The sequence below is a fragment of the Pinus tabuliformis genome, chromosome 3_2 (assembly GCF_031772625.1).
Source record: "Pinus tabuliformis cultivar Carrire ecotype Pingquan chromosome 3_2, CPIR1, whole genome shotgun sequence".
In the NCBI taxonomy this organism is placed as follows: Eukaryota; Viridiplantae; Streptophyta; class Pinopsida; order Pinales; family Pinaceae; genus Pinus; species Pinus tabuliformis.
Genome location: NC_142302.1, coordinates 312,081,004 through 312,153,092, shown reverse-complemented (window position 1 = coordinate 312,153,092; position 72,089 = coordinate 312,081,004).

Sequence of the window (72,089 nt, the reverse complement as noted above, 5' to 3'; positions counted from 1 at the left end):
CCAGATCAGGTGGGGGTCTGAGATTTTGGGGAATAGCATTGTAGACATTGTTGAATCGAGCACAATAGTCCAAGACAGTTTCTTGGGGACCTCTTTTGATAGCATTGTATTCAGATAAAATATGGAGTGGATCCTTTTTCTTCTCCCATCTGTTGATAAAGGTTTGATACAGGGCTTCGGGGTCAGCTATGGAGTTTGCTGGGAGTGACCTAAACCATGATCTTACATCTCCTGTTAGGCTTTGCACAAAAATTTTCATTCTAACCCCATCATCATCTATCTCATAATTTTCAAAATAATCCTGCATTTTCTTAGTATGTTGAAGGGCTGAATGAGAGCCAGTACCATCAAAATATGATATTTTGGTTTGATAATCTTGGGGCATAGGCCCTGGATTGGCAGGTAACTGCAGTGGAGCATATCTATTAGCCATGTTTGGTGGGACAATAGGGATAACAGGAACGAATGGGATAAGTGGAGGAAAGGGGATGAGAAGGGTATGTGTAGTTGATGGAGGGGTTGAAATGACACCTTGTGAAGTGGATGAAGAACTAGGAGATTGTGGAACGGTGGTATGAGGATGTAGAGAAACCTTAGCAAGGGTTGGAATATTAGTTTGGAATCCTGCTTCAGAACTTGAATCTAATAAAGTCCCTTCCGATTTTTGTTTCTTAAGGATTCTTGAAATCAGGTTTGGATTTTGGAACTCAGGTGATGGATCTGGATCCGGGTTAGATCTTGTATAACGAGTTTTCTTCTTAGGAGCCAGCTTCTATGATTTTCTTTGGGAGAATTTCTAAGAGATAGTGATATTTGACAAGGACTGATCAAGTATAGCACAACTGTATGGAACTTAAGACTGAATAAAGATTGACTGAGGCAGCTTTTATATACTCCTGCAAATGCAAAGCAGAGGAAGTTTCTAAGGCTGTCTGGCTGTCACTCAGGCTTTATCTATAGTATTAAGAATCAGACAAGGGTTTATGAACTTCATTCAGGTCCCCAGTGGAGTCGCCATTTATGTTAACGCCCAGGTTGTTCCCTTTGACTCCTGAGGGAATACGGCCGGGGTAACCACTAACCAAGCTTTGGATTACAGGTTCTAGCCTACCTGTAATCAGAGAGGGCTCTCTCTTTTAGTTTTAACTTTGTTTTTTGAAGATTTTAGGCTAGTTATGAGATGGGAGCTTTGTTTGAATTTTGGTTGCAGGCTATTGTTTAAGGAAGGGCATGCAAATATCAAAGAGAGTTCAATCCATTGGGCATGTGGAGTCCAGAAATGAAAGTGTTTGCTATATGTGATAAAGAGAGGTTCACTGCAGGGCCAGATGGGTATTCATGATACAAACTTTGATTTTTAGACAATAAACAGTATAAATTACACCAGTAAAAGGCAGTTAAGAGTTCTTTCACAGTGTAACAGAGAATAACAGACAAATCATTATCAGCAGCAAGTAAGAATTACTGAATAAAGACTTATCATGTGATTAGAGCAAATAGGAGCATTTAAGAATTCCATAGTTGCAGCTAACCCTGGAGAAAACATATTTAGTAGTAAAGATTGAGTTTAGGGTGTTCTTAGTGGACAAATCCTGAACTATTCCTTTTCTTTTCTACCAAGACTAATTACCATACATCACAGACAGATTATGCAAGAAATGAAACACAAATACAGTTAGAGAACACTTATTGTATCATGCCATAACACGAGAATCCTGCAGCAGTCAATAATTTCATCACATCAGGTCCAAGGCAAACTCATTCCTTTGGAAACCAATAGCTCCTTTGTATTATATCTTTCAGAGGATATACAACCGAGTTCTCTTGAACAAATGAGTAACAACAACCCCCAATAAGCTATGCGGGGGTGCATATATACAAAAATATCACAAAAATATCTCAGCACTGAGTTATTGCACAATAACTGCTCTTACCAACTTTCTAAGATATTTTTTACAAAATTAAAAGCCACTTAAATACACATACAACAGCTGTTTGCTGTTTGTCAGAGATTCTTGACTTTTGGCTCTATGGGCCATCTGAGCTCCTCGCGGTGATTTCGATTGCTTTTGCCTTTATGCTGCCATTTTAGGGTAGTGCTGTATTCGGACAGGTCATCTGTGATGCTCTAGCTGTGCATGGTCAATGTCCACCTCATTCAATTGCTTTCCTGTTGTTGTGAAAACTTTTTAGAACAAAATTCAGACTTGATTTAAAGCAAAGTCTTTATCATATTCATCCACCATTCATCAGTGGGCATTTAATGTCTCTGCATCTTGATAAGGGTCTCGTCTGCCTCTGTATACTTATAATAGTTAGGGGGCACTTCAAAAATATGTTTAATTTCATGTTCAATGAAGAATAAATTCTCTAATTTATCATAAATCTCTTGCCCTGAAGGTGGGCCAGCTGCTTCTGGACTGCTTACTGTAGCCGTGAACTGATTAGCTGCATAATTGTTGACCCTTTTAGCATATTTTTCATGGGACAACAGTCTTCCTGCACTGGTCACTAGGCTGGGAAGCCCTCTGCCATGCAATGCTGTGATTTTGGTGGCAAAAGCATTGATTTCTGCTTGAATATCTTGGCACTTTCTTTCTAATGTTTGCACATAGCTTCTAAGGGTGTGCACCCTTTTGATTAACAAAATTGTATCAGTCCTATCCCTGATACCCATTGATGCCAATTGAAGGCCAGTTTTATTATTCAGGACATTGATCATCCTGGTAGCAATATCAGGCATACTTCCCAGAGAGGCTCTGGCCCTTTGGCTTTCAGCATGAGCCCTGTTCAGCAGATCCATTTGCTCATGAATTGTCTCTATGTATTGCCACTGATCTGTGATTGACTGGCCAATCTTAGCCCACAGGATCTTCTTGACCTCAGTTATGACCTTGCTCATGGTGAGCTCCTTTTCAAGCTCTTTTATCCTTCTTTCTAGTGTCCTAACTTCCCTGGTCTTTTCTGCCACTTGCTGCTTAGATTTATCATATTTCTCATCTAGCTGGGCCAGCTTTTCTTTGGCATCCTTCAGCTCATTCATTTGGGTTTCAAGAGCTTGCAGCTCCTTCATCATATCTCTCATACCGAGGCCTGGGGCTTGCTCTGCTGCTGCTTCTTTTTCTGTGGGTTGAGGCCCAGCAGTTGAGGTACTTGCTCCTGTTGTTTGTACCAGGGGAGGACTTATAATTTGAGGAGGCTCCTCAAGATTTATGACTGGCTGAGAGGGCTGAGGTATCTTCTCTCCTTGTTTCTGTTTCAGGGCTGCCTCTAATGCACCCTCTGTTGCCACCAATCATCCTTCTGTTTCTACTAATTGCTTGTGTAATGTCAGCAGCATGGCTGCTACATCTTGATCCTTTCTCTGCTGGGAAACATCTTCTGTTTGGGGATGAAGGGTTGCTGGAAGTTTGACCATCTTCCTCAAAGCTGATATATCTTCATCCTTTCTCTTCATTAGTGCCTGCACAGCTTTGGGATCACTTGGGTCATGCCCAAGCTCTATAATGATATATTCCAAAGACCTAATCCTGTTGTCTTTGGCTTGAGAAGAAGCTTTCTCCAATTCTAGTTGGGCAGTAGTATTATGGAGAGAATTTTGCAGTTTGTGTGCTAGAAGTGTTTTATCTGCAAGAGTAGAGTAGACCATCTCACCCGTTTGCTTATGTAGCTCTATTTGGTCCATTGGGTGGATGTCCTTTGCAAACACTTCTAGGTTGGTTCTGATGTAATCTACAGCTGACTATGGCTGTAGCAAGGCAGGCATGAAATGGCTCATAGTCATCTTCCCTTCTGCAATGTCATATGCTAACATGAGCCTCTGTTGGTTGGTGGGAGCCATCTTGAGCAAATGATTGTAAAGCTAGAGTCTGACTGGCTCATTCCTAGCTTTTATATCCATAAATTGTTTCTTGATTCCAGACTCTGCCCTTCTTTGCTGGCTTGAGGAGCTGACCTCTCCTCCAAGTGGTCTTTCTTGTTCCTGTTGGAAGGAACTGGCTGATGCTTCCATGCTAGGGGGGCCCATACCCATGGATGGTCCAATAGGCATCTCTTCTTCAGAAAAAGGGTTTAATATTTTCCTTTTCTCCCCTTGTTGACTTGCTGATGTAGTGAGGGGAGTTTCTTGTTGTCTGTCCCTCTTCCTAGTTCTCTCTTCATTTATTGGGGTTTGAAGTACCGAGGTATCCATTGCTGTTTCCTGCCTTGGAGGCACACTTTCTTGAGCCTGTTGCTCTGTGGATACAGGGGCCTCAGCCATTTCCTCTTGTTGTTCTATCTGTTCTTTCTGTTGTTCTGTTGTTGGGAGTGTCTGGTCCTGCTCCATTTCTTTCCCCTTATCTGTGCTAGCTGCTTGAGGAATAGTTTGAGCTGCTTGCTGGGGAGCTGTAGAAGATGAGGCAGCTGCTCCAAGTTGAGTATGATAAGAAGAAGAAACCTGTCCACAATATTCCAAGTCAGCTTCCTTCTCAAGTTTCTTTACTTCTTGTTGTGCTATTTCCTCTTTAGAACTTGCCTCTTCTAGGGTGCCCTCTTTCCATCTTAATAGATTTGCATATTTTTCAATATGAGGCAACCTGACATGATCATAGCTGGCTAACTTATATTTGACCCTTATAAGATTAATGAAATGATTGGGATCATAGGGTATCCAGAGGAAACTGGTTTGCAACCCGAGGCACTTTAGGATCTTATCTGCTTCTTGCCATGCCTCTTCTCTTTTATTATAAATAAATGGGCCTAGCTGGTTTTTGACTTTGAGTTGTGCCTTCTTATTTTTGCTATGGAAATGGATCATGTCTGCATTTCCAAATTGTCTGAAATATTCTAAAGCAAAAAGTCTCATAGGGACATATCTTGGTAGCCTATATGGGGCTAACTCACAACCATATATTCTGATCACTGTATGGTGTTGGTAAAAGTACCAATCCCAATGCTGTAGGCCTTTGAGAGCTGGAGGATTCTTTGCATCTCATCTGTCAATCTTGGAGGAGGGGAACTCAACAACAAGGACATGGCTAGATGGATAAAAAGGTCTATGAATTCACAGTAGCTATATGGTGAAAAAGATATGTGATGAAAGATTGAAGACCAAAATACCACAGACCTTTGGTTTCCCTGAGCATCAAACTTCTTGAGAGTAATAGGGAAGCTATCAGGCTGATAAAATAGGAACAAGTGATAGATGTAAGAAGTGTATCTAAATATCCTTTCCCTCTCTAAATTCATCAATTGCTCATGAATTTTATTGGCAATGTATGTAGCATAATCATAGTGAACAGAAGGAGGCTTTCCAGGGGAGAAGACAGACATCATGGCCAGAATGGTTTCATCAACATCCTCAGTTGATCTGTATCCCAGGACATAACTGATCATATCCACAAGAATTTTGCCCAACTCATTGAGATATACATTTCCAATAGGAGGTGTCCTCACAGTTTGAGAGCCTGATTGAATGAATAGTTGATTAATCTTTATGATTTGGGCACTGGATAGCTTGCCTCCTTGCTTTATGAAGTCCATCATAGATAGAGGAGTCAATGGCTTTGTAGTATGAAAGTGCAGCATTTGATTTATAGCCTCAGGGGTGACATGGAACAAAACTGAGCCTGAGGGACTGAGGACAGCTCTCTGACATGGGTCATAGTTGGCACTGCATCGATGGATTAAATCTAGTAGGATATTGACTTGAGGAAGATTGAAAATGGGCAAATTGGAGTCCCAAATCCCTAGAATATCATTTCCACTGAGATGTTTGGCTTTCAGCTCATTGAGTACATGAATATGGTATCTGCTGTACTCTGGGATTACTTCTGCCATCTGGTAGTCTCTGTCAGCCAGGGGCAGCCATTCTATCTCTGTTTGGGGGGCATTTAAAGGTGGAATGTTTAGAGCCACTGGTGTCTCCATGTGCTTGTTGCTCTTCAAGCAGATTTTTACTCGGGAATGTAGGCAAATGCAGCTTTGTGCGGTGAATTGAGGTAAAAAGGATTTTCACTGAAAACAGGGCAGTTCTGGTGTAAAAAGGGGCACAATTGGTCAGTCTTGGGAGGAATTGAATCACTAGCAGGACAAAAAAGCTTGAGTTTCAGGGGAAAATGGCAGTTCTGGGCGTTTTTAACAGCGAAGAACGAACTGAACCACGTGCAGGAAGAAACGGTAAATACCTGGTCACGACGCGATGGGTGGAGGCTTATCCAAGCTGAATTCTTGGCGGCCACGACTTTGAATCAATTTTTTGCAGGTTGGCGGCGAGAAGGACATAAAAATTCATGCAGGAGGCATAACAGTCTTTTTCAAAAAAACGCGAAAAAACGTGAATTTGGGCGAAAATATAGGAAATTTGGCCTTTGGCGCTCTTTTCTCGGATGACGTCAGCATGATGTCATAGGTGGGGTCATGGTACGGAATGATGACGTGGCGGTCTGTGAGTGGTCCACGTGGACGAGGGACGTGGCAGACAGCTCGGGGCGGTGGTGGGTCGGGTGCTGATGTGGTGCTGACTCGACCATGGCGTGGAGGTGACGTAGGGTCAACCTAGTGGGCGGTAAGCGGTAATATCGGACCGCTTAAGGTACGGGCGCGGTATTGGCAGGAGGCCCCCTGATACAATTGAATTGCGACGCGTGTCCAGTGCCCTACGTCATCATTCTGACATTTTCGGGCGCTAACGTACCGCCATCGGAGGCAGCCCGATATTGATGAGGACCGTCGGATGGGAGGGCCCAGATCCGACGGTTGACGGGGAGCGGAGGTGATCGGACCATACGGCGGGGAGCGGGTAATAAATAATTATTTTCTCTGGGGATGCGCGCCAGGGCGGGACTTTAGCCTTCGGCGGGTTTTTTGGGTTTTTTCAGTGTTTTGTGGACAAAATGAGTTTATTGCTGTTTATTCACAACAAGGGGTTAGGGCTGTTAAACCAAGCGGATCTTGGTTTAATCCCAAGACATCATGTTAGCGCTATTTTGCCTTTAGCGCTTTAATTTCTTTGCGCTCTAACCTTTGGAACTATAAGGCTATATTGCCTAGGGGAAGGGATATATACACTTTTTGGGGTTTTTTATGTACAATAGTGATATAATAATAGGGAAAAGGGGAACATAGGGAGTTAAGTAATAATGGAGTTAGTAGTTAGTATTAGATGGGAGATATGGAAGAGAGGAAGCAAACACTAAGCTTTTTAGGGAAGAAACTTAGTTATGAGAGTAGATCAAAATGAAAATATTTTTACACAGGAAATGTGGCTCTTTATGTAACAAGAATCAACAAAAGAGTTTGACTCCTCTTATGAACAAAGGTGACAGTGGGATGTTAGAAAGAAGTTTGACAGGGAATGATTGGGAAGTTAGACATGCTTCACTTTGTTGCTACAAAATTGCTGAATAGGAAGATCTGCACTTGCCACCATGTGTTTCCTTTGCTTAGGCCAGTGATATGAAAGAAATCATGCTTCTGCAACCTCATCTACCTACCCATTCTATAGCCTAGCATTTTTTTGTTACTTCAAGGAGGGTGCACTTAGACTGGCAAACCCTCAATTGCTCTTTTTCTTTTCTTTTTCCATTTTCTTTTGATTTTCTATCTAAGGCTAGCCTTATTACTTCCAAGGCCCTAGATTAAGCAGTTGGGAACCTTCATTCTCTACCTAACTACTGATCTTCCAAGATTGAACAGTTTGGACAGATTTCTTTCTCTAATCTACAACAAAAATTGAAATATGGCATGACCCAGTTTAGACTGTTGGATCACCCATTCAGAAGTAGGACAGCATCAAACAACTGTAGATATGTGTTTTCCACAAAATATGAGATCTTTGCATCACCAAAGTAGAGCATATTTGGCACTTCCCTTGCCAATCATGAAAAATGAAACCTATTGGTATAGGTAGCTAACAAATTCTACATTCTATTATTAGTATTCTTAATTTATTGATAGCTAAAAGAATGAATGAATATTGTATGTGTTTATTGGCTAAGTATTACAACTTATTATCAAGGATAGATCCACGAAAGAATTTTTCATGTTTTGACTTACCAGAGTATAATTTAAATAAATATTGATTAATTTTTATTTAAATTATATTATGGTGAGTTAAAATATAAAGAAAACTTGTTCGATTTTTTTTATAATGGATTGTGATATTTAGTTGAGCGTGGAAAAAAAAAATAAACGTCTGTAAGTTATTTTTTTTTCAAATATATATTTGTGAAAATAGAAATAAATAAATGTATATATGATACAAGTAAGAAAAAAAAATTATTTTTTCATTTAATTTTTTTTCATAAGAGACTTTTTATTTCTTAAAAAAACTTGTGAGCTTTATTTTTTTTTACCTATATTAAGTTTGGGATGCTTTTCTTATGATCTTTAAATTTCTTTACATTTTTTTTTCAATTTGTCCATTCCCCTTTTACATGATATATTAGATTCAAATGATATCATTTACATAATCAAATTTCCATTAACATAATATGCATATGCAATTACTTGAAAAAATTTCATATATTCAATGCATCATAGTAATTTCAAAAGCATAAAAATAAAATGAATTTGATAAAGGAATTTTGTAATATTATTTTGATGTAGAGTGTTCCAATTTTCAAATCAACTTTTTTATTAACTAGTGTTGATAATATTTTAGGAAGGTTCTTAGTTATTGCTTGGGCTATATTTTGAAATTGGATTGCATTTAAATTTAATTGAGGAAGAAAACCAAATAAACTTGTTTTGAAAATTGGTTCAAGTTTCAATTTTACATCTGAGAAATCATTACCTTGGGAAGGTATTCATCTATATCTGACAATATATTCATCTATTATTGAGCTTCATTTCAACATCGATCCATTTTTTAATTCACCATTCAAGTGTAAAAGATAAGGCAAGTCCTTTGTCTTTAGCTTAATCTAGAAATAGGATTTGAAATTTGAAAATAAAAAATCATGAAACAAAACTAGATAAAAACAAACTTAATTTTAGAAGCTTAAGTGATAACAGGGAGACATTAGTTTGAAATAAAGAATAAATAAGAATAAATAAATAAATGTTGATCTTGAGGTTAGCCTCAATTTAATGATTGGTTTTAAAATTCAAAAAGGTAAAAACTAGAAAGGAAAAAGGGAGCTTATTGAAAATCATGGCAATGAAAAGTATATTTTCCCAATGGAAACTTGAAACACAGTAGACAATTGAAGATTACATTGCCACCAAAGAAGTCCAAAATAACCCAAAATCTAACGTGGATTTGAGGGGGACCAAGCCATGATTCTTTATTAATTATTGCTTGATCATGAGCATGAAATGCAACCATTATTATGGTTTTATTTCTAAAAAGCATCATATAATCAATCGGTAGCTAGTCCTAGTAAATCTGACCTTGCGAGAGCTTCAATAATTGTACTTGAATACCAACCAATGAGGATTATCTATTGTTAAAAAAGGATGAATGATGAGGTTTGTTTTTTCAATTCTTACATCAATGATCTAAGATTTAGTTTTCATGACATTGCTTGATACAATTGGAATATAAATATTTTCAATTGGTGTAGATATATTTCCTTTAGGTTTCGCTCTACTACTAGTGAACACCCATAGGTTTTGTGGAGTGAGCATGGCATCGTAGATATTGATCCACTAACATTGATTGTTAAGAGCTTCAATAAAGATATCCACATGCTTTATTTATTAAATCAACATCCTTTCCTAGTCCTTACCTTTATTTTCATAAATGATTTAGTAATCAATGGATGTGGAAAACTAATATATTTTGCAATCTTGATAGCATATGAATGCCACCTATTGGGATTTATTTGATGTTTAATTCCATATGGATGTTAAATTAATATCATTTTTTTTTAATTTCATACCTATAGATTTTAGCTCTGTATATTTTAGGCCTCCACCGTTCATGTGATCATATGTTGAAATGTGTAGAGGGATTTATTGGCACGTCATACTCGCTAAATAGAATTTAAGCACAAATGTTTTTTTGTCACTTGGGAGTATTATGGTCCAACCACTTACACATTACTTCAACACATTCTAGATCTATATTGAAGATGGTTTTTTGTTATCGCTCATAACCTGGCATAGGCATGTAGGATTCTCCATGCCCGCCCCATGTGCAATGATACCACTATGAGATGAAGGATTGAAAGTTATATAGGATATCAAAATTCATAATAAGTTTCTTCATATGACAGTTCACATTTGCGCTTATGTGAACAATTTTCGAGGACACCTACCATAACAATGTGAATTCTCATATTTAGATGGTTGGACTAATTTTCAACCAATGCTTTGAAAGTGATAAAAATATTGAAAATTTCACTTTTTAGGCTAATAAAATAAGTCCATGTGTTCTTAATGTAACCATTGATGAATGTGACAATGCCTCATGCATTTGAACAATATGGAATGTGAAATGATACACTTATGTCACTATAAACCAATTCTAATGTGTTTGTGCTTACTATGATTAGTTGAATGGAAATGGATGTCCATGATGTTTACTAAGCACACAACCATGGCATAGACCTTTATTACAAGAGATAACAAGTAGGCCACACACAGTTTGGTTCTTTGAGAGCCATTGTAAATAATACTAAATCAAATGATCAAATGATTCATGCCGAATTTTTGTTAATTCATCAGTGTGAGAAATAAACATGGTTTAAGCTTACCAGTGTTCAAAGTTAGTAAGATTTTACAACCTTGAAAATCATTGATTGTGCCATTTAGAAGAAATTATAAGAGTTGTATTGTTGGGATCTAATTACAACATCATGTGGAAAAAATTATAGCCATGACATGAATTAAATATTTGGCTTCTTGAAATCAATTTTATAGAGAAGGAGAATAAAAGACATTATTGATTTGGCCATTATCTAGATATATAGTTCCTACTCCTAGAACATATAAGGGGGAATTAAAACTTATAAAAAATGATTGGATTTTAAAATCATTAATAGTAGAAAAGAAACTTATATTTTTTCCATATGATGAGACGACTCGCTATCTAAAATCCACTTGTTATTTAGAATAATATGCCATAGAAAAAGAATGACGATTTGAAGGAGAACAACAACAAAAGAGTCTAAATCAATGTTGAATTTCTTTATGGAAATTTCTAACTCTTAAATTTTCTTCCAATTATGTACATAAATAGACTCATCATTGATGCCAAATGAATATTTCCTAGGTTTCCTCTCTTTAGATTTGACTACCTTGTTAGAATATCAAGGAGGATTCAATGAAGGAAGATTGGTAGACTTCCATTACTTAGATCTTTGGATTGCTTCTTGAAGGGCTTACTACCATTTTTTTTGTAAACAAATAAAGCTTTACATTTAGAACAAGTATAAAATGCACCCATGTGAAAAATATTTTCTTTCTCTTTTATTAATTACTAACAAAAATTTTCAAAAGAAGGTGTTGTATAATTAGCACCTAATGTGTCTCTACTATAACAAAACATGCAAACAAAAAATATCATGAGCTTGTAAATCATAATGTATACTGAGGATCACTTGCTCATTTTGGATTTTTTATTCAGAAGCACTAAATGGAAGTGTCGATAGTTTGAATTTGTAAATGAAATCTTTAGTTTTTAAGAAATTTACAAATCCAAGTGAAATGAGCTATATTTTCAATTGATGATTACAAATTAAATTGGGTTTTCCAAATAGAAACTCAAAGTTTAAGCATACTTCTTATGTTGTTTCAAATATTTGCATATGAAATTTCAAGCCCTTAGATATAAACTTGCTACTAAGGCCTCTTACTTTGTCATTTTGATTTAACCATTTCCCAAACCTCTTATTATGTAATGATATGAGGTTTGGCCTAGCTTTTATTTGATAAATACCTTCAGTTTTGAGTAAGGAAACCTTCATATAGTTCTTCTAGGAATAACACTTGGTGTTGTCAAATGAATCTCACAAAATTTAGCAGCCATTTTTTCAAATCATGAAGAAGAATGAGCTAATATAAAGTATGACACAATGTAGAGCTAAAAAAATATTCCACTTGAGAAAAAGTAGTTAAAAATAAGTTTTTATAGGGAAGTTAAGTTTGTATGGGGAAGTTTCACTCTCAAGATGTACAAACGATAGGGACCGTCCTTCCTATTATATATATATATATATATATATATATATATCAAAAAATAAAACTTATTGAAACAACTATCATCCCTATGAATATCATTTGAAGATGCATGACCTACAAAAAAAACTACTCTAAAAAACAAGGTCATGTGATAAAGTTAGAGAAGTTTAGAAAACACATTCAAAATTTAGATGCCTAACCTTGTATGCTTCCTTGAGGTGTCACATAACATTCCTTTATTAGTTTATGCGGCATTGGGTTTGCAAGTTGTTTGTGTAACGGCGAAAAATTGGAATATTCTTGATTGGGAAAAAGTATGACATGCTACTTTGCTATATTGTGAAGATTGGGAAAGAAGTGTATGAATTGATGGCATGGCACCTTATGGTGTGGCCATGGTACATTCTAAATGAGGTGGAAGCTAATGTGGTAGTGAATACCATGTTTCAAGGAGGAATGCTAGTAATCGTTAGGTGTCATGTGTCAATAGCATGTGACATGATCTTTTTGGAAGCACATGTGGAATGCTACAAGGACCATATTATTTGTAGGGTGCACTAGTAGGAAGTTATGACAATATTAATGTGACTTAGTTTGCTAGCAAAATGAGGTAAAGAATGTGGTCAATGGGATGGGGTGGAGTACCAAATGGAAGTGATTCCAAAGAAGAGGGGTTAATAAAGTAAGTGGTACTTGTGTCCATAGATGGATTAGAGAGGTGGAGAGGCTATTGGAAAATGCTAGTGGGATCCTTATAGAGTACAACTTGCTAGCAGGTAGGACTTGTTAGAAAAGTGTCAACATGAGGATACATATTAAATAAAAAAATCCTATGATAAACAATAATGTTTCAAGTATAAATAAAAAAATAAAAATATGAAAAAAAAATACAAAGGCAAACTTACAAGTGCTAATTTGGGGGTAACCAGAGTATATCAATTTTCAGCATTTGGAAGTTGATTTTGATAAAGTGAGAAGCATCCATAATTAATTTGATTCCTTTGACACAACCTTGTAGTTAGATTAACTCTAAAAGTATTTGGCATGTGTATCTAAATAGTACCCATGTAAACTAGTTTATGAGTACTCTAGCATGTTTAATAATTGGAATTTACTCTCCAAATACTTTAATACCATGTTAGAATTTTTTATGATCACGAAATCTTAACAAAACATTATACTCGTGAAAGACATGATATCTTATGTGGTAAACTCTCAAGAGTGACATGCCAACAAAATAAAAAAAATGCTCTACTATTTCTCAACTTAATCAACTATGTACAATAAAAGCCCCTACCATTTTTATAAAAAGCTACTTAAATACTAATCACTCACTTATTTGCAATTCAGTAAAACAAAACCAAATTACCTATACCTAAATGTTTTATATTAAATTTACTTCAAGTTGAAATTCATTAATTTATTATAAAATTAAAATAAATATAATTTATCGTAAAAATTAAAATAATAAATACCAAATTAAATATTTTATATCTTTACTATATATAAATATCTAAATTATGTACAAATACTTATTCACCAATAAAAGTAAATAAAACAGCCCAAGACAAGGACAAATACATGAAAATGAAATCATATTCAACTAATACCTTTCATCATAATAACTCGTTGTTTTAACATCTTAAAAAAGAATCACAACACATATAAAATTGTATCGCTCCCTTTCATATATTTTTAAGAAACATACTATCTATATCTACTTTGACTTATATTATTTGGGAAATATACTATCTATAACCATATCTATTTTGATAGACATTGTATTTATACTCATATGTAAGAAAATGAATACTCCCTCTTAACTATTATTGTTGTGAAACACATACTCCGAACTTCGAACTAAAAAACTTCAATAAAAGTAATGTAATATGTCATATAAAGCGCACGTAAAGAACGTACGCCATAAAAGTGGAAAACAGCGATGCTATTATTTACCGGACAATGTTAACGCATCACATACCTCGCTTTTTATTTATCCAAATCTTATTTACTTATTCTTCACACCGATCGAAATGTGGAAAATCAGATGGCGAAAAAATATATATATGTTATTATTGTTATTATTTACACATTCTTCATATCATGCTTATTAACGTTGTTTTCAGTTATAATTTCCTTTTTATGTTTTATTCCACAAACTTGTGATGGGAGGTTTTTATCTTCATTTGTAAATACCTTTTTAATTTTTTATTGTACTTTTATAATTTCTTATATAAAGTATTTTTAAGTAACTTTATTGGATTGTATTTTCTTATTTCTGAATTTTCCAAAAGTTCACAATTTTGTCAAATATGTTTTTGTAAAATTTCAACATGTCATTGTAAGAAATTAAATCCGGTAATATTACTTTTCCTAATTGCTTTTATTAAAATTTAATTTACAAAAGATTTTATAACATGATTTTCAGACTAGTTGTACTTACATTATCATTATAGTTATTTATATAAAAGTTAAAAAATAACTAATACAACTATATAAATTAAATGATTGGTAAATGTAAATAAAAATCAATATATAATAAGTATTAAACACTTAACTCATTATATATATCATATTATTAAAATAAAAAATATATATATCATAAAAATTAACTAAATTATAACTTTATTTTAAATTATTATTAGTATTATTAATTATAAAAAATTTGATATATGAGTTAAGTATATATATGTTAAAAAAAATATGTAACAAGAAAAAGATAGTGAAGCAACAATAAGCCATAAGAATTATATATATATATATATATATATATATATATATATATATATATATATATATATATATAATATATATATATATATATGCGCACTTGGTTAATATTAAAATTTAGCTAAATTATAATTTTATTTTAAATTAGTATTATCATTAACTATAAAAAGAAATAATATTTCTTAATCTGGGTGTTGGAAACAATGTGGACAGTGGGGATGCTTACCACACCGTCACTTCCCATTGCATTTAAGATGGGGGAATGGCATGGTTGTCCCACCCCATGCAATGACGCATGAAAATTGTCTTCACATCCCCTTCACATTAATATGGTAGCTCTCATTCTCACAATGAACTCTTGAACCTTCTATCGCAGCTCTGTGTTTCTTCATGGGTTTAGTGGTGTTTCTTAGCCATAGGTGGGATATTTCCACCATGACACTGGCTTTGTGGACACTCTGGTGCATGGAGGTCCTGGTCCCCCCCAGGGTTGGCCTTCATTATACAAGCCCTATGATAGCAATTCAAACTTAGAGCTAGGAAGCAATTATAGTTGTGGTGAGCCTTGGGATTTTGGAAGCAGTTATGGAGGGGGCTAGCTCTAGAATGGGAAGTGTTTGGAGAACAAGTGCATATTGGCTATAGAACCTGAGCACCTAGTGGGTCAACATTCATGGGGTATATCCTTCTATGTCCAATATTTGAAGAATTTTCATCATGTTTGTATTTGCATGGTAGGACTTGGTTTTTGGTCAGCATGGCATCTTAGTGGTGTGGAAAATAATTGGATTCCCTGAGTTTTATGGTTGATTGACTCTTCTCAGACCTACCCTGTATATGCCCCTCATTTACCATTATTAGCTAATCCCATCACTTGACCAACCTAGAAATAAAGTGGGGAAACTCTTATGATTCTATCCTACTTCCTTTTTATTTTCCTAATTCGTTTTCCCCTCTACTGGGGGGTTTCTCCAATGGGCCCTATATTTATTTTAAGCACTATTCCCCGTTAGTGTGTGTGCTCTCACCAAGGGTCTGGAGGTTGAGGCCCATAGGGCAGGCCTCAGGGTTAGACATAAGCTCAAATAATTGTGGCTATTTTCCATTCCTTCACTCCACCATAAATCCAAGAGGAAATATGCTAGTTACAATCCTTAACCACTAATAATCAGTAAGGCTAACTTGACTCTAAAATCCAAATAAAAGTAGTTATTTGGATTCCAAACCCTTATCATACTATAAGAAGATAGACCTAATAGTTGAATTCAGTCACCCTCCATTGGCATATAAAGATGCTCCTGGGCAAGGTACTCAAACAAAATAATGAGGACCATAATGAAATTATTGCATGCCTTAATGAAATCGAACATGTCCAACACTACCAATGCTCTTTCTTAAACAACCTTGATGATTTCTTGGAACATATAGAAGGTAACCTACAATGCAACTTCAAGCCTCCAACTCCAACAAACACAACTGCCCAAGATCTAGCCTAGTAACATCCTCTGGTAATTGATGTTAGCCCAACAATTTTTCTTATGCTTTTACTTTTAATAAATTAGCTTCTTTTAGAGGTTGTATAGCTAGATATAACCAACAGTCAATACATTGTATTTCTATCCTAGTGTATGTTAAGAACCTAGATGCATGCTAGTAATATTTTAGATGTTTTTGGATGACAAGATATAGATCTCACTATCAACAGTCTAATTTCTGGTGTGGTAGACCATGATGGTGTTCAGGTCTAATAGTGAGATTTGATTTTATATTAAAGTTATTTTGAGGCAATACAAACCTCGACCAACAAAAAAAAACTTATGAAAAGAATCAATATATAATTTAAACATATATACATTTAAAAAAAATGTAATAAGATTATTAACAATGGAGATACACCTCCACTTGACCATAGAGATTCTTAAATTGTGAATAGAATATGTTACAATACCATGTATCAATATCATGGGTCAATGCCATAGCCTATCAATACAACATGTCTAAGAAAAACATAATTCATGACACTTGTTCATGAGATATTTTTTTTAATTAATCTATTTGGTTAAAATGGTAAAAAGGGCATATCTACTTTTGAGATAAATATCAACCTTTGATTTATGTCTACTACTAAGAATATTCTAGAATATTTCATGAAAGTTAAATCCATACCATTCACTTAACAATGATTATGCCTTTAGGCATGTCTATTTTCAGCTAGAATTAGGAGATACAATTTGGAGAAACATTAGATTGCTTGTTGTTTAAAATGAACTTTTGAATGCATAAATGGATTCAACACCCTCAAAAACCCAGAGACATTAGAAATATTAAACAACTTAAAATTATAATTCTTAAAAATCTTTTTAAGCAAAAAATGTACCCTGAAAAAAGGCAATTTCTTTTATTTTCAACAAAATTTTAGTAGGGAACTAGCAACCTCCCCAGATATATGCAACAACCAGCAATCCACATATATCGGAAACGATATATGCAACAAGCAGCAATCCACATATATCGGAAACTCATAGATCAGCCTAGGACCAAGACATCCTAGTTATTAGTTATACTATGCAATTTTGGAACTCGGCTTCCATAGTTTTAATTTAATTACGAATAATTATTAGATAGAGGGTAGGAATTTAAGCTCCAAAGAATATTTTAGAATATTATTAATAGTATACACAAATCAAAGATTAATATTTATTTCCAGTCTAGTTATGTATCTTCTCCCATTCTACTTAAATTCATTAATTAGAAAAAAAAACATATGAAATGAGTTATATTTTTTTGGTCATGTGGTATTGATAAGCCATGGTATTGTAAGAAAACCTATTTATAGATTAAGACTCTTCATATTAAAGTGGAGTGAAGCTATTTTTTTAAATGTATATATTTTTAACTTATATAATAATTATTTTCATCAGTAATAATAATAATGATTTTAAATAATGTTGTAATTTAGTTAAAATTTATGACTTTTGTTTAATGATTTTAAATAATGTTGTAATTTAGTTAAAATTTATGACTTTTGTTTAATTTTAGCAACTAGATGCATGATGAAGCAAATTGTTTGATGCTTATTATCGATTGATTCCTATCATCATTTACTATTTAGTTTATATGGCTAGGCTAGTTGATAATTAAATTTAAATTCTAGATTTTTTATATGGAAACAAAATTTGACACTTGTGGACATATATTTTTTTAATTAAATTGAAAAGAAAGAAAGACATAACTACCTTTGACATAAATTTCAACTCCCTATCAGTAACTACTACTACAAATTTGTTATAAAAATTAAATCTCTACCATCCACTTAATAATTATTCATAAGTAAATTAAAACTATAAAAAACAGATTTTTAAATAAACACATCTATTAACATAACTAACCAAATATTATTATTTTTTTAACCATTAAATATATTTTAAATAATATATTATTATATTAAATAATTTTAAAATGCAGATGTTGAAAATATTTTATTTTTTTAACTCATTTGCATCCAAAATTGAATTTTATATATATATATATATATATATATATATAGATATATATATATATATATAATTTTAAATTCTCTCAAATAAATTTATCTCTATATTATCAAATTAGAAGTAGAACCAAAAAGTTAAAATATTTTTTATTTTGCCATTTGTCACTGATTTATTTTAACAAATATTAAAAAATAAAAATTTAGATTTAGATTTTTAAATGGTATTTAACTATAAAAATATTTTTTTTTGACCCTATATCAATAACAAAAATAATAATCACCATTTACATTTGATTTTAAGTTGGTTGTGAAAAAACGATCTATTTAATGAAAAATAAATAAATTAATATATATTTATTTATGTTCGTGAGATTTTTTTGGCTGAAAAATATATATATATATATATTCAAAATTCTAAGAAAAAAACATATTTTGCATATACACCTGAAGTGCATTCTCTAGGATCTATTCAGATCTTACATGTGGCGAAAAAATGGAACACAATCTCAACAATAAAAAAGCTCCAATGAAGCCACAAACAGCTCATAAACAAACATCAAACCATCATGAACAAGAAAAAAAACCTGGGCATATGCGGCCGAGTAAGCCCCCCCAAAAAATAGGGCTATATGCAGTCCACTAGCAAGACCAAAAGTCATTCGACACCCAACAAAGAAACGCATTGCAGAATACCCTGGCAGGACACAACACTAGAGAAGATGACATCAAAACATGCACAACACCAAACCACATGTGTGAGGCACAAATAGACCATGAGGATCCCACTCCCTTAACTCCACATGCAATCGAGCATAAACAAGCCACGAAACCCCCAAGTCTTAAGCACATCTGAAAGAAGAAATAGGTTAATAGAAGGGCATTGACACACTGATGACATCAACAAGAAACAACAACCCCCAAGGAGTGCCATCGATATAGAGAACTGAGTGAAGAGAGGAAGAGGGGGATACAACCGTAACCATTAGAGAAATTTTGAGGTCTAAAATGGGCCTCCTAAGGAATATTGTAACATAATAGTGGAAATAATAAAATAAGGTTGGATTACATCATCAAATTTTAGAGGGAAAAAAGAAAAAACTAATTTTTCAACTCATATTTTAAACTTATCTCCCTACAATTTTACTCAAATTTCTAGTGGGAGCACTCGTTGGATGCCAAATTTAATTCTTCATGCAATGAGTATCCATGTTGGATACTTGTGATGGACTCCTCTACATGAAAAATGTGATTGCAATCACATTTTTATTTTTTATGTAGTATGGACCATTGAAAGTATGTAATGTGGGTACTCTTTGGATAAGGAATTAAATTCTGCATCCAATGACTGCTAAAAAATATGAGCTGAAATAGTAATTTTTTTATTTTTTTATTTTTTTAATCTTTTTACCTTTTTACTCCAAAAATGATGAATCATCCCCTCCGGTTGACATCATCATCTTGAATCCTATTCGGGCGCCCATGCAAAATCGTTCGGGCGGGTCGTTTGAGGGCGTCCATGTGAACTCGTTCGGGCGAGGGCATGCCCGGGCGAACGAGCCCGTATCAAAAATGCTAAGTTGTGACCCGAGGTTGGCTTTGTGCACGTTCGTGCAGCTCGTTTGCCCGGCTCTCCCTTGTCGCTTCGTTTCGGTCGTTCGGGCGGGTCGTTTGAGGGCGCCCGTGTGAACTCGTTCGGGCGGGTCGTTTGAGGGCGCCCATGTGAACTCGTTCGGGTGAGGGCGCGCCCGGGTGAACTCGTTCGGGCGGGTCGTTCGGGCGAGGGCGCGCCCGGGCGAACGAGCCCATATCAAAAATGCTAAGTTGTGACCCGAGGTTGGATTTGTGCACGTTCATGTAGCTCGTTTGCCCGACTCTCCCTTGTCGGTTCGTTTCGGTCGTTCGGGCGCCCATGCAAAATCGTTCTTGAATCCTATTGCTGCTTATATAATGTTGATTTTTGTTGTACACTTTTATTTTGAGGTTCATTTTAGACCTCAAAATTTCTCTAATGTTGGTTGCCAGACCTCCTCATACATGAAACCCTAAAAAAAACAAATGTCGAAAGAAGAAAATAGTTAGATCCCTTCAAATCATCCCTTGGGCCTTTGCTTGTGAGTCAGGTATTACTCTTAGTTTTTTTTCATTTATTTCCGTGAGTTATTAAAGAAATTAGAAAAATGATTATTTTTAATTAGTTGAAAATGAACCATATACTTTATTCATAATTGATTGTAATATGAGGTGCTTTATAATCAAATATGGAGGAGATATTATCACCTAACATTACATGATAATGAGAAAACAAATAAGTATACATGCCATAGCTACATCAAAAAAATATAATAGTTAAACAAAAAATCAATAATATACTATATGACAACCAAAAAATAAATAAGTACATATATACATATCTACATGACCAAAAAAATTAATAAATAAAACTATTATTAATAATTAATTATTATTATATATTTCTAGTGCATTTTTACGTTTAGGATTTTAGTCGGTTTTTTTTTTTTAATTTGTCCATTTAGTATTTATTGAGATTCCTTTCTAAACAATTGAATATTCTTTCACTCATTCCTTTAATGTCCTGACGATGGATCCTCGTCGGGATTTGAAACATCGACAAAGTTCAAACTATACTGTGGAAAATCTGAATCATCCTTCCCTAAACAAAAAAATAAATAATTACATATGTACATGACAACATCTAAAAAGAAACATCATAGATTTATCTAAAAATCATGTGTATCAATCCTCGATGACGCTGAGATCCTAGGACCACGTGGCTCCTCCTGGCCCATGTCAGTAGTCATGCGGCAAGTGGAAGGGGGACTGACCCTTCAATCCCCTCACTTCATTAAGTGATGAGAGGTGAGTAATGTCAAGCATGTGAAACAACCCAGCGCCTCGTCAAGTGTGGGAGGAGATGTTCTAAGGTGACATATGGGTAATTTGAACGACATTCGTGTTGAGATGGTGGTTCAACTTCATGCGTCTGAATGGTTTAATGCATAACAGTGAAGGTAGAGGAGTCTGGGATTTTGTTTTTGGAGGCATTAGAAGTGTTTTCTCTCTAGGTTCGAGTGAGCCTGTTTGGTCCTACACCTATCCCTGGAAGAGTTCTAGGGTTTTTTTGGTCTAGTGCAGCACAGATTGAGGTAACAATAACCACCCATATTTTTTGGTTCAATTTGAATTTGGATGGTGTGGGATTCTAGTTCTCCGGTGGGTGCGCGAGTGAAGACTTTAGTGGGCTAAGTGGAGCCACAATGTGTGGTTCTTGTGACTTTCGGTACATACCAAGGGTAGGAGATCTACTCTCTTGAAATTCAATGGGTTTGAGTGTTGAAGCATTCAGCAAGAAGGGTGTTGGTGTGCTTTGGTTGAAGTGGGGTTCATGTGGACCACTCTAGGGTTGGAATTCGACCACCTTGGTGCTTTTTCGAGCCAGTTTTGCGGTGGAGTGGATCGGTGGCATAACAAAGGGTGGTGGGAAGTAAGGTGCTACTTCGAGAGAGGTATTAGTGGTTCAAATTGTTGCTTGGGTGACAGGAGGGTTTGTATTTCAGAGAGGAGACAGTGGTGGTTCGGAGCTAAGTTCACCTGGTTAGTGGGTAGTTGCCCTGACTTTCTTGTTTGTAGTGACTTTTGTGGTATTGCAGGCCCCTTCAGGATAAGTCCATCCCCGTGGCATGGTCAGTCTTCTCTCCCTATGAAGCATAGTCCGATGGGATGTGAATACCTGAAATTGGTCATCCCACCAATGAATTCAGGGCAGAAGGGTGTTGGGTCGAGTCGAGGAGGCAGGGTTGTGGGACATGCTAGGCAGTTGGTTGTTGGTGGTGAGGGGGATGTGGAGGTGGAGGGTAGGTGACGAGGAAAGGTGGGTGACCTCCACAGGCTTAGAGGCGATGAGGAATGAAGAGTGGTGGGAAGAGGAGATGTGGGTCTGGTAGCTGCTTGGAAACCTACCCGCAGGAAATTCAGCATTGTTTCCTAGAGAATTGCCAAGAATTAATCCAACCTTTACTAGATCCGACAGAAACAAATGAGAGAATCATAAGTGAGGAACATGCAGAGTTGGTAGCCACCTTGGACAAAATGCACTAATTCTAGTGCCAGGTTCATGAGCGAGTCATGGTGGTTTGGCTTGGCCAGAACCTACTCTTCGAAAAGGTGGAAAAGCTGGAGTCATCGATGGCTCACTTTGAAGGCCATGTCCAATACAACTTTTTCCCACCACCTCCTCTAGGAACAACCTCGAATAACCTAGCTTCCATCAATTCTGATAAATATCATGATCGCAAGTGCCCTCTTGGTATTACTTTTTTTTGGAGTCACTGTCCCTCTCGGGCTGGGACTATGTTTCTAGCATCCTTTCTGTATTTTTGTCACCTCTTGCATACTGTGGTCAACAAACCTGGTCTGGGTGAGACCACCTATTTTTTGAAGCATTGGATGTATATATTTTATGCCAGTTGAATAGAGTATTGATTTACAAAAAAAAAAAATTATGTCTATCAAGCAAAAAGAGATATCAAATTGATTAAAATTCCATTTTTAATCATTTAATATGAAAGAATAAATAAATCACATAAAATTAAATGATATCAATAGTTACACTTTATGAAATTTGATTCATTTAAATTTGATTTTAATATAATTTAAATATATAAATAAAAAAGATTAACTCATAAAATGTCCTTTTATTTTTAATTACATTCAATATGTCGTAGTTTAATGAGGCCACAATTTTGCCCAAAAAGCAATGGAAATTTCTAGTAGGATTTTCAAAAAATCCGTCAATTGTTTTTGGAAATGTTGGTTACAACTATCAATATTCATGATTTTGGGTGCCTCAGGGGTTCTTAATGGTGCTAAATCAATTTCCACCTCAAGAAAATAATTCAAACATTCCCATAATTCCTGGGTGAAATTGTGGCCTTGGTAGACAACGCCTATTCATATATATTAGTCATTTAATTTATAGATAACAAGTCTAGATTGCAAATGTGTACTTACAAAATAAATTATAAAATAAACTATATTTAAGTTGTACTATTAACACTTGTGTAAATAAGGGGATTAAGTGGTTGATTCAACATATAAAATTAATAATAACACCATTTAGCAATCTCAAGAGAGAAGAAATGTCATTCTAATTTACAACAATCAAAGCCAACAATATACCCAACCAGAAATTCATTGCAAATGTGCATCAAATAATGGGATAAATCCAAATTGTAATGCTTGTACTCTGATATGCTACCACATATTTAGATATTGTTGAAAAAATTGTCATTGATGGAAAAGGGTGTTGAAGGACCTAAGCTAGAGTTGATGCATGCACTCCACAATTAATGGTATGTTTTTTATTGATGTTAAAGTTACAACTAAGTTTGTACTATTTTCAATACTCCTATGTATGTATTTCTAATCATGTAAAGTTGTCAGTAAATCTGATGTTTGACGATGTTGATGTATTGATGCTAGTATGTCTTGAGAGATGTTTGTCAAATGTATGCATGCCTCAAGTGCAGATATTGTGATGTTGTGATGTGAATGTGTTGCACATGTTGTGACCATAATGTGCTATTGGAGTATGTGGTCACATCCTACATGAAAATGTTGTGACGCAAGTGCATAAAGATATTGTGATGTAAATGATTAGCATTGTTAAAGTGGTTGATATGAATCTCTTAATATTAGTTGAGGATCATTATGTTTTTTTCATATTCAAAAAATGAAAGAATTTCGAAATGGATAGTAGACCGCAAAGAGACTTCCTTGTTATACCAAGAGAAAACATTTTATTTTAGATTCCTTTCATGGAATACTAATAATTTGTAAGTTGTATACATAAAAATATATGCATTTCAATGATAGAATATATGTCTTTTTGTTAGAGTGTGAGTTGAAGGGTTGTTATGAGACCTAGTTCATGAGTTACCTAGCACAAAAAGGAAGAGGGAGAAGATAATATTTGAAGTTGATTTAAGGAAGACAAAGTAGAGAAAAAGAGATGAAGGTATGCACAATTATAGATTAGGCAAATCATCACATTGAATCTTCTATGTATCATGGGATTGTAGTATCCTTTTAGGTGGTAGCCTAAAAGGAAATATGTTGGAGCCTGTTGAATAGGAAGTAGGAGCTTCCTAGCAAGTAGTAGCTTGTAGAAGTAAATCAATGTAGGAGACTCCTGTAGGTAGAATCCTGTAAAACTTTATTGTAAAAGAGGGAGCAAGAGCTTCCCAAAAAGTTGTAGCTTGTAAAATAGTAGAGAGGTTGGAGCCTATAAAAGTTGATGTAATTGAGGAAGTAGGAACTTTCCTTTGCATCACAACAACAACAGATTCATGGTTTTTCCCTTTATGGGTTTCCACTTATATCTAGTGCCCTTATATATGTGATTTGTTTGATGGAATTTCCAATTAGGTATAACATAAGGTTTATCTCACCCTTTTTAGGGACATTAGACCTCTCCCACTTAATAACATTTTCTTAGCTTAAATAAGTTCCTAGGAATGTTAAAGATGTGTATCATACTTTGTGTGCCTAATGTGTTTATGATTCCATTCAAAGAAATTTATGGAACCTATCCCCTACTATAACATGATCAAACTTTGCTGGCTTAAAGCACTAATTACTTGTCCCTATAGTTGTGAGGTCACTCCAAGAGCATGATCCTATTTTTTAGGGCTTTCAAAGGGAAAGAAGTTGTATGCATTTACAGAGTGAGTTCCTCAGATATAACACCAAAGGACACCGCTCACAAATAGATCACAGATCAATACAACAATATTCTTGACGTGGTTAAAACCCTTAAAGAGGGAAATAGTTCACGATCTGAGCTAATGTGGCCACTTCAGGAAATTTATTAATAAAAGAAAGAAAATTTACATAAAATTCTCTCACGAATGGTCACCTTACAAATGACCCTCCATGCCCTTTAAATGGAGATCATGGACCAATCGGGTGTGAAGCCACGGATCAAGTGTTGGTAATACTGACGAGAGAATGAACCGTTGGGTCACTTTATTTATAGAACATATCGTGACCGTCGGATTTGTAAGTTACAAAAGTACATAGTAAATAAACACATTGTACCTAACTCTACACTAGACCAAGTTATACTTAACTATTTCCTATGTGTCGGAATATCCAAACAGCCCCCCTTAAGAACAACTTGGGATAGGATTGAAGGATGTACAAGTATAACACAATATGAGAAGGAAGGAGGCATTAGAGCCTATCCCCCCTTAGTGACAACTTCTTGAACTCCAAACATAAATCAAAGTTTAGTAAACTTCGTCTCTATGAGAGACTTTGTAAAGATGTTTGCAACTTGATCATCGGTTGAACAATATTGCACTTCAGGAACATCGTCATGAATGAGCTTTCTAATGAAGTGCATGTTTATTAGTTCAATGTGTTTGCTGCACTGATGTTGGACTGGATCTTTGCATAGTTGAATGGCACTTTTATTATCACACCAAAGTGTAGTTGGATGCTGCTACTGAAAGCCAAACTCTGACAAGATCTAACGAAGCCACATGGATTCCTTTCTAGCTTCTACAACACCACCATACTATGATTCTACTGAAGAAAGAGAAATGGCACTTTGTTTCTTGCAAGCCCATGTAATAGGTCCAGAACCAAGAGTGAACACATAACCTGCAGTAGAATTCTGATCATCAGGGTCACCATCCCAATCGAAATTAGTGAAACGAGGAAATAGAGGAGATGCTTATGCTCTGTAATGAAACCACAACTGAATTGTACCTCGAACATAATGAAGTATTATTTTATCTGCTTTCTAATGAATTTCATTAGGGTTTTGCATAAACTAAGAAATAAGTCCAATGAAAAAGGAAATGTCAGGATGGGTATGGGCCAGATACAAAAGTTTTCCTACAAGCTGACAGTATAAGGTAGCATCAATTTTAGGGGAAGTACAAGTGACTGAAATTTTGGCTCCAGCCTGAAAGGGATAAGGGGTTGGATTACATTTTTCCATGTGAAAGTGGCATAGAAGATCATAGGCATACTTGGACTGGGAAACCAAAATAGCTTCCTTGGATTACAAGACTTGAAGACTAAGAAAATAATGCAAGTGTCCTAAGTTTGTCATTTCAAGCTGCCTTTTAAGGCTGGACTTCACATGCTTTATAAGGTTGGGATCACGACCAGTAAGGATAAGATCATCAACATAAAGAACAAGAATGATAAGAGACTTACCCTTTACCGTGTCTTGATAAGAGACTTACCCTTTATCGTGTTGCCCTTTTCACACTTGATTTTCCGAAGCTTGTCTTTTAGCACTAGCTTCCTTTGATCACTGCTATTCTAATATAGATATTTCAATGTTTTCCACATTGAAAATGATGTCTCATTCCCATGGAGACTCGAGACTATGTGGTCTCGAACTCCCTCCAGAAGGATTCTCCTTGCTCTAGCAACACATTTCTTCCATTCCGCCAATTCTGTATCATTAGCTATTGCCGGCTTGGGGACTTCTTGATCAATGAAGTCCTTTAGACCATTTTCCTCTAATACTACTTCCATGTGATCCTTCCAGGCTATATAATTTGAGCTGCCATCAAGGGCATACTCGAGTCTTAAACCATTGAATGCCATTGGGGAAATTCGAGATGTGCTAAGAATTCGAATTCTATAATCATGAACTTGAAACTTCGAGCTTCTCCCTTCTTTGTGTATTGTTATTTGCTTTGATCACCTTTGCTTTGAGACCATGTAGAATTTCCCACTGTAGATCAACAGATTATGTAATATACTAAAGCAAAATACAAGATCTACTTCTACAACAAACTTTGCGGAAGCTTAATCGAATATGAGAAAGATCAAATAGAACACATATAATTGAGAATGAGAAAGTAATCACACATGAACACAAAATAATACTCTGGGGAAAGCCTCAGCCAAAAACCCCGATCTTTGTAATATCATACAAGTGGAAAATAGTCCGGATTACACAAAGCATTAGCTCACAAGCTATCCTGCTCTCAGTAAAATCCCTCTGCTGCTCATAGACAGTCAAAGGCCTCTCTCAAACCTTCTCCTTTTCCCTTGAAGCCTCCTATTTATTTGAGCAATTTTCCTTGGGGTCCAGTGCAGCCACTTGTGTGAATTGGCCTCTTCACACACTCACTAACCTCTGATCTAACTGCGCAATCCTGAAGGAGATGAATCCTTTTGCATGGATGAGTTTCTTGTATAGGAAAAATTCATCCATTGATAGTACATTGTCCCTCCTCTGATCTCAACTAGGTCTCTGACAGAACTGACATGCATGAGTTATTTATGAGAGAATATTTAGTTATCTGAAGTGCAACAGTTACAAGCATGCATGCATTAACTAACTGAACTCACAATTAATCCAACAAACTTTTTGAATTAATCTAACTGGACTTGACTCAGTTAATTGAGCCAAATAATTACAACTCATAATTACAACTTACTCTCATCTCTTTAACTTATGGATAAATCCCTTAATCAAAGGAATAACTATTGCATGTCCTCACATAGACTTCATGTTTATTTTCCTTAACTAAATAACTCAAGATGAATTAATTAGTTAATTTACAAATAGTTGCTAAATTCGAATTTGAATTTTACTTCGCTATTTTAGTTCAGAGACTAACTAAAATAGGAATCTATCCAAAACTGCTATTTTTAGCAATGCTATTTATAGCACTTCCATTTTTCATTCCTTGCTGCTATGTCCAACACTGACACCCAAACTGCTATTTATAACAATGCTATTTTTAGCACTTCTATTTTTAGCATTTCTTGTTGCTATTTTCAATACTCCCTCTCAACAAGAAATGCATTCAACTCAAACCTGATCCTGAACCTTTGGAATGTTCTGCATGCAACACTTCTCCCATGTGTTATTGCTCCAGCAACTCTAGAAACAAAAAATCTCCCAACTGACCTCTCTGTTGGGCTAGAAACAAACTTTGATGATGAAGCTCCCTCTGTTGCTGACAAGTGCTCCCTCTATGACCTCTGAGCTATTGCAATACTCCATGCATCTCGCGTCATTGCACACCTCTCTGTGCCATCCTTCACTGGTGCAACACTCCTGTGCCTCTCGCATTTTTGCAGCCTGCTAGATTTGCACTATCTTGGGATTCCTGCACTGTAGCTCTCTCTGCTACTCCATCCGCATTTGCCTCTACCCACTCAGCTAGCCCTGTAGCTCGTCATCAGGGCTCTCGTAGCAAGGTCCAATCAAAGAGGTTGGGTGCCTCAATGATCCTGCCCCTATTCTAGCCTTCTTGGGGCTGTCACTCCACATCGCCCCACCTCTAACCTGGAGGTATGGATGCATGTGATCCCTCCACCCACTTGGCTCGAAATTTTCCCCTAGAGGAGGTCTCTGCATGAGTAGATGTCTCTACTCGATCTCCTCTCGGCTTCTCTAGTTGTGGCTGCTCCACAACCTCCTGAAGCTGCTTCACCAATTGTGGCTCCTCCACAATTATTTGAGACTTCTTCTAGTGCTGCACGTTGAGAGGTAATGTACTCTCCCTCTCAACCACCAAGTCTCCATCAGTTTCCTTGCTCCTCAAGGCTTTGCATGCATCTTGAACCTCAAGAGCATACAGGTTCTTGACTCGTGAACCGATCTGATTCACCTATCTTGTGGTGATGTGTCGAAGGAAAACCTTTCCCTTACTAAAGACTACATCATAGCCTTTGTCTTCCAGCATGGCATTCGACACCAAATTTTTCTTTAGTCCTGGTACATACTCGACATCGGTCAAGGTAATGCTAGCTCCATGCTCCCTCTTAAAAAAAACGTGCCTACACTTGAGACACTATACTTTTAATCATTACCCATCACTATGAGTGTCTGGAGATCTTTCTCCTCCAAGGTACTGAACAAATGCTTGTCGCCAGTCATGTGGAAAGAAGCTCCACTATCAAGAAACCAACCACATCCCACCATGGATGAAACCATCCATGCGAAGAGGATGAAATCCAACTCGAACTGTGAGGCCAATGCCTCACCTTCAGATCCTTCCTTGGATCCCATCTTGGATTTCTTCAATGGACAATTTGTTGCAAAATGGCCCACCTCATGACAATGAAAGCATCGCACTTCGATTTGTCAAACTTCTTCCCACCATGGCAAGAACTCAATTTGGGATGAGAATCCTTCTCCTTCCCTTTCTTTGCCTTACTCGCTAAGGTGCAATTTTCTTCATCCTCCTTGGATGAAGAGCCATCTCTGGTGCTTCTCCTTACCTCCTCCTGCATCAGATTCGACCAAAGTCGTTCCCAATCTGGTAGTTTCTCTCTTCCATTTACCGAGTCTTGGTAGCTATGCCAGCTCTTAGGAAGACCGAGGAGAGAAAGACTCACCATGTCATCATCGGCTATCGTGATCCCTACCCTTCCAAGCTCATCCTCGCAGGTGGTGAGCTTGTTCAGATATGTAGAGATCGTGTCGCCCTTTTTACACTTGATTTTCCGAAGCTTGTCTTTCAGCGCCAACTTCCTCTTATCGTTTGTATTCTAATATAGATCTTTCAATGTTTTCCACATTGAAAATGGTGTCTCCTTCCCATGGATACTCGAGACTATGTGGTTTCGAACTCCCTCCAGAAGGATTCTCCTCGGTCCATCCACACATTTCTTCCATTCCGCCAATTTTGTAGCATTAGCTGCTGTCGGCTTGGGGACTTCTTGATCAATGAAGTCCTTTAGACTGTTGTCCTCTAATATTGCTTCCATGTGATCCTTCCAAGCTATATAATTCCAGCTACCATCAAGGGCATACTTGAGTCTTAAACCGTTGAACGCCATTGGGGAAATTTGAGATGTGATAAGAATTCGAATTCTATAATCCTGAACATGAAACTTCGAACTTTTCCCTTCTTTGTATATTGTTCTTCACTTTGATCACCTTTGCTCTGATACCATGTAGAATTTCCCACTGTAGATCAACAGATTATGCAATATACTAAAGCAAAATACAAGATCTACTTCTACAACAAACATTGCAGAAGCTTAATCGAATATGAGCAAGATAAAAAAAAACACATATAACTGAGAATGAGAAAGCAATCACACATGAACATAGAAGAATACTCTGGGGAAAGCCTCAGCCTAAAACCCCGATCTCTATAATATCACACAAGTGGAAAATAGTCCAGATTACACAAATCATTAGCTCACAAGCTATCCTACTCTCAGTACAATCCCTCTGCTGCTCATAGATAGTCAAAGGCCTCTCTCAAACTTTCTCCTCTACCCTCTAAGCCTCCTATTTCTTTGCGCAATTTTCCTTGGGGTCTAGTGCAGCCACTTGTGTGAATTGGCCTCTTCACACACTCACTAACCTCTGATCTAACTACGCAATCCTGAAGGAGATGAATCCTTCTGCATGGATGAGTTTCCTTTATCGGAAAAATTCATCCAACTGATAGTACATTGTCCCTCCTCTGATCTCAACTGGGTCTCTGACGAAACTGACATGCATGAGTTATTTATGAGAGAATCTCAGTTATCTGAAGTGCAGCAGTTACATGCATGCATGCATTAACTAACTAAACTCACAATTAATTCAACAAACTGTTTGAATTAATCTAACTAGACTTGACTCTGTTAACTGAGCCAACTAATTACAACTCATAATTACAACTTACTCTTATCTCTTTAACTAATGGATAAATCCCTTAATCAAAGGAATAACTGTTGCATGTCCTCACATAGACTTCATGTTTATTTTTCCTTAACTAATTAACTCAAGATGAATGAATTAATTAATTTACAAACAACTGCTAACATCAAATTTGAATTTTACTTCACTACTTTAGTTCAGGGACTAATTAAAATAGGAATCTATCCCGAACTGCTATTTTTAGAAATGCTATTTATAGCACTTCCATTTTTCATTCCTTGTTGCTATGTCCAACACTGGTACCCGAACTGCTATTTATAGCAGTGCTATTTTTAGCACTTCTATTTTTAGCATTTCTTGTTTCTATTTTCAACAGATAGTATTGTCAGAATGACACCTACAAAAGCTAGTATCTAAAAGAAATCTATCCATTTTGGCATAGCAAGGCCGAGGGGCTTGCTTGAGACCATAAAGGGGTTTCTTAAGCTGACATACAAGGCTGGTGTCTATTTGTATAAAGCCAGGAAGTTGTTCCATATAGATTTATTCATGCAAGTCCCCATGCAAGAAGGCAGATTTAACATCCATCTAATGGACTTCCCATTTGAAAGAGGCAACAAGGTGGATAGAGTTCATTTCAGCAATAGGGGAGATGGTTTCAGTATAGTCAATGCCTTCAACTTATGAAAATCTGTTAATAACAAGACGAGCTTTATGTTTATTATCTTTTCCATGTGGTCCAAACTTGATTCTGTAAACCCATTTACATCTAACAAGTTTTCTTCCCTTTGGAAGAGGAACAAGATCCCATGTATCATTTGCCAATAATGAACGATATTGTTCATTCATAGCTACGGCCAAATCTGGATGGCCTAAAGCTTCTGCAAAGGTGTCAGGATCATAATTCACTAAATCTTGAGCTAGTAAAGAAGAGGCTCTATCGAATTGAGAATGTGTACATTGCTGACCTGTAGGATCACCTTGAAAGAACTTGCTGCATCCTGAGTAGCATGGACCCATTTTGGAAGTTGAGGAGCTGAAGGAGGATCTTGAGAAGGTGGGGGAGGATTGTCATCCTCGTTGTAATCATCTGAAGAAGAGATATTTTTAGAAGTAGAAGGGATAGAGAGAGGTGGCACATCTACCGAACTAGGCTCGTAGGCTGATATATTTTCAGCAAACTTTACATCTCCTCTAATGACAACATTTTTGGATTTATGTGAAAGAAGTCTATATCCTTTGACATCTTTAGAATATCCAAAAAAAAAATACATTTTTCACTCTTAGGTTCTAAGGCTTTATGTTTCTCATTGAGAATATGGGCCCATGCTTCACTTCCAAAAAGACAAAAGTGACTTACATATGGTTAAATTGAGCTCCATGCTTCTTCTGGAGTGATATTCGTTAAAACCTTAGTAGGAGTGCGATTTACTATGTAATTTTCACAGTTAATTACTTCTGCCCAAAAATTAAGACTAAGTCCTTTAGATTAAAGCATACAATTAGCCATTTCCTTTAAGGTGTGATTCTTCTTTTCAACTACACCATTTTGTTGTGGAGTTTATGGAACAGTATGTTACATTTGAATTCCATGCTCAGTGTAAAAGTTGATGAATTTGTTGTTAACATATTCTCTGCCATTATCAGATCTTAGCTTAAGAATTTGATGTCAAAATTGATTCTCAACAAAGGCCTTAAAGGTCAAGAACATGTTAAATAATTCACTTTTGAGTTTTAATAAGTATACCCAAGTGTGTCTGGAGAAATCATCAACGAGAGTTAAGAAATACTTGTAGCCAGAGAATGGAAAAACTGGAAGTGGACCACGTCTACGCCCCGTGCACCCCCGAAAGGCTACGACTATTAAAGAAGAAGTTGAAAAGCTTCTTAAGGTTGGTTTTATTTACCCCATCCCACTCACAGATTGGGTCTCCAATATCATCCCTGTGACTAAAAAGCAGGGCACTATTCGAGTCTGTGTTGATTACCGTGATATTAACCGGGATTGTCCCAAAGATAACTTCCCCACACCCTTCATTGACTAGCTCATTGATGAGTATACTGGGAGTAAAATGTATTAATTCATGGATGGTTTTTTCTGGTTATAACCAAATCTATATTGTGCCCGCAGCTTAGCACAAGACTGCCTTTATCTATCCGTGGGGCATTTTCGCCTACAAAAAGCTCCCTTTCGGTTTGAAAAATGCCGATGCTACCTTCCAACGCGCAATGTCTTATGCATTCCATGATATTCGACACATTATGCAACTGTACCTGGATGATCTACCAGCTCATTCAGCTAAATGTCAGGACCACCCTGCTCACCTTCGCGAAATCTTTCTCCGCTGTTGACACTACCGCATCAGGCTTAATCCTCATAAGTGTGTCTTCTGCGTTGAGTCAGGTAGACTTCTTAGGTTCATCGTCTCCCGATAGGGCATCCATTTGGATCCCCTTAAAGCCGAGGCTATCCTGAATCTTCCTCCCCTTGCTTCTTTGCAACAATTTCAAGGTTTGTAGGGCCAAGCGAATTTTTTACGACGATTCATTTTGAACTATGCTGAAGTGGCAAAAGGTTTTACGCTATTATTGAAGCGGGATACCCCTTTTCTTTGGGATGCCACTGCTCAAGAGTCCTTCGAGCATCTCAAGGTTCTCCTTGTCTCTGCTCCATTGTTGTGTCCTTCGAATTATCACCGAGACTACACTCTTTATTTGGCTGCTGTCGATACCACTATTGGCATGGTTCTCGTTCAAGATGATGATGATGACACTGAGCATGTCATTTATTATCTCAGCCGCAATCTATTAGATACAGAAACTCGATATGCTTATGTCGAGAAGTTGGCATTGGCCACCGTCTGTGCCATCCAACGTTTCTGCCATTATATCTTATTGCATACTACGACAATGGTTTCTGATTGCAAAGCGATGACGTACATCCTATCACGTCAGTTGCTGGGGGGCAAGTACTCGAAGTGGATTGTTATCCTCCAAGAGTTTGACTTGGAATTCACCACCGCCAAGTCTAAGGAATCCCTCGTCTTTGTTGAATTGCTTTGCTCTCTGCCATCTCGTACCACGCCCTCTCGATTAGAGGACCATATTCTAGACGAAACTCTATTTTTAATCAGCACCCTCGATCCCTAGTACAGGGATATCATTGTCTATCTGTAGACGTCCTCTTTTTGTCCTGATGTGTCTAAGGATGCTCGGCGATGGATTCATCATCAGTCCCAGCCTTATCATATTATTGGAGACACCCCGTACCGTCTCGGCGCCGTCTCTGTTCTACGCCGATGCTTAACATTCGAGGAAGCTGAGTGAGTTTTGAATGACTGCCATTCTGGCGCCTGTGGTGGTCACATGTCTGGATATGCTACTACTCAAAAGATCCTCCACGCCAGTAACTTTTGGCCCTCCATCTTTAAGGATTGCATTCTTGCCATCTGCTCTTGTCATGAGTGCCAAATCTAACAGCGGAAGATGCGTGCACCTCCCACTCCATTGCACCCTATTGTTACTATCGGTCCTTTTGCAAAATGGGGCATTGATTATATGACCTGTAACCCTCACTTGGCTGGTGGGCATGGGTATATCATCGTTGCCATTGATTACTTCAAAAAATGGGCCGAGGCGATGCCCACACTATCTAAAGATGGTCACACAGTGACGCAATTTTTGTTTAATCATGTTATCTCACGGTTCGGAATCCCTCAGGCTATCGTCACTGATCATGGTAAGCATTTTCGTAATCACATGATGACTGAGCTAACAGCCCAACTAGGCTTGCGGCATGATAGCTCGACTCCATGCTATCCTCAGGCCAATGGCCAAGTAGAAGCCGTCAACAATGTTCTAGTTACGATGCTTCAACGTACCATTGGCATGCACAAGTCTAATTGGCACTTGATATTGTTCTCTGCCTTATGGGCCTACCGAACTTCTATGAAGGATGCCACCGGTTTCACTCCATTGCAATTAGTTTATGGACTGGAGGCTACCCTTCCCATCGAGTGCAAGATCCCTTCTTTGAAATTAGCCGTCGAATTACTCCCTAACACTACTCCGATAGAAGAATGCATTCTCTACCTAGAGCGGTTGGACAAGACTCGTTGACTAGCCTCTCTAGCTATTGAAGCATAGAAGAAGAGAGTGAAAACTCACTTCGATCATACTATCCATTCTCATTCTTTTGTTGAAGGAGATTTAGTCCTGCTCTACGATCAAGCGAATGATAAGCTGGGGGCAGGAAAATTCGAGCCCATGTGGCACGAGCCTTATATTGTAAAGTGAGTTTTGCAAAAAGGGGCCTACGAGTTGATTGATTATGAAGGGAATCCTTTGGATAAGCCTCGAAATGGGCTTTACTTGAAAAAGTATTATGCGTGAATTTCATGCACTTTGGTTTGTACATATGTGTGTTTTTAGCAGGTGTGTTGTGTGCGTTTTCATGTTTTGGCTTGGTGTGTAGCCATGATTGCTACTTATTGTGTCTTTTGCTTCTTGTGCAGATGTCTGGTGCACCTTATGTTGGTTTCGCTGATGGTGCCTGCCGCAGTACCCACAACTTGTCTTCTACGGCATGGGTGATCTATGATCCTCATGGTGAGTTGATAGACCTTCAAGGTGTTTGTCTAGGTTGTACCATGAACAATGTTGCTGAATATAGTGTTGTTATTGAGTTACTGGCTGAGGCGATCAATCTCAGTATTTGTACATTGGTTGTGAACCTGGACTCTCAGCTTGTCATACACCAGCTCAAAGGGCGATATTCCTTCAGAGACCATAAGATTTTAAGGTTGTATTTACGTGTTAAATTGTTAGAAAGGAATTTTGATTCCATCACATATCATCATATTCCATGAAGATTAAACATGTTAATTGATGCATTGTCTAATCATGTATTAGACAGACATTTGCGTAACATGTAATAAAAATAGTATACAAGAATCATGTAAAACACAATAATAAACCATAGGAATATGTATATATATATATATATATATATATATATATATATATATATATATATATATATATATATATATATATATATATATATATATATATATATATATATATATATATATATATATATATATATATAGTGTGTGGCACATCGACGCGCTTAAAAAATAAGTGTACATGTCCAAATAGAGTCTATGTTCTCCATACATCTGAGACACATGTCTCTCAAAAAATCACCAGCAGGAAATAAAACCTAGGTGTCTACACCGGTGGGTTATGCTCTCTATAGCATACCAGCACCCGTGCCACCCACCTCAACAGGGAGTGCACCCTAGGTTCCACTCCGACTGTGTGGATCTGGAACGCTATGGGGACCTCCTCGATCCCCATGTAATCTGGAATCCCTGCTGTTAGGCCCTCAAGGTTCCGAGCCACTGTCTCCACCGTATCATCAGCTGGGGGAGCCAAGGCTAGTGCAGAAATACCTTGTGCATCCCTCCACGCCTCTGGAGCCAGCCCAACGAGTCTCACTGGTCCTACATCTGCATACCATAACGTTCGTCATAAGGACATATACATGAAAAAATAAAAAAACATCATACAAAATGCAAAAAATGTGATCAAGTGTCTTACCACCATCATCCCACTACTCTCTAGTGGGCAACTGCATGTCAGGATCTCCGTGGAAGTCCATGCCGGCATATGGCCAATCCTCCATGAAGATCGTCTGGCACTCTAGCTGTTATAGACATTTGTGTGCCTTACAGCTCTAAGCATGAAATGTCCATAATCCAAGGGATCCTAAGTCCCTAAAAGTGTTGTTCCTGCCCCTAAAGGAACAAGGTCAACCAATTACAGCTTCTCCCAGAAGTTCTCCACCAGAAACTGCTCAGAATCAGTCAAATCAGGATCATTTCAGCTGCTCCACTAGCTACCTATGTTGCATAGCACCCCAGTACACTAGCTAGGTGCATTGCAACGCACCTAAATGCACTACCAGGGTGCGCTGAGCGGGAAATGACAAATGGCAGTGTCATTCCGTGAGGTGGACAGACAATGGAAGCTTCCAGAATCTTCCCCAATGACACTTGCCTCACTGAGTTCGACCAAGGATGAGTAAGAGGCTCTCAGTCTCCAAGTGGAAGCAAGAACTGACAGAGAGAAGCCACAAGTCAAACCATAAGCTGACTCATCCTCTTTGCATACATCTATATATGGATCCCTCATCCCAGAGATCCAGAGGCTAGAATTTTGTACATTGTAGAGAATTGCTGTTGGTTTTGAGATTGAGATCAGTGCATTGGGTGATTTATGCTTTGTTGGAGGTGAAGAAGGGATTCCTTTGCTGGGAGGTTGATGCTGGATCGGGACTCACTTGGTTGTATCTCCTCCTGGACTTTCTTGTTATATCAACAAAACTATTTGAGTTTCTCCTACATGCTTGTGTATCAATGGTGTTTTGTTATATTTGCATGTTTAGCTTAAATCTGATCCTAAGCTATTTATGAATGTAAATCTATGTCTTTGTGTAGTTTTCCTCTTCTGTGATCTTGCAGGAAGTTGGTGAAGCTGGGCAAGTAAGGGAACAGGTAGCTGGAAGCTGTCAAAGAGGAGAGCGATTGGATCAACGGACTAGCTCAAGATACAGGTTAGTTCATCCTATTCCTCTTCGTTTACATTTCATAAAGAAGAATACGAAAGTCGTTTTCCTTGTTTGTTGCTAAGGCACTGTCACACCTTAGTGGGATAGGGGCGTTCTGATTAGATACTTTTCCCAACAACAAAATGGCGACTCCACTGGGGAGCGTGTCTAGTTAGTTTGTTTGTGTTTCTCTTGTTGTTTGTTTCATAAACACAGAAGTAGCAATCGAACTGCATTTGCCATTATCAAATGCAAAGTAGCTACTACTTCAATCCACTCACTGGATTTGTTTATGATTTGAACAGCTGATCCACAAATGCTCTAATTGCCCTTTGTGATAGCTCCTAGTCCTCATTTAAATCATCCTCTGATTGTACCTTACTGATTGCTTTTACTCGGCCAAAAACCATAGATTAAACTGCAAACCGTGACCCAGAACCCGGATAGAAGTCTCGTTTCTGCCCTAGCGCAGGCTCTGTGAAGAGGTTCTGCATTTCAACGCAGGTCTCGAGAGGGCTACCTGCGCTGCAATTCAGTTTCTCTGTGCAACAGGTGCGCTGATTAGCCTTTGCCCTGTGCAGCTGAGGTTCTTTGCTTCATTTTGTCCAGTTTTATCTCTGATTTTTGCAGCCTGTTATCAGTGTGTGTACCTGTCTCAAAACTCCTTTTCTTTGCCTTAATTCCACCTCCTTTGTACAAAAAGGCTGTAGATGTTCTTTGAGTGTTTGTTACATCATTTACAGTTTTCCATTGAAAAAGTAGAATAGTCATACTGTCGTCCTTAGATTTAGATCTGTCGTAAGTGTCGATTTTGATCTTAGGAGAAAGTTTGTTTGCTGTTGACAGTTGATTATACTTTTTACTTTTGCCTGTGGTTTGGATTTGTCTCTTTCTAGTGTCGAAACGAGTGTTTATGTCAAAATCATAAAGTGTCGTAATCTTCTCTACCTTTTGATTTCGAAAAGAAGCTTGTTTGTGTTTTTCACTTGAAAGTAAATTCAGATTTGTACATCAACTTTCTTTTTAGGCATCAATATTAAGAAAGTGAAAACAAATACATGCATATGTGCATTTGCATATTGATAGTCTGTTTGGCTTGATTTAGGAAAAGTGCATCTACAGTGTGCTCTTTGCTCTTTGAGAAAAGATTGTGTCTTTCTTTTCCCCTTGTAGCTAGGATTTTCATTGCTGAAAAGAGATAAAAGCTTGCTTATCATCTTTAGATTGCATTTAGGAATTACATCTACATCTCATGGTGATCCCAAAAAGGCAAACTTCTAAGAAAGATCAACTTAAAATAAATTGAATGAATCTAACAACGCTTTGGAACTTAACGCACAACATAGAGGTCTAGGCTAGAGACGTGTTCCGGCGTCGTAAAACCTGGTAACTGTTGTCCTCACTGATGGTTGGGTGATTCCTCCACGGTGAGACGATAAGTGCCAGTACGGACTTGTGCTCCCACGTACCGTCAAGTATATATTGGGAGACCCCTATAGGCTTAAAACCTTTTATCCATAGGAAGCCGTGTCGGCCGCCCTACTGATCGCAATGCACCGAACACAACATTCAGGAAGATTGATTGTCGTACCGTAAAACGTATTTTGCAGTTTTGTGATTGGTTTGGCACTCCCTCTACCTAGATCTCCAGAGTAGTCCCTTTCGTTCCTTTTCAGACTCCTTAACGGAAAAGGTCCATCTGAGCACTTGTCACTTCAGGCTCATTAAAAATCGAAGGAGACTAGAGTCATCTTTTGTTTTTTCTCGACTCTTAAAAACTGAAAAAACAAGTTGTGTCTAAAGCATCTAAAATTCATTTAATTCGGAAACATACTTCCCCTTTTGTATTTTAGTTGATCGAGTAATCCGCAATTGTGGAAGAAAGTCAATTGAAACCCCATCATTCATGGAGGCTTACGAGTCAACCGTCTTTGTCTCCGGAATCGAAACCAGTACTGACAAAGCGAACTCGTTTAACCGGTTCGAAATCTCCTATTAAAGTTAGAACAAGTGTTCCAACAACATCCGAGATTCCAGTTACTCCAAACATTTCTGGAAACCCTGCCTCTACAGAAGAAGTTCAACAGCCACAGAGGGACAGTGATACTGATCCTAGTCTGAGAGTAAACACTTGTGTTACTGAACCAGTTCCATCTACAACCGGTTCAGAGAGTCTTGCTCTTCAAACATCTGTCGCTGTCGATTCCACCCTTTCTTCGGCACCAGAAATATTTTACGGACCTGACGGTCTTCCCCTTCCACCTAGTTTGATTGCGATTGAAGAAATTGTAGAAGATCCTCAAACAAGTACTCCAACGCACTTTGGAGTTGGGGTCACTCTATATCCTTCTTCGTTAGAAGTTGGTCTACCACCAGTGGAAGTTCCTATAGAATCGCTAGGTAATCTTTTGGATAGACTCCAAATGTCTGAACAACCGTCAACATCTAGGACTGTATCGTCTGACACAGCGACAGCAGAACTCCCTGCCGTCACTCCGACAATGTTCTCCGGCATACCATCTGTCCCAACTAGCTCTCAGCCGCTAGAAGGAGCCCACTCAGAGGCTATTACGACTGTATGGTCAGTTCCTGTTTGTTCCTCCGGAATAATATCCGGTAACTCTTATGTTGAGTCTCAACAAATTGATCCATTTGGAGGTCAATTTGGGCAATCCAGTCCCCAAGGGTAGACAATCCCCTTGAGTTCCGGATTACCACCGTATGGGGGGCAGTATGCCCTTTCATTACCCCCTCCGGGAGGATATCCATACGGGAGTTCACAACAATATTCAGGTTACACTAGAATCACCTCAAGTGGTTGGGTACCTATGCTACCTCAACAACCAAGAGTTGTGTATTCAATGCAACAATGTGTACCTATGTCGAACATCCCGACTACACTAGCTATTGTGACGGTGTCAAAAGTTCAAACGCTACCTGTTGTATGCCAACCTCAGATTTCTCAGGTTGTAATGCAACATCCCCTTGACCCTATGACTCAACCACAATCGCCAACTAGTGGTGCGACACAGGTCCAGACAGGTACAATTACCCCACACCTTGGTCCAACGGTTAGTATAGCACAACAGCACATGGCTTCACAACCGTGGCTGGTGCAATACCAACAACCACAATTCCAACAAGTATACCAAGGTTCTGAGCAGTAGATCTTTGCGAACAGTGGACAGCCGTACATTCAAAACGGTCAAAATCAACCATTTTACAATGGTCATGTCCACCAACCTTATCAGTCATACCAGCATCAACTGCATTATGCTGGTATGCAAAGGCCAACTGCTCAGGCGATTCCATCGTATCCTGGGTATGCTTCACCTAACCTGAATCAACAGTTACCATTCGTGGCAACTTTAGAGTTACCTGATTTACACCGGTTAACAAATGATCCAATTGCTTACGCCCCTTGATTCCATCGTATCCTAGGTATGCTTCACCTAACCTGAATCAACAGTTACCATCCATGGCAACTTTAGAGTTACCTGATTTACACCGGTTAACAAACGATCCAATTGCTTACGCCCCTTGGTGGCCAGCGATTCCGCACAAACTTCCATAAGATATTCCTAAATTTAATGGAAATCTGGGTGAAGATCCATCGAATCACGCGATGACATTTCATCTATGGTGTTCATCAAACACCCTGAATGATGATTCGATAAGGCTTCGCCTCTTTCAGAGGACATTAACGGGTCCAGCGGCAAAATGGTATATCGAATTGCCTAGAGCCTCGTTCGACAACTTCATTACCTTAGCCACAACCTTTTTAACCCATTTTCAATTACCGATAAGGTATGAAATGGGAACAGAACTCCTTACCAACTTCAAACAGACAACGGCCACTCACATATCTGATCATATACATGAGTGGCGACGTCGTCGTAGGATGGTAAAAACGTACGTTCCCGATCAGCTATTAGCTGAATGGTTTATCAAGTCATTACTACCTTCCATTACAGAAGATGTGGCAAAGGGGGGAGTCGTAACGAAAGAGCAAGTTATAGCTCGTGCACAATATCTGGACTTGATCTATACTCAGTCCAGCACGCTCTACGACAAAATACCTGACGCCCCTAGGCTGGAATTCTCAATTCCTCCTCCTCCTAAATCGAACAATGACTCTCACGCCGGCGATGGCGTGATTGGCACAACAAACACGAAATCGACAAAGGCTACATCTAAGAAGGCCCGTAAGATTTCAGATCAAAATGCAAAAGACAAACTTCTTGCTTCGGAAGTAAATGCCGTGTCGACAGATAAGGGCAAAGAAACCAAACAACCAGGAAGCAAGAAGAAAGGCAAAGGGAAGAAGAAGAAACAGGATGAATCATCACCTGAAAAATCTTCTTCAAACCCTCCTGGGAATAGGAAACCTTCTACAGGGTGTCACATATGTGATGAGGATCATTGGATGAGAGATTTTCCATACAAAGCTGAGCTTAAGAAATTCTTTAAAAGTTCGAAAACCTCAGCTGTGTTAACTGATCCGTTCCCAAATCCAGGAACAAATCTGGTTGAAAGTGGAAATGCTTCCCCGTCTCAAGTGCTAATGTTGTCGGTTTCAAAACAGCAAAATGATGCTTTGATTTCGACAAGGAACAAAGATTACGGGAATCCACAGCTGTCGAATGACAAGGATAAAGATCAACCAAGTAGTTTGACAACAACTTCGAAAGAAGTTGTACCACCCATCATTCCTGAATTAACAATAAAACCGCCGAAGGGAGTAGTACACAAGTCGACATTTAATCCCCGCGCTAGAGCGACGCAGCATTATAACATAGTGGAAGATTTGGCCCAATCGCCATCCGCTATGTCGACTCTTGAAGTACTACAAAATTGCCCATCCCAAAGGCAGGCTTTGTTATCAGCCATTGGTGGGATCGATCCTAAGGATTCCAATCTTGTATCCTTCGACCACAAAGGATATGATCCTCAGTTACCGGCTCAACTAGCTTTCCTTGTTCAAGTAAAAGCCCTCAACAAAACTGTTCATCGAACAATTATTGATGAGGGGGCATCTACATGTATTATGTCGATGAGTTGCTGGAAAACTTTAGGATCTCCAACCTTGTCGCGGTCCTCGACAACATTAAAAGCATTCGACGGAAGGACATATACCCCATATGGTATCCTAAATAACTTGAAAGTTGAACTAGGGGGAAAACAGTAGAAATAGATGTTGAAGTCATCGATGGGAATCTTGATTACAACATCCTACTAGGAAGACCATGGATATATGCCATGGCAGCTGTTGTGTCGACCTATTTTAGAAAGATTGCTTTTCCCTTTCAAGGAGGGATTACAATCGTCGATCAACAAAACTTCCTCCCCAATGGTTCTCAAGTTACAGGAAGCATTCCCATGATCCATGGAAGCCCCCATTCACTTTAGAATATCAGAGTAGGCCTACTAAAAGATCCTATACTAATGGGAACTTTCGCTCTTCCACCTCCAATCAATCTGGTGGAAGTAGCGTCGATAGGAACCTGCAATATGATATCTTCCACAAAGATCTCAGAAAACGATATCAACATGGATCATGCAATGATTTTGCCCCCAAGCCCAATAGAAATATTATAGAAATCAATGTTTCTAGCATGGGAGGCAAACCCGAATCAACGCTCATCAAGCGTTTGGGTAGATAGGTCTAGAGAATATGGTACCCCTTCAGATCCTTGGTCGCGAGTGCATGGAATCGACGAAGGAATTGTACAATCAATGTTGATTGAAGGGGCACCATGGAGTGATTGCCACCATCGTTCCCTTCTTCCGGATTATGAAGAAGATACTCAAGATGACCTTTATCATCCTTCAGTTTTTGAATTCCTATCAAATACTGTAAATACGGTGGATTCCGAGCGAAACTTATCCAACATTGAAGAGACTATAGCCATAAATATCTCGACTAAAACGGATGTTGTAGAGAATATTTATGTCGGCAAATGTTGTTCTCCTTCAGAACTGGAAATATATAACGCTCTTTTTCGCGAATTCAGAGATGTCTTTGCTTGGTCATACAGTGAAATGCCAGGCATCGACTCGAGTATCGTTGAACACGAAATTAAGATGTATCCAGATGTCAAACCGGTACGACAACGGCTCAGGTAGGTGCACCCCAAGAAAGCCGCTGCCATTAAGGCAGAAGTTGAAAAACTTCTCCATGCCGGTTTCATCTACCCGGTTCCTCTAACCGATTGGGTATCGAATATTGTCCCTGTTATGAAGAAACAAGGGACAATTAGAGTGTGTTTCGATTATAGGGATGTAAATCAAGCTTGTCCAAAAGACAACTACCCTACACCCTTCATCGACCAGATAATTGATGAATGTGCCGGATGCGAAATCTTTTCATTCATGGATGGATTTTCCGGGTATAATCAAATAAATATCCGCCCACAGGACCAGTCAAAGACTGCATTCATTTGTCCGTGGGGCACATTCGCATATCGAAAATTACCCTTTGGTTTAAAGAACGTAGGGGCGACGTTTCAGAGGGCAATGAATTATGCCTTCCATGACATCAAAAACATCGTTCAACCATACCTCGACGACCTTCCGGCTCATTCGCGAAAGCGGACTGATCATCCGTAGCATTTAAGAGTGATATTTCTACGTTGTCGACACTACAAGATACGACTCAATCCACACAAATGTGTATTTTGCGGCAGTTCTGGTTTTTTACTTGGCTTTGTAGTCTCCAAGGATGGGATTCGTCTCGACCCGTGCAAGGTCCAGGCAATCATAAATTTGCCTCCACCTTCAAATTTGCTTCAGATTCAGAAACTCCAAGGGAAAGCAAACTTTCTGAGGAGGTTCATTCCAAATTATGCCAAACTTGCTAAAGGTTATACACGTCTTTTGAAAAAGGAGGTACCCTTTGTATGGGATCAGGTCGCGCAAGCTTCCTTTGATGCTTTAAAAGATTCCTTAATGAAAGCATCATTAATGTATGCCCCCGATTATCAAAGATATTTTAACCTGTATCTAGCTGCAGCAGATATGACCATCGCAATGGTTTTAGTTCAAGTAGTCGATGGAATTGAACACCCTATATATAATTTAAGTAAAAACTTAAATGATACAGAAAGCAAATATTCTTATGTTGAAAAACTAGCGCTTGCAGCTGTTCAAGCGATACAAAGATTTCGACACTACGTCCTCTTTCGGAAAACTACCATTCTGTCAGATTGCAACCCCATGACTTATATATTGTCGCGATAGTTGCTAGGGGGCAAATATTCAAAATGGATAGTGATCCTTCAAGAGTTTGATCTGGAATTCGTAAAATCCAAATCAATGAAAGCTCTAGTATTTGCAGAATTATTATGCGATCTCCCATCATCGTCCAACGATGAAACATCCGAAGAATCAATCGTGGATGAAAATTTGTTTCTGATATCTACAAGCAATGAGTGGTATGGAGATATAATAATTTATCTCCAAACCCAAAAGTTTAGGCCTAACACCTCACACTCTGAACAAAAACGTATTCGATACCAAGAAAAAGACTACATGATCGTCGGTGATACACTTTACCGTCGTGGTATCGATACAGTTCTGAGAAGTTGCCTCACCCATGAGGAGGCCGAAAAAGCCCTGAACGAGTGTCATTCAGGAGCCTGTGGGGGGCATCAATCTGGATATGCTACAGCACAAAAATTTTTACGAGCAGGATACTTCTGGCCAACAATGTTCAAAGATTGCATAACCGCAGTCAGAAGTTTCCATGCTTGTCAAATTTTTGATAGCAAAACCAGAAGACCACCCGCACCTCTACAACCAATAGTTGCTATTCGGCCGTTCGCCAAATGGGGCATCGATTTCATGACATGTAACCCCACCTCGACCAGGGGGCATGGGTATATCATAGTCGCAGTTGACTATTTTACCAAATGGGCCGAGGAGATGCCTACATTAGATAACACTGGTGAAACAGCTGCCCTCTTCTTTTTCAATCATGTAGTCACCAAATTCGGCGTACCACAGGCTATAGTCACAGATCATGGATCGCATTTTCGCAATCACATGATGCTTGAATTAGCTGCCAAACTAAGATTGTCTCACGACAGCTCTACTCCGTATTATCCGCAAGCCAACGGACAAGTTGAAGCGATCAACAAGGTCCTGAAGCGCATGTTGCAAAGGATGATCGGAGTTCACAAAAGAAGGTGGCACCTAATCCTGTACTCAGCCTTGTGGGCTTACTGAACATCAGTAAGGAATGCAACCGGGTTCACACCCTTCCAACTGGTATATGGCCTAGAAGCAGTCTTACCAGTCCAGTGCGAAATCTCGTCGCTTAAACTCGCAATCAATCTCCTCCCCGGAACTTCAGAAGAAGAGGCCCGTTTCTTGGAATTAATCCAATTGGATGAAACCCGTCGTGATGCCGCTTTGGCTAACGAAGTCCATAAGAAACGAGTCAAGGCGCAGTTCGACAAAAATGTCAAACCCCGTGTCTTTTCCGAAGGTGACTTGGTCTTGCTTTACGACCAAGAATCCGATAAATTGGGAGCAGGTAAATTTAAGTCTTTATGGATGGGCCTCTATATTGTTAAACGGGTGTTAGCAAAAGGAGCCTACGAGTTAATGGATTATGACGGAATTCCACTGGCGCAACCTCGTAACGGGTTGTACCTCAAGCGTTACTATGCTTAAATAGTAACCAATATGCTTTTGTTGTATTTTGTTTTCGCTAAAGTGTTCATTTTGGTCGAGTAATCCACCTTTTTACATTTATTGCAGATGTCAAGCCTTTTGGAGACTTGTGTTGGATATGCCGAAGTCCGGATCACCCCGGAAGTCCATGCCAGCATATGGATACTCGGCATAAGCCATCTTCTGACGATCAAACCACCTGAAGAAGGTATTAGAAAACGAAATCTGAGACTGGCCAGCATGCCTAGACATATGGTCAACCCATCTCTGCATACGTGGTTTAGTCGGAGAAGGTAAGTCGAGTGCAATGTACTGCGGCTGCATCAGTGGTATCTTCTCCAAGGCAAAGGCGGTCAAAATAGAACCGAACCCAAAGTTCTTCAACCTCCCGTCCTTTATCTTGGTCAACTGATTTTTCATCACAAGAAGTACTGCATCGCACCAGTTGAATATTTTTGGTTGGAGGCATTCCAAGGCATGCTGCATATAAGATCTGTTGGCTACATGAAGAGACGCACTACCGGCCATCCTACCAAAAGTAAACAGGATAGACCTAAGGGACCTGTCAGTGACATCACAGATGATGATATTGCCGTCTTTACTCGGCTGAGATCCTTCCCTACAATACTGGCGGACATAATCTCTCATAGAGTCACTTCCTCGGGCCGAACCTGACAAAGAGATGGGGGCACCCCGCCTCGACAAGCCAGTCAAGAAGTAAATGTCTACTGCAGTCAAGGGGATAGATTTGCCCCTAATCTGGAAAACTTGATTGATAGGATCCCAAGCATCGAGCAAATACTGCAGTAGGTTGATCTGTTGTCTCATGCTAGAGATGCGGAAGAACTTCAGCAAGCCACAGTTCCGCAGCGCGTTCACTGTAACCGGATCATGTAGGGCAATCATGTCCTCTTCTTCATGTTCTCGTTCTCGCCATGTAAGGGTCATCTTGCTCCAAGATCTCTGAAAAACAAACAAGAGAGGAGTTAGATCCTGATTTTGATGAGAAACAGGCAAAAATTTTCATCAAAAACTGTGCAACAAATTCCTTTTCTGCGCCCTACGCACCTGCAGCAGTGTTCCACCTGTGTTGAATGTCAAACTACCTTCATACTGGCCAACATTCAGTGCAGGTTTCGATGTACCCAGGGTGCGTTGATGGCAGAACGAACCCATCAAACCCCAAGGGCTCAGAAAAGTAGAGAATGTAGCACAGAATGCAAAAAGGAAACCATGAAATGAAAGAGCTCGGGTTTAGCTCCTATCTGGTCCAGACAGTGCCGAGAATCGTCCACAGAATCTCCTGAAATCAGCTGATGAAAATCAAGGGGGAAGAGGCACCTCCAAAGCTCCAACAAACCAAGTTCAAATGAAATGGTAAAATGAGAGGTAAAAACACTTTTTAATTGCTTTTTACTTAGTTCAAAGTCAAATATTAGCGTTTTAATCTCATTTTCAAGCAAATGTTATTCATTTCTAACTAGTTTGATGAAGCAATTGAAAATACAATACTATCTTTGAAAAGATGAAGCTATTTATGGTAAAAAATCAAAACAAGACCATCTTATCGAGCAGTTTTAGCACATAGTTCAAGCTCGTTAAAAAATAAACATAAGACCGAGCAAGTGTTTCAATCCGCGTTTAAGCTCGTTAAAAAATGAACTATCCTCTGGTAAATAACCACCGTGAATGTAGCATTATTAGCAATTAAAGCCTTGGTCGTGTTTGCACCGTCACCTCCACTTTTCCATTGGCCGATCATTCACCTCCTTTTGATTGTTTACCCATTTTGAGGAACAGCTGTGAAGAGTGATTTCACTAGCCATCCTTGTGACACTGCCGTGCTTGGAAAATTCCAACCCTTACCTGGAATCAGCTGCTACCCATTTTATCACTCGTTCCTCAAAAGACGAGTCTTCTTTAAGCTCTTTTCATCTGACTCGTAAAATATGAAAAGATTGCCGAGTTTTGGCCTTCCAGCTCGTTAAAGCGACCGGAAGTGCTATCCCTCCTCTAGATTTTAATCTTTTTGGACCTGAGGGATTATTGCACAAAAAGATCGAGTGCTTGTGTTGTTCGGCTCGTTAAAACTATCGAAAATTCATCCCTTCTGTATTGTTTTATAATTTTTCGGACTTAAGGGATTAGATGACGAAAAAGGAATTCTGGAGTTAACTTTACGTACCTTTTCAGACTGTCTAAAAATGAAAAGGACCGAGTTATCTTTGTCGTTAAACTCGTTAAAAACATTAATAGCGACAAACTTGTCTTTAGACGAGAACGAGTTTCACTATCGCTAGGCTCGTTAAAACATAGCGATGGGTTTGCCCGAAGGGAAAATTATAGAACAAGCATATGTTATCCTCCTCAAGCTTGACAAAAATAAAGAGGTACTGGTCAGCAATGACTGGGGAAAAATTGGGAAGAAACTCAAAGAATCTTTATTGGTAGCTAGTCGCTCTTGAACATGACACTTCCACTCCGTGCCTAAGTCGGGTTGGGTTGTTTCATTCATCGGTCACATCACCATGGTCTCGCCATACCATCCACATTTGGGGTAAATGCTACCAATCCATCACATAAGTGTCGCCGACATGTTCAAGAGAAGTCATCCAAAGAAGTCACCCGTGTTCCATCCACTACCATACATTATACTTCATTCCTTCATGACCGCCATCCTGAACCATATATCATCAGATCGTTTTCACCTCCATCAAAATCATTTGCTCCGTTCCGTGTCATTGATGTGGGATTCATTAAGGCCCTCCTTTGACGGATCGCTTCTTGTCGACATCAGCTCATTATCCAAGAAGTTGATCTAGGAACACCCCATTCAGTACTTTGAAGCTTGCATGCCTCAATGGCAAGTTTCTCACTTCCGGCGACAGGTATACATCAATGACCTTCGATCGAAAGATTTTGCGTGGTGTTCTACGCCAAGTCCTTTATTCACACCACGTGAATTGTACTACAGTACCTTGAGGGTCATCATCATTATCGGTGATTCCTCTCGCGCTTGTTAACAGTTTACATCATTGACTGGTAATCAAGCGATGTCTTTCCATGTTCGACTTCAAAACATTTCTCACATGGATCGACTTGTACTTCGAGTGAAGATTGGACGAGATTGAAGACCCCAGATCTAGTTTCATCCATCCGGGCTGCGATATATATTCAGGAAAAATAAAAACATTGACATGTACAGCATTGCAGCACAAATAATCATCCTACCAAAAAGGATGATGACTTCATCAGAATCATCAGTCTACCATCAGACGATTGTCTGTCCTATGTACATAAAAATGAATTTATAAAGCTGAGCATGGGAATGCCCGCCTCAGCTAGATCATGAAAACAGTATGAAGATAATGTATTGTATTGTATCTTATTACAGGTCTCCTCCCAGCATTGAAAGAACTTCGGATCCTCCTAATAAAGCATTTCACCCGATAAACGGCCTCATACTTTAGGGGGCAACTGTTATAGACATTTTTGTGCCTTACAGCTCTAAGCATGAAATGTCCATAATCCAAGGGATCCTAAGTCCCTAAAAGTGTTGTTCCTGCCCCTAAAGGAACAAGGTCAACCAATTACAGCTTCTCCCAGAAGTTCTCCACCAGAAACTGCTCAGAATCAGTCAAATCAGGATCATTTCAGCTGCTCCACTAGCTACCTGCGTTGCATAGCACCCCAGTACACTAGCTAGGTGCGTTGCAACGCACCTAAATGCACTACCAGGGTGCGCTGAGCGGGAAATGACAAATGGAAATGTCATTCCACGAGGTGGACAGACAATGGAAGCTTCCCAAATCTTCCCCAATGACACTTGCCTCACTGAGTTCGACCAAGGATGAGTAAGAGGCTCTCAGTCTCCAAGTGGAAGCAAGAACTGACAGAGAGAAGCCACAAGTCAAATCATAAGCTGACTCATCCTCTTTGCATACATCTGTATATGGATCCCTCATCCCAGAGATGCAGAGGCTGGAATTTTGTACATTGCAGAGAATTGCTGTTGGTTTTGAGATTGAGATCAGTGCATTGGGTGATTTATGCTTTGTTGGAGGTGAAGAAGGGATTCCTTTGCTGGGAGGTTGATACTGGATCGGGACTCACTTGGTTGTATCTCCTCCTGGACTTTCTTGTTATATCAATAAAACTATTTGAGTTTCTCCTACATGCTTGTGTATCAATGGTGTTTTGTTATATTTGCATGTTTAGCTTAAATCTGATCCTAAGCTATTTATGAATGTAAATCTATGTCTTTGTGTAGTTTTCCTCTTCTGTGATCTTGCAGGAACTTGGTGAAGCTGGGCAAGTAAGGGAACAGGTAGCTGGAAGCTGTCAAAGAGGAGAGCGATTGGATCAACGGACTAGCGCAAGATACAGGTTAGTTCATCCTATTCCTCTTCGTTTACATTTCATAAAGAAGAATACGAAAGTAGTTTTCCTTATTTGTTGCTAAGGCACTGTCACACCTTAGTGGGATAGGGGCGTTCTGAGTAGATACTTTTCCCAACAACACTAGCCACTCTCGATAAGTGTCCCCCACGATGCTAGCCGTCTGCCACCTCCTTGTGGCATGACAGGTGCCCACCGTGTGGCCCTGGGCTCATGTGGTCTGGGTAAATCCAAATCCATGTCCTGTAATTGCAGTGCTGGCACCCACTCTAGCATGAGCGGGACCATGATCGACTCGCAACCAAACTTCTTTATCTCTCCTCGATGGTAGTTGGTAAGTTGCCTCTTCATGTTCGCCGTCACTGTTTCTGCCTAGTTAAACATGGTTGGATTGAGACATTTGAGAGCCAGCCGGAGATGGATCTTTGAAGCCTCGTGTTGAGCTTGGGAGCCCGCTACCCGTGTCACCATGAAAAGCATAGCACGAAGAACCATGCCGTCCACTGTTGGGATTGCCACCTTCACACTCCTCGTCTTGCGTGCCCGTGGGCACACTTGAGCCATCAACATCTCTAAGGAATCGCCCTCGGGTCACTAACCCGCCAAAATGGGCCTCTCACCATGACAGGATAGCCTAGTCAAAAAATATATATCTGTAGCATCAAACTCGATATCCTGGCCTCGGATGATGAATTTCCCATCTGTGGGATTCCAGGCCCGGATCAGTAGCTCCAGTAAATCGGGTTGTGATCGAAGATGCGGAGTAAGGAAGAATTTGAGCAATCCGCATGCTTGTAATGCATTTCGGCACCCCACATCAGCGAAAGCTTCCACATCATTGTCATCATGCGTACATTCTTGCCAGACAAACGCCATTATCGCCTACATGATGAGAAAAAACGGATTAGCACTTCGTTTGCAAAATTCAACATGTAATTTGCATAAAACATAAATTCGCATCGTCATCGCGTCTATTTTTAAAACAGACACGATGACGCGAGGTCGCTAGTTCTATTTTTTCGCGGTCATCGCAGAAGCACATCACTTTTCCGCGATGACCGGAGCACGTTATGTGTAAATTTTTTTGGTCATCGCGGACCCGAAAGCTATACTCGCGATCCAAAAATCCACCTAAACTAACACATTTAACGTTCAAAATGCATGAAAAAGGTATTAAATTGAAAAACATGACGAGGTTTGTTTACCTAGAACAAGTTTCAGAGTGAATGGTGGATGAACAAGGCCGAATTTAGCTCGCCAACTTTGGTGCTCCAAAATGCCCCACAGTGAAATGAACAGTAGCAATGGTAAAAATGGTTGGATTAAACCCCTTTTTATATTAATTTTTGTGAATTAAAAAATTATATTTTATAAATGTGGGTTCTTTCTCATTTTTTGTCACATGGTTAGTCAAAATTTGGTTTTTTAACTATGTTTCTTCGATTATTGTTCATTTTATATCGAATGGGTTTACATTTGACGTGCTTTGTGCAGAGCTACAGGTAGTGGAATTATTTCCGCTTCGTGTGCACTTGATCTGAACAAGTCGTCTTTAACGCTCTTTTCCGACTTAAAAAATGAAAAGATAGCCAAGTTGTTCCTCTTGACTCGTTAAAAAGAAATAAGAGGCGGTCGCCTTTAAGCTCTTTTCCGACTGTGTAAACACGAAAATATTGCTGGGCCTTTGTCATTTCAAGCTCGTTATTGGTTACGAAACGACGTGATTCCGACCACTTTTCTACTTTTTCAGGTCGAAGTCACTAGTTACGAAAATTACTCCTTGATCGTAATGGTCGGGCAGTTCTTTCGAGTATCGTTTTATACTTTTTCAGGATCGAGAGACACAAATTTACAAAAAGTGACCCCCCTGGAGTTTTCTTTTCCGCATCTTTTTCAAACTCTCTAAACATGAAAAAGACTCCGAGTTTTACCTATGTTGAACTCGTTAAACCCTGATGACATTGGACTCGCCACCATGACTAGACTCGAGCTTCTCCTTCCTAGGGCTTGTTAAATCATTACTAGTTTGGATTAAATAGCAGGTTTGTCATTGATTGTCTATGGCACCTAGTCAATCTTGAATATCGACACTTTTGCTTCTTGTTGGGTTGGGACATCCGCACATCGTCATTTGGCCTTCTGTGGGTTTGGGTTACCATTCAGCCTCATTCCATCTGATTCATGCCGTCTCCATCGAGCCTCTGATCCCTTGGTACCTGAATGTTGCCGCCCTCTGGAGTCATGTCGCCGACATGTTCAAGAGTATAATCCTCCTGCAGCTTACACCCTCACCTTCTCCTCAGATACTCTATTTCACCATCTACCACTTGTTCCTTATCTCGTGTCATTGATGGGGGAAACATTATGGCCCTCCTGCGACGGGTCGTCTCCTATCGACATTAGCTCGTTATCCAGGAGATTGATCTAGAGATCCCCTTTGGTACCTTAGAGCTTGCATGCCTCAATGGCAAGTTCTTCGCACCTGATGGTCGAATTTCATCATTGGTCACCGATTGGGTGATTCCAAAAGTGTTCGACTTCAACTCCTTTTCCACACCTCGTGGATTGTGCTAGCTATTACCTTGAGAACCATTAGCATTATTGATGGTTTGTCTCGTGCTTGTTAACGGTTTTCATCACTAACCGGTAATCAAGTGATTTTCTATCATGCTCAACCTCAGCACATCTATTCACATGCTAGAATATGTACTATGATCGGATGGGTTCAAGACCCCAAACTCAGATTACATATGTTCGGGCTGCGTGGATTGGTTCATGATTACATGACTCATTGATGGATTGCTGCGACCATACTTGAGTCCTCATGGATGGCTGTGATCATACCTTTATTATTGTCATGGTTTCATTAGCTCGATGGCTCCGTCCATACCATAGACCTATTTCGTATGTCTTTTGGATGGCTGCGCCCATGCCTCGACTACATGTACTTCATTATCAGAGATATCAGTTGTACTTGCATAAAGGTTCTTCCAAATCGTGTTCTAGCTCAGTCATTTTCGTAAAGCATTTCACCCCTCCCACTCTCTCGGGCTTCATACTTTAGAGGGCATCTGTGACACAGTAATTTGTCACTGTCTTCACTCTGGTCTTCCTACTTTGTCATGTGTCCAAGTCATACATGCTCATATTAGACAAATGCTCTCTGATGTTACCAAATGATCCACTTTTCCTAAGTTATTTGCCTCATCGCATCTGTTGGATAAATAAACGCGCTGAAGGGCGCTCCTGAATAGTCCATAAGTGCTACCATCGTGGAAGTACAGTTGATTCCCGTGATGGTCCGATTTTATGTCCCAGCGTGGGGTTTCCTGTAATCTTCGACGATGACTTGAATAGCTACGTTATTCAATAGCGATGCCAACGCTTAAGATCAGTTATGTACCCGCAATGATCCAGATTGGGTGAATTTGTTCCAATAGTCGGCCTTCCAAATGACTCCAGACCTAGTTATTGGCATAGTGTGTATCGCCCTCCTTTCTCTGGCATGGCTTTTCCGTCAATTGTGCTACCTTCCTTGGAGATAAGCTCACTCTTCCACCTTTCATGGAGACTCCTTCTCCTATTTAAACTCTCACTATTGATATGCATTGCTAGTTTTTGATAGTTGGCTAGTTGAGCAGTGCTGTTAGTGTTTGTGAGTTTGCTAGATAGCCGATGTGAGTGTGACTAGTGTGGGATTGTTGATAGCTTGTGGAAGGTTGTGAAGTGCCCTTAATCTTGTGTAAAACTTATGAGTGAGAAAGACTTGTATGTTGGGAGATCCATCTTTAAAGAGTGAATGCCTGAGGAACATGCTAGCTGGATCCCTCTGAGAAGGCTTGTGACGTCAAGACTTTGGTTGTAAACTTACTCTTATTTCATTATTAATACAATCAATGATGTTTTCCTATGTCTTGTATGTAATGTACTTGATAGCTCATGAATTCTTGACTTTGTGAGTAAATAGATCATTGTTGTTTCCGGTTACGTGCTTTGTTGTATTTCCTTTGCATTGTTTCAGGTTGATCACTCATTAGGAGAAGGAAGCGGAAGCTGGAGCAGCGCAATGGAACTCCATCGACCACCGGTTGAGGTAGGCCTCCAACTATGATTGTTTAAGGAAAGCTATTGTTGATTTGTCCTTGTTTATGACTAGACCCACTCTAGGGCTAGAGGGGTTGCCTCTGTCCGCAGAGGGAACACTTTCGGGGGGTAGGAGGTAGTACCTGAGTTCCAACCGGCTGCTTGTTGCCCCCATTGATTCTGTCTAGACAGATTTGGCCCATGAGGGTTTTTTCCGTAGGGATTTTGTCCATAAGGGTTATAGGATGGTTGACCTTGGATTTGCCCCCCAGCATTCCATTGATTACCAACATGGCCTGTATGAGCAACATACGGTTGCTGGTAATTCTGATAAGGACTCACCTGTAGTTGTTGATAATTTTGGTACGGGGCAAATTGAGTTTGCCCTTGGGATTGCTGGAAACCATAAGGCGGCTGGGCTCCAAACTAAGCCTGGGAGCCAGGCTACATTTGATAGGCCGGTTGAGATTGAGATCCAACCTGCATTTGAAAACGAGATTGGGTTTGGAGCCCAGGCTGGGGCTGAAAACTGGGTTGAGCTTGAGAAGCAACAATCATTTGAGTGCTCGGTTGAGCAGGCCCACATGGATGATCTTGAGAGAACTGAGGCTGAGCCATCTGGCCAGAAGGTTGACTTAGTTGAGATTGAGATTGACCCATATGCCCAGAAGGTTGAGCTTGCTGGGTATTGGGTTGTCCTTGCACAATTGAGGGCTGTCTTGATGTAGACTGGACAGTTGGTTGACCTGATTGGATTTGAGGCTGACCAACTTGTCCAGATGGTTAACCAGACTGGATAGTTGGTTGGCTTTGCTGAACATAAAGTTGACTGACTTGCCTAGAAGGGTAGCCTTGCTAGACACCAGGTTGGTGTGGAGCGATAAAAAGGTGTCTTTTTAACTCCTAATTACCTTCACATTAATTATCAACCCAGGGACGACTTTTTATTTCAAGAGTGTACTCAGTCTGAGGCGGCTATTTACTCAAGAGTAATGTTTTGCAGTATAGTGCTCAAAATCCAAAAGTAAATGAAAGCTGGAAATAAAATCTACTTACAACAAAGCACTTTAAGACTTAAATCAGGCATTCGGAAAAATAAGCAATGTATCAGTCAAGGGTCCAGTAGCAATAACTCATCCCTTTGGAAACTGATGTAACCAAAAGTAATCAAGGAACAGATAATCAATCTGGGAACGAGGAAGCAATAACCAATGTTCTCTACAGTTGACAGTCCTGCTTTAAAGCAATCAAAAGGAAATCGAAATTGAACTAAAGCTGCCATTGAAAGTAAACTAGGAAAACTCTTTAAAAGCAAACTATTGCAATTAATCAACCAAACTGAACAACGAAGTAAATGGACAACAAACTTATAATTAAAGAAATTAAACAACGAATCATATTTAATAAATCTGAACAACAAACTCTGATTAGTGGAATCGAATAACCAACAATATGAAATGAACAGCGAAGCTTTACATTTGAAATGAACGGCATAACAATATAAGTTGAAAAGGATAGTAATCTCTGTTATGATGGAAAAGAACAGCCACGCGATTCAATCTCAACTTGTGTAATAAAACAGTTCCATAAAATATTCTAACAGCACACTATAAAAACATGAAACTGTAAAATAATGCAATTCAAAAGAATAGGAAATAAATCAAACCATCACACAGCAGCAATTGTAAAGATATGATACACAGCAGCAGCGTACTCCACCAGAGGCTGGGCCCTTAGCCGCCAGCGGATGCTGCTGGGCTACTTCAGATGAAAAGAATGAACAACAACTCCCAAATCAGGTATTAATCATTAAATGGTAAAATCATTACAACAGCAGCAGCTTTGAGACTTACAGCCTGAAACAATCCTTTCTTCCTCCTATCCTATCATGAATTCTTAATTCTAAATCTCTAATTCTAAATCCTCAATTCCATCATTTTTCCATCATTCGAATCATCCCAAATCATCCCCATCTCTGATCTTTGTTCTGATTTAAATAAAGAGAGATCAGAGAGCAGTTACAATAAAGATAAGTACAACATGATTTCTATTACAAAATTGGATTGTTTCCAACCAATTAATAAATAAGAAGATATATTTCCATCCAGCTTTCAACAAGAGAAAGACGAATTTGGCTTTGCAGCTGAGATTTGGAGGACGGCCGCAACAACAAATCTGAGAAAATCGTGCTCAAAGAACCTTGCGTTTCCCTCAGTACAAGCCGAATTTCAACAAACCATTCTTTGCTAAAGTTAATTGGGTCCGTTCTGGAAAAAACCCATGTTCCGGATTTTCCAGATTCTGCTTCATTTGCTCAGAATCTCAACCACAAAACCGTCACTTATTATTCCAACGAATTTCTGAGTTGGCACTTTTAATGATCAAAGCTTCAATCTGGAAATTATCTTGGAGGCTAAAAATGGTGAATAATGTTACAACTGATTTATTAAAACTATCATTGATAAAATCATGCATAATCATCAATTTATTAGAAATAAAGGAGAATAAATAATATTCATTCATAGAAGCATAAATCATCATAAAATGGATTTATATAATAAATTATAATAAATGACATGATGAAGAATAATAGAAATGGGTGGAATAAGTGTTCAAAAGTGATAATAATAATGGCATATTAACGGCCCAACATACCCCCACACTCAATATGTTGCATGTCCTCGTGCAACGAAAACTGAATATATTGCATGTCCTCATGCAACCCAAAGACAAAAGCCCATGTGTTAACCAAGCAATAAAAAAATATATTCATCTCAACTCATGAAATGGATAGAACAAATGAATTCTTCCTTAATTAATGAATATTCACTTTTAGTAATCTTGATGAAGGCATAACAATTTTTACATTGACATTCAACTATATATATATATGAAGTTGCAACAAAATATGATATAAGTAACAACAAACTTCATTAACCATTTTCTCAAAAACTACAAACCAGCTTTTGTTGAAATTTGGCAAGTAAATTTATAATATATGAATTCCTTTATGATCCAAAAAATTAGACTGTTTTGATGCACGGATCATGAGATTTAAACAAAATGGTTGTAGGTGAGAGTGCATGATTTCCAAAATTTTATGAACCAATTTATCTTGAAATTGTCTGGGTTTTTATTAATGATATGTCTGTGTTTTCCAAAAATCACAAGAATTGAGTTCATAGCTTTTAAAAATATTATGGAAATCAATTTCTACACTGAAATTGTATGCCTTAAATGAGAAAGAAAATAGAAAACATCCATCATGCGTAGCAATTCAAACATCCATCATGCGTAGCAATTCCTCCCCCTCTTTGAAAAATTAGCATGCCCTCATGCGATGCTAGAAAACAAATAGAGGTGGTTGCTACTATCTGTTGAAGTCTATGCTTGGTGTAAAACAACATGGAATAAGGGAGGTGTTTAGAATGAATAAGAATAACAACAATGGATGATAAAGAATATGAATGACATGGTTATAAGAAAGAACTGAATGAAAGCAACACTCCCCCAAACTGAAAGATGATATGTCGTTGAAAAATGGGAAGTGGTACAGATGTGGAGTGAAGGATGATAAATAATGCTCAAAATGGATTTTTATGAAATTCTCCTAAATTCGTAATAAATCAGAAAATTATGCGATTTTACCTCAAGTTTTACCTCCAAAAATGTGGAATGACATATATGGACTAGCATTTGTTGAAGCTGATGTAGGCAGAGTTGGTGCTGAAAGTGATACAAAAGGTGGAATCTAGGTAAGCACATCATGTCTGAAGAATTGTTCACGTTCACGAGTTGCTCGAGCCTCTTCTGTTAGTTGCAATAGTGTGGTCATGCTGTGAATAGAGTTTTCCCCATACTTGTTGTTCTCCTGTAAACAAATCACTATTTTGCATACAATGTTCTTGAATCCATAGTGTTAGCTTTGAAGAGAAATAGATAAGATGCATGCAAAACTTTCAGTCAGAAAAACTTTTGTATACATGCAATATTAATATTTTGTCAAATCAACAAGTTATGGCTGAGTGCAGTAATCATATTGCATGCAATCCCATAATGCATACATTCCCCCCCTCCAATTGGAAAATGAATTCCATGACCATAAAGCATATGAGAGGGGTTATGCTGATGGCAAGGCAAGGGAATGAACAATACAACAGTAGAGTACACATATCAATGATAGGACGGCGAGAGTTATGGTTATAATTAGAGCAGAGTGTGTAAAGATAGTTATGAATAAGAGATAGGATGCTTTGAATTGATGATAAGTGATGAAAAAGAGAAAAAGAACAACACTATGCCAAAAAGATGCTTTACTGATAGTATGCTAGCTGAAAATGATGCGATTGATCATAAAACAATTTCTCATGCATAAAGGTTCAAAACAGGGAAAAAACAATTAAGGAAATAACTTCTCTGATAAAAAGAAAAAATAAGAAAAGGGTATTATAGTAATACTTGACGATAAGATATAACTTCAATACCATAAGCAGAGCCTCTGCTGCCAGCAGGCGTCCATAGCCTCGGCAGAGTTGCTTTTTAACCCATATGAGCCAGAATCCTCAATTTATAACTAGAGAGTTTCAGTGATGTTCTTACAGAAGAGACCAGTGCGCTAGCATGGTAACCAAATAACCACACTGCCATTCACTGGGATGTAGCAGAAGTGATCAGGCCGGCTCGTGATGAGACCTCCTATTCCAAGGACAATCTAGTTATCCAGTGGATCATAACCCTGGTGTGGTGGCCATAATGGGAACGTCACTTTCTTACAACCTTATGAACACGGTAGGCTGGCTCGTAATGAGACCCCCTATCCTCCATCTGCGAACAAAATTTTGTTGTTATTACATATTTTTATGATAAAAAGAGGGAGGCTCAATACTCCTTAAGAGCAGGGATGGTGGAAGAAGTTGAACATGTCAATAGAGAAAAAAATATACCCATAATCTCATTTATTATAGACAGAGAAGATTATAACCAGGGAGGATGGAACCAACATGGTATTAAGATGATCAATCAGTATCATGTACAGCAGAAAGCAATGCAGTAAAGTAATATATAAATAATTGTGTCCATTTTGAAAAAAATCTATCATCAAGGAGTTGTCCTGTTAAAGATCATAACGTGAATGATATTAACTCGCTTCAAAAGAATCGATAATTCTTGTCCTCATAAAAGTAGTGTACTTCATGCCATAAAATGGAATCAGTTAAAATGTGGTTGAGATGAATTAGGAATAATCCCACAAGAGGAAGGAAGGGTTGCTCTCAAAAATAATCCCAAAGTGTTGCTCTTTTGAATGAACAGTAAAAACACTCAAAAAGTGGTGTTCCTTGTAGGGAACAACAAAGGAAATGCACACAAAAAAACAAAAATACACAAAAAAAGGTGTGAAAATGCAAATGTCGTTCCTTTGGAAAAATAAACAACAAAAACTAAAAGTGTCGTTCCTTTAGAAAAGGAACAACAAGAACGCAAGTGTCGTTCCTTTGGAAAAGGAACAGCAAAAATGAAAAGTGTCATTCCTTTGGAAAAGGAACAGCAAAAATGCAAGTGTCGTTCCTTTGGAAAAGGAACAACAAAAATCAAAAGTGCCGCTCCTTTGGAAAAGGAACAGCAAAAATGCAAGTGTCGTTCCTTTGGAAAAGGAACAGCAAAAAATGAAAAGTGTCTCTCCTTTGGAAAAGGAACAGCAAAAATGCAAGTGCCGTTCCTTTGGAAAAGGAACAACAAAAAATGAAAAGTGTCGTTCCTTTGGAAAAGGAACAACAAAAACGCAAGTGTCGTTCCTTTGGAAAAGGAACAGAAAAAACGCAAGTGCCGTTCCTTTGGAAAAGGAACAGCAAAAATGAAAAGTGTCGTTCCTTTGGAAAAGGAACAGCAAAAATGAAAAGTGTCGTTCCTTTGGAAAAGGAACAACAAAAACGCAAGTGCTGTTCCTTTGAAAAGGAACAGCAAAAATGCAAGTGCCGTTCCTTTGGAAAAGGAACAGCAAAAATGAAAAGTGTCGTTCCTTTGGAAAAGGAACAGCAAAAACGCAAGTGCCGTTCCTTTGGAAAAGGAACAGCAAAAATAAAAAGTGCAGAAGTGTTGTTCCATTCGAAAAGGAAGAGAAAAATGTGAAAGTGCAGAAGTGCTGTTCCATTCAGAAAGGAACAGAAAAACATGAAAGTGCAGAAGTGTTGTTCCATTCAGAAAGGAACACAAAAACATGAAAGTGCAGAGGTGATCGGGCTCCCCTAATCCAAGAATTATGTAAAAAACTAACAAGTAGTTACTTTATATAACAAATCCACAGAGAAAATAACAAAGTAAAATTTATTTGTCACCTGCGGGAGAGCAGTGGTCGACCATACTAACCAGCGGTATTTTAATCACAACTTCTTTGTTTTTTGTCCAAATTGAGTGATTCCAAAGAAAAATGAGAGCTAATTCAAAGACGTATCTCCAATAGAAACAAGTTTTAAAAATTCAATGATATGATATGTCAATTTTAGTTAGAACAACCTGCATAACAGAGTCATTTTCGATTACCCAGCTCAGACCAACAGTTAATGTTTTAAGCATAGGTTTTTCGTTTGATGTCGGATTCGAATGATTTAAATTGGAAATGAAATTATATTCATTTATTTATCTCCAATAGAAACAAGTTTTGAAGATAAGAAGAATTGATAGGTCAAATACTTTAAGGAACAACTGGAAAGACAAAGTTTTAAGAGTGCTGATTTACGATAGACAGTCAGTATTTTCATCATAACTTCCCCATACGATATCAAAAATGAGTGATTCAAAATGCATTGTAAACTCGATTCATAGGGGAATCTACCATAGTAACAGGTTTTAAAAATTCAAACATTTAGGCCTCCAAAAACGGACTGTCCCAACTCTGTTCCTGAGCTGCCCACTAGACACCCTGTCAATGTTTTGTTTCTAACTTTTTCGTTTCAAATCCAAATTGAGTGGTTAAAATTGGGTTAGAAAGTAGACATCAAGGGCTACCTAGGGTAGAAACAAGTTTTAAAAATATTCACTTTTGGTCCCTCAAAACATGACTGTCCCGACTGGTTTTCCAGAAATCTCATCAAGCCCGCAAGTCAAAAAAATGATATTCAACCATTTTTTTATATTGATGATAAAAATGAATATAAGTGTTTGAAGAATTGTTATTTCTATTATAAATCATCTACATACACAAATTAATTGAAATATTTATCATCGATGTTGATTTCGATAGCGTGTTACAACAAAAGAAACAACTAGTTTTACATAAAAAAACAAAATGCATTTATTTATTCCCTTATTTATTTTATTTTCTACACTAACCTATTTTGATTTGAAAAATGAATATGACTACGTATAGGAGTACTTCCAATGGAACCATTTTCAAAATAGGGCTTCATGTATGCACATACCCAAATTTGAAAAATGCATGTTAATGGATATTAGGGTATGAGAAGCCAACTTCGCTTCAAAAAATGGTATCAAAAATTGTTGAAGCATAGAGTGATGTTGCAAACAAATGATGGAGTGAAACCAATGTTCAATGTATCCGTTACTTTCTTGATTTCTCATATCCATCAGATCATGAAGTTCTTGAGCTTTTAAAATAGCTTGTTGATACATACTATAAGAAACCTCATTTTCTTTCATAGCTTCTACAATTTTTGAATTTGAAACATTCTGCATCTCATTATAAGTTTTCTCTAATGGCGCATGTGAGATAGAATGGGTGGGAAGGGTGGTTAAATTTGGCAGTTCAACATTGTCAGCATGTTGTACTGGTTTATTATGGTGAGGGCGTGGAATTAGTTGAGCAGGAAAATGTGTAAGGAATGGAGCATTGTGATGATGTGGTTGATTGGGTTGAGTGGATGAATTTGGTATGCAAGCAGGATGTTGTGGAAGAAATGGTGAAAAATATGGAGAATATGTTTGTGCTACAAGATGAGGGAGAGTAGTCATGCCATCATAAGATGAACCATGCCCAACTTGTAAACAAGATTGGTGGTTATATTGAAATTGACATGGCTGCCCTAACACATTAGTATTCCATAATGGATTATGCAAGTAAGAGAATGAAGAGGAAGTGTTTTGAACCATACCTGTAGGCCATGATTTCCATGGTTTTGACTTTGTTGCATCTTCCTCATCTCTTTGATATGCTACTTCCATCCTAGAAAAGGAAGAAAAACTATCTATGGACTGCTCCTTTCGGTCATGAGTGGAAAACACTTCATCAAATTCTTGATTTTTCCGAACCTGCAAAGCATCCAATTTTGAACTTAGAGAGCTAATAAAATCAACTTTAAAATTTTCAAATAAAGTATTGATTTCAGCTCTTATGTCTCCTATTCTTGTAGCAGATTTGGAAAAGAAAGAACAAACATATCTAGAATTCTTACCAGCCTTGGAGATTCCTCTTGAATACATTATGCACAATTCACAAACATCATCATATGATAACTGAAAAACATCACCTTTTCCTATCAAATATAAGAGTTCTAAAAATTCATCTTTGATTCCTTTAAGAAGGAGTGTTTTTAAGATCTCTTTCTCCAAATGCTTATGCTTTGATTTTTGAAGGTTATAATGAAATCGATCTACATAATCCTCCAAACTTTCATCTTCCCCTTGTATCATACCGAAAATATCTTCATTGGATTTGCAATAGTCTTGGTACTTCTTCAAGAATATGTTCTTCATGTCCTCCCATGTTTGGATGCAATTCCCACCTAGGCTCATGAACCATCGGAGAGCTGCTCCTTTTAGAGTAAGAGGAAACACTTTCAATGATTGATCATTAGTACAATAATCATATCCTCTACAAAGTATTTCGAACTCAAATAAGAATGTATCTGGATCTTCATTTGTCAAGCCATGAAAATTTGGTAGAGACAATGGGGGAATTATGTGCATTTGTGTCACTCCTCCTAGATCTTTGATAGGAAATTCAAAAGTAAAAATGTGATCCATTTCCTACCATAATAGAAGATGTTCTTCATGTGTTTCTTCGAGGCCCCTTCTTCAAATGTTCCTGTCAATCGGTTAGTGAAATAGGTGGTGCTTACATCACCACTTGAGAGAAATCATGAGATTTGTTTTTCAAAATTTCTATTTTTTTCTTTTAATTCATTCACACAAAAATTCAAACATCTATTTCTACCCAACAAAGCAACAGGAAATCTGTTAGGAAAGCGGACAGTGGAGCAGGGTTTTTACATGCTTCGCACGCAGGTTCTTACCTTCCGTTTTTAAGATCCAACTCTTCCCTAGCAGGCACTCATCAGATTCACACTACTCTTTAGAAATGGCTACACTCTCCCCGACAACGGCGCCAAAATGTGGAGCGATAAAAAGGTGTATTTTGAACTTCTAATTACCTTCACATTAATTATCAACCCATGGACGACTTTTTATTTCAAGAGTGTACTCAGTCTGAGGCGGCTATTTACTCAAGAGTAATGTTTTGCAATATAATGCTCAAAATCCAAAAGTAAATGAAAGCTGGAAATAAAATCTACTTACAACAAAGCACTTTAAGACTTAAATCATGCATTCGGAAAAATAAGCAATGTATCAGTCAAGGGTCCAGTAGCAATAACTCATCCCTTTGGAAACTGATGTAACCAAAAGTAATCAAGGAACAGATAATCAATTTGGGAACGGAGAAGCAATAACCAATGTTCTCTACAGTTGACAGTCCTGCTTTAAAGCAATCAAAAGGAAATCGAAATTGAACTAAAGCTGCCATTGAAAGTAAACTAGGAAAACTCTTTAAAAGCAAACTATTGCAATTGATCAACCAAACTGAACAACGAAGTAAATGGACAACAAACTTATAATTAAAGGAATTAAACAACGAATCATATTTAATAAATCTGAACAACAAACTTTGATTAGTGGAATCGAATAACCAACAATATGAAATGAACAGCGAAGCTTTACATTTGAAATGAACAGCATAACAATATAAGTTGAAAAGGATAGTAATCTCTGTTATGATGGAAAAGAACAGCCACGCGATTCAATCTCAACTTGTGTAATAAAACAATTCCATAAAATATTCTAACAACACACTATAAAAACATGAAACTGTAAAATAATGCAATTCAAAAGAATAGGAAATAAATCAAACCATCACACAACAACAATTGTAAAGATATGATACACAGCAGCAGCGTACTCCACCAGAGGCTGGGCCCTTAGGCGCCAACGGATGCTGATGGGCTACTTTAGATGAAAAGAATGAACAACAACTCCCAAATCAGGTATTAATCCTTAAATGGTAAAATCATTACAACAGCAGCAGCTTTGAGACTTACAGCCTGAAACAATCCTTTCTTCCTCCTATCCTATCATGAATTCTTAATTCTAAATCTCTACTTCTAAATCCTCAATTCCATCATTTTTCCATCATTCGAATCATCCCAAATCATCCCCATCTCTGATCTCTGTTCTCATTTAAATAAAGAGAGATCAGAGAGAAGCTACAATAAAGATAAGTACAACATGATTTCTATTACAAAATTGGATTGTTTCCAACCAATTAATAAACAAGAAGATATATTTCCATCCAGCTTTCAACAAGAGCAAGACGAATTTGGCTTTGCAGCTGAGATTTGGAGGACGGCCGCAACAAGAAGTCTGAGAAACTCGTGCTCAAAGAACCCTGTATTTCTCTCAGTACAAGCCGAATTTCGGCAAACCGTTCTCCACTAAAGTTAATTGGGTCCGTTCTGGACAAAACCCATGTTCCGGATTTTCCAGATTCTGCTTCATTTGCTCAGAATCTCAACCACAAAACCGTCACTTCTTATTCCAGCGAATTTCTGAGTTGGCACTTTTAATGATCAAATCTTCAATCTGGAAATTATCTTGGAGGCTAAAAATGGTGAATAATGTTACAACTGATTTATTAAAACTATAATTGATAAAATCATGCATAATCATCAATTTATTAGAAATAAAGGAGAATAAATAATATTCATTCATAAAAGCATAAATCATCATAAAATGGATTTATATAATAAATTATAATAAATGACATGATGAAGAATAATAGAAATGGGTGGAATAAGTGTTCAAAAGTGATAATAATAATGACATATTAACGGCCCAACAGTTGGCCTTGTTGCATGTAAGGTTGTCCCGGATTACCAGAAGGTTTCTTGAAATAGGTAAAAGATGAACCACCGGAGGCCGAAGGTTGTCCCCAGAAGGGTTGTCCTTGTGGGCCTCCAGGTTGCCCTAGATAAGTCTGCCCATAATACTGCTACCGATAAGAGGGTTGTGTGTAAGACGGCTGACCTTAATAAGGTGGTCCCTGAAAATTCGCAGGGGGTACTTGGCTACCATGATAACCGATGGTACCCCAAGCAACAGATAACGAGACCGTGACCTCAACCACAGGCTGAGATAGTAAAGGTCTGGTGTGATAGATTTGTGCTCCTCGAGAATCGTAATAATGAAACGGATTTTGAGGGTCCGGATTCTGAAGAGTATGCATATATTGATTATATGCCCCCCCTACTAGAATGTAACCAGAAGAAGGTGGGGCATCTAGTGTAGGATCAACAACTCCGGGTACAGATGCCGATGGGCCACTATTCGCCGATTCGGATGGAGGTCCAGTAACAGTGGTCACAACTCAAGATGCAGTAACGACACCAACAACAGGGGTTGAAGAAGCCATACAGACAGTTGGAATAGTCGGAATGGAAGTGACAGACACATTGTGAATTTTAGGAATAAAAGACTCCGAGGTAGGAGTGACGGTGTGAGACCACATAGAACTTGTAAGGGAGGTCCTAGAACCCATAACATCCCTCAAAGCCTTATAACATAAAGGTAGCGTGACACCAAGAGGGGTGACACAGAAAGGTGTAGTTTCCGTTGAGATAGGAATTTCACCGCTCGCCGCAACAGATTCTTCACTTGTGACGGGGGATGTGTCCTCCATATCAGAAGAAGACATTGGGACCGAAACACTAGGAGGAGTACAAGGAATATCTTCTTCGAAAGGCTCCCAAACGGGGTTCCAGTGAATATCGTAAGACTCATCCTTTGGAGTGCGAGAGTTAACCAGTTGGATACTCGGAATAACAGGGAGAGTATCACTAACAACTAGTACCTCAGGAGCAACAAAAGAAGGAGACCCTTGGTCGCTTGGAACAGGAGATTGGATCAGTGATTCTATCAGGATGATGATTCAAAAACCCTAGGAAAACTAATGAGAAAGGAACCTACTCAAGCTAACGCAAATAAGATCTAACAGGGTAAATGTGAATCGTGGCCGAATAAATTTTAAGACACAGGAACAAAACTTGACTTTTTCATCTTTAAAGAGTCAAGAAAAGTACAAAAAGATGACTCTAGTAACCTTCGAGTATTTAATGAGCTTGAAGTGACAAGTGCTCAGATGGACCTTTTCTTTTAGGGAGTCCGAAAAGGAACAAAAGTGACTACTCTGGAGAACTAGGCAAAAGGTTTACCAGACAAATCCGTAAAACTGCATATACACCTTGGTAGTCATATGAAAACCAAGGACTTTCCGTATGGCAATCAATCTTCCCGAATGCTGTGTTTGGTGCATTACGGCTTGTAAGGTGGTAGACGTAGCTTCCTAAGGATAAATGATGATAACCTAGTGGGGTCTCCCAACATATACTCGATGGTACATGGGAGCACATTTCCGTGCCAGACCACTATTGAGTCATAGAAGGAGGAATCACCCAACCTTGAGTGGAAACAAAAGTGACTAGGTTTAACGACGTTGGAGCATGTCTCTAGTCTAGACCTCTAAATAATGTGCGTTATGTTCCAATGTGTTGTTAGGTTTATTCAGTTTATTTTAGGGTTGATCTTGAATTATGTTTCAATTTTTGGGCCTTACCGTATGTATACAACAAATCCTAGGATGCAACTAGAATGAATGAAATATCCTTTTTCCTCGATGAACACCTACCTATGGGAGGGTAGAGAGATCATTCTCAAACCAAAAAAACCAAGACAACAAAGGCAGTCACTCAATGCAAGCAGACATCAATTCTTAAAGTGCACGGATACTACTAATGAGAGATTTAAACATTCGCTTTCCAATATGCAAACTTGAAATGAAAATTCACTTTCACTTTCATATACTAAACGAATGCAATTCTTTTGATTTTGATGTCTTTAAATCTAGAAGAAACAAATAAGCAACAAGCAAGTGTGGAAAAACGGTTGATCCAAACAATCGTGATCTATGTTCGGTAGTGAAGAGAAATCGAATCAATGCCAAAGATTGGTTCAATAACAGTCACTAAACAATCAACCAAAAACAAGCAAAGGGGAAGGATCAATCAATCCAACAACAAGCTGCAAACGAATCTTGAGCAAACAAGCAACCAAGCCAGACTGATCCAAGAGACTTGAAACAATGAACTTGGTCACATAAGCAAAAAGCAAGATTCATTCAAAAAAGCTCACAAAAGAGTGTCTCAAACATAAACAGGGAAAAACAAGTTATCAAACAAGTGAAAATAGCAAGGGACTAGCAGGACTGATGGACTCAGGAGGCAGAATTGAGAAAATCAATTCTACAGCAATCAGCGCGGGTAATACACAAGCAACAAGCACTGATAAAGGACATGCCGCAACAACAGAGCGATGTCAATGTGGAAGTACAAGACTTTTCCACGATGGTCCGATTTTCAGAACCGTCGCGACTGTGAGGCATAATTACACATTGAACAGGATATTACAAAAGGGTGGACGCGATGACAACGCGACTATTAAATTTAAAGCCACGATGATGTTCAAAAAAATAACAAGCGAACCAAAACTCCCAAATCAAAGACAGTCAATCCTTCAATCAAATAGGGGTATTCCCAAATCAACCCAGGGAACTCAAAAGACCAATAACTAATCCCCAAACTTCAAAACAGACTAAACCAAAAAATTAAGACAAGAGTAAACAAAAAGAACAAAGGCCAAATCTTCCCAGTGGAGTCGCCAATTTGTAATGTAGGAAAGTGTTCCCTCTGTGGAAAGAGGCAACCCCTCTAGCCCTAGAGTGGGTCTAGTCACAAATAAGGACAGATCAACGATAGCTTTCCTTGAATAGACATAGTTGGAGGCCTACCTCAACCGGTGGTCGATGGAGTTCCGTTGCGCTGCTCCAACTTCCGCTTCCTTCTCCTAATGAGTGATCAACCTGAAACAATGCAAAGGAAATACAAAAAAGCACGTAACCAGAAACAACAATGATCTATTTACTCAGAAAGTCAAGAAGTCATGAGCTATCAAGTACATTACATACAAGACATAGGAAAACATCATTGATTGCATTAATAATGAAATAAGAGTAAGCTTACAACCAAAGTCTTGACGTCACAAGCCTTCTCAGAGGGATCCAGCTAGCATGTTCCTCAAGTATTCACTCTTTAAAGATGGATCTCCCAACATACAAGTCTCTCTCACTCATAAGTTTTACACAAGATTAAGGGCACTTCACAACCTTCCACAAGCTATCAACAATCCCACACTAGTCACACTCACACCATCTATCTAGCAAACTCACAAACACTAACAACACTACTCAACTAGCCAACTATCAAAAACTAGCAATGCATAGTAATGGTGAGAGTTTAAATAGGATAAGGAGTCTCCATGAAAGGTGGAAGAGTGAGCTTATCTCCAAGGAAGGTAGCACAATTGACGGAACAACCACGCTAGAGAAAGGAGGGTGATACACACTATGCCAACAACCAAGTCTGGAGTCATCTGGAAGGCCAACTATTGGAACAAATTCACCCAATCTAGATCATCGTAGGTACATAACTGATCTTAGGCACTGGCATCGCTACTGAATAATGTAGCTAGTCAGGTCATGGCCGCAGATTACAAGTAACCCCGCGCTGGGACATAAAGTCGGACCATCGCAGGAATCGGGTGTACTTTCACCATGGCAGCACTTCTAAACTCTTTAGGAGCACCTTTCAGCGCATTTATTTATCCAACAGACGCGATGAGGTAGATAACTTAGGAAAAGTGGGTCATTTGGCAACATCAGAGAGCATTTGTCTAATATGAGCATGTATGACTTGGACACATGACACAATAGGAAGACTGGAGTGAAGATAGTGACAAATTACTGTGTGACACTTAGGTTCTAAGGCTTTATGTTTCTCATCGAGAATATGGGCCCATGCTTCACTTCCAAAAAGACGAAAGTGACTTACATCTAGTTAAATTGAGCTCCATGCTTCTTTTGGAGTGATATTCGTTAAAACCTTAGTAGGAGTGAGATTTACTATGTAATTTTGACAGTTAATTGCTTCTGCCCAAAAATTAAGACTAAGTCCTTTAGATTGAAGCATACAGTTAGCCATTTCCTTTAAGGTGTGATTCTTCTTTTCAACTACACCATTTTGTTGTGGAGTTTATGGAACAGTATGTTGCATTTATGAATTTCTTGTTAACATATTCTCTGCCATTATCAAATCCTAGCTGAAGAATTTGATGTCAAAATTGATTCTCAACAAAGGTCTTAAAGGCCAAGAACATGTTAAATAATTCACTTTTGAGTTTTAATAAGTATACCCAAGTGCGTTTGGAGAAATCATCAACGAGAGTTAAGAAATACTTGTAGCCAGAGAATGAAACAACTGGAAGTGGACCACATAAATCACTGTGCACAAGTTGTAAAGGGGGTGAGGCATGCCAAGAGGTACATTTTTCAAAACTATCCCAATGATGTTTTCCAAGTACACATCCGGAACAAACACCATTTCTACAAGATACCATAGGAAGAACTATCACCATATTTTCTTTACATAGATTTTGAAGGGAGCGATAGTTTAAGTGACCAAATCGCTCATACCAAAGTTTTCTCACTTCATCGTTATTAGAAACAAATACCAAGGGAAGGGTTGATGACCCAAATTTGTTAAACTTATACAACCTTGTAGAATCATCAACAATGGTAGTAGCTAAAATATGTCCAGGATCTCTTAGGTCCTTAATTACAACATCATGAGGTGAAAATTCAATTATTTTACATTCATGTGAATGAGTTATCTGATATACAGATAGAAGGTTGTAGGATATGGTTGAAACACATAATACATCATTAAATGGACCATTGTTTAGATGAATAGTTCTAGTCTCTAAAACACTATGAGATTTATCATAAACAACATATATATTTTTGGTGTTACAATCATTTAAAGAAGAAAAAATGGCTTTGTTTTTGGCCATGTGATAAGAAGCTCCAGAATCAATGAACCACTCATGAAAATGAGAAGAAGAAGATACATTTAGTACATAACTAGAATGAGATACTTGACAACCACATGCAGAAAGTGTTATTCCTGAAGACGAAGTTGAAGTTGAAGTTGAAGAGTGCTCCAAATGGATGTTATGCTTCTTCATTGTTGCTTCCAAGGATTCCATTTTCTTAAAGCATTTGGATTTTAAGTGGCCATCTCGTTTACAAAATTTTCAATGTTTATCAGTCTTCTTTCCTTTTTTCGTATTTGCCTTATCATTTTGTTGAATTGATTTTTCATTTTGAGACTGAAAGTGCTTAGGACCCTTGGTTGGTTTAGGACCATTATTTTTAGGATGCTGCTTCTTAGGATTCTTTGAACTTGGTTGTTGTTGGGTGGCTAAGGCTTTCTTAGAAGAGTTTCCAAGATTAATAAGACCAATATGTAAGAGTTTTTCTTTTTCTCTTATTATAGAATCACAAAAGGCATCAAAATAGGGGGGACTTTTAGATTTGTCGTTGAGAAATAAATGCTTCTCTAGTAGAATGGAAGATGGAAACAAACACAAAGTAGGCTAGTCCTAGCTTAGTAAAAATGGAATAAATAAGGCTACCATCTTCTTTCTTAAGCTTAACACCTTCCAGGAGAAGTCTAAGGGTCTTGAACTTGGAAATGAAATCCTCAATACAAGAAAAATTATTAGGGTCCAATGTAAGCAACTCATTTTTGAGTTGCTTGGCCCTAATTTCATTTTTAATTCCAAAAACATTAATGAGTTGTTTCATTACTTCATCAGGGGTATCAAGTTTTGCGATATGGAATCTAAGGTTTAGAGAAATAGACATCCCTATCAACCCATGTGGTTGATCTTTCTTATTTTCCCATTTGACTACCTTATCTTCATCTTTAGGTTTAGACTCTTGTCCTGACGCTATTCTATAAAGACCTTTACTTCTAAATAAATCCTCTATGTAGGACACCCATTGGAAGTAGTTGGTGCTGTCAAGAATAACTTGTCATGGAATTTACATTTTAATAGAAACTGAAGTTTTAGATGATGAAAATAAGTGTTCC